Source organism: Talpa europaea (genome assembly GCF_964194135.1).
Source record: "Talpa europaea genome assembly, chromosome: 1".
NCBI lineage: Eukaryota > Metazoa > Chordata > Mammalia > Eulipotyphla > Talpidae > Talpa > Talpa europaea.
The window spans coordinates 104379927-104452015 of NC_140073.1; the positions used below are offsets into that span (position 1 = coordinate 104379927).

The 72089-nt window shown below is 35.8% G+C and overlaps 1 protein-coding gene across 2 annotated transcripts; it reads right to left on the reverse strand.

Annotated features, from left to right (window-relative positions):
• Window positions 1–382: 382 nt before the first annotated feature.
• On the reverse strand, window positions 383–48462 carry SLC38A11 (solute carrier family 38 member 11; the record flags this gene model as incomplete). Of its 2 annotated transcripts, XM_084230578.1 has the most annotated exons (11): window positions 419–712; window positions 8660–8791; window positions 11627–11739; window positions 14797–14958; window positions 15603–15673; window positions 31971–32050; window positions 34067–34173; window positions 38627–38692; window positions 39734–39868; window positions 45935–46009; window positions 48357–48462. In XM_084230578.1, 10 exons carry the CDS (start codon window positions 45993–45995, stop codon window positions 419–421), a joined length of 1221 nt encoding a protein of 406 aa, XP_084086704.1. The 2 variants fall into 2 exon arrangements, with proteins under 2 accessions (XP_084086703.1, XP_084086704.1); XM_084230577.1 differs by lacking the exons at window positions 38627–38692; window positions 48357–48462 and having other exon boundaries at window positions 383–712; window positions 45935–45995.
• Between the last annotated feature and the right edge of the window lie 23627 nt (window positions 48463–72089).

Here is a 72089-nt window from a genome sequence, read left to right on the forward strand (position 1 = left end):
CAATATTGCACCCTACAATCATTTACTTATTTTAAATCCAATATGTTGCCTCCGACATAAATAAGCAATACTGTCAGAGGATGGCATCAAATGTCAAACATTTCACTTTTCCTTCTATGATTAAGATTAGTCTTGCTCAGTCATTAAAACAAAACATTTTGTCCCAGTTTAACATAAAATACATACAATTTTATTTTCCTTTTTATTTTTATATTGGACTAAACAGTAAAGAAAACCAAATCTTGATAAATGCCAAAATAACAGTTTCATAATATAGACACTAAAACATGTGAACATTATTATATGTGAACATTATTATACGGTTTAGAAGTTTCATAATACAGACACTAAAACATGTGAACATTATTATACGGTTTAGAAGTCCATGAAAACATACATTTTTTAAAAAGTGGTCTTTTCACTGAAAGAGACTGATGTTTAAAATCGGAAGTTGGGTTGTCAGTTGAAAATGAGAAACTGAGATATTTGTGAAGGAGATATTGTCAGGAAAGCAATAAAACATTTCCTGCCCATGGGTGCAGTCCTGAGGATTTGTGACGGCCATAATGAACCCAGCAAGCATGACCACAGCACCGATGGAGAGCAAGACACAGGACATAATCTTATCTGAGTGTGTCTTTGGTTCTTCAGACAGCTTCAGATAACATGCTGATGGAATGATAAAAATTAAGGGAGCTGCACAGAGCACACCCTGCATAGTGAAAACAAAAAATAAGAACATTCCTGGGACAGTTTTTTAAAAGACATGACAAAATATATTTGTTAAAGTTAAACACTTGATAGTTTCATTTGAGTCAAAGAAAGAAAAATAATTCCAAGAAAGAGTGTGTATTTACAAATGAGAAGAATAAAGCATATTAGTATATCTGCCTTAAGGAAAAATGATCAGAAAATAACAGAAACTAAAGCAGATGGTACGACCAACTTCTGGCAACTCTTAAAATCTGCCATATTTTCAGTTACATCATATTTCTTTAAACTCTTCATTTCATATGACTGTATACCTAGTATGCTGTTTAAATCTTAAAGGTCTATTTGTCATTTATGTACAAGTGGGGACATTTGAGAAGCACATAAGGCCTACTGACTTTTCTTTTTACTTGCACATGCAAGAAAGCAAGTGTCTAAAAGAGAAAGAAGTGTAACCCTAAGGGCACTTAACGTGAAATAGCATTTCTAAATCTTCTTTCAAGCAAAACTAAACATATTAATTACCCTAGAAAATTGACAGCAGAACTAAATGACTATGACTCCTTCACCCTACCCCACATTAGCTTACGGATAAGTCCAACCTGAGGGGGAATGTCAGATTGAAAATTATGGGGAGTCGTGTAGTCTATTGTAAAAATATCAAGGGCTACTGACTTCAAAGGAAAAGAGAATTTTCCCTTCAATATAGCAAATTTGCACTAGAAACTTTCTAAATAAAATGTTGCTAACATTTAATGTATTTGGTACTATATATTTTTCTAATCATGTTAAATGTTAATTATGTTAAATAAATAACATTATTAATAAAAATATTAAATATAATTGTATGACAAATGATAGTCTTTTAAATCATAAAACACAAGTTTTTAAAAAAATGTATGCTGAAAAACAGCTGTGACATGGTCCAAAATGGATAGCTTTCTATAAACTATATTTTGCTATATTTGAAAAGTTATTTTTATGGAAATGTTTAAATATATAGAAAAATAGAACAAATAATATAATAAAACCCAATGTACCTATCACTTACGGTTTGAAAGCTTTCCCAGGAAAAGTAATAGAAAACTGATTTTGAAGTTAAATCATGTAAATTATACCCTAAAATAGTTTTAAAATGAATACTGTTCTCAATATCACTATTTAATAAAAGTGCTATGTTTAATAATAAGTATTATCCTCATCCCAGAAATATTATAATTGATTCCAAAAACACAATTGTAGGGTAAGGAAAAATGTCAGGCTTTTCTGCCCTCCCGCCATCAGGATAGATGATGGAGTCTTGCAGTCTTGAATGCATGCCTGATGGCGGGCACCTGGAATAGGGTGTGGGCATAGGTAGATGGATTCACCTGGGCTAAGACTGTGCTTTTAAGGGCGGCGTCACAGGGACGTTAGTAGAAGCCAAAGGAGAAGCCGAGAAAGAAGCGGAATATGCCAGAGAGCCGAGATAGAGTGAAGACTTGCCTCCCGGCCCCCACAGCACCCCAGCCTGCTGTGTACCGGGTAAATCCCAATAAAAGACCTGCAAAAACCACTGAGGACTCTGACTCCTCCTTTACCCGGTCTGCATGGGATCCTAGAAAACCTGCTCAGTGTCCATTTCCTGACCCTACAACAATGTTGTTATTTTTCAAAAAAAAAAAAAAAGTCAAAATCCAGAGAAATGGGAATTAAGGATACATGAAATCAGACTAGTCACGCAGCATCTATAAATCTGGAAAAGAGGAGGAATCACATTTCATGGAAAATATACAGAAAGAGATAGAAGATGAGAAACTACTACGGGGTATCAATTCTAATTTAATGTATTCAAATTTAAAATGTATAGATAATATAATTTGTCCATTCATAGCACCTGAATACAAGTGCTTCTTAGGTTCCTACAAAGATATCCAGTGTATAAAGTGTTACTTTTCATAGGATTGGAATTAAATGAATTATGGATTCCTTACACTTTGTGGTGACACTTGAAACTAACAATGTGGGGTTTTGTTTGTGTGCTTGTTTTTCTGAAAAGGAAACAGCACAGAGAGGTTGATGTTGTGGCGGAGAATAGGTGTAGGCTAGAGGATTCTTTACCAGAGACTGCATGGAGAACAGAACAGGCGGATTTAATGAGCTACACTGCTAAGAGAAGCAGTGGGAGAGACAGGAGAGATCTGCTGTAGAAACTATGTTTTTTAAGTTATGGAAACTGCTATAGAACCCGGTCTGTGTTTATAATAAATATTACCCTTTGAGTCCCTTGAAATAATTGAAGACAATAAAAAAGTATTGAAATACAAATATATAGAAACATGTACATGTGTGGAGAGAAAGAATCTTCTCTTTATAGGAAGAAACATGTGAAGCTAGTTCATGGGTAACCAAGTGTGAAAATGCTATCAGGATGAAAACTTCCACCAGCTGCTGCTAAGAAGTTGTCATCAGTCAGCATTTTGGGAGGCTTCCAAACCTAACTTGCTGGGCAGTGCAAAGCAATGGGTGTTCTGTTTATGTTATAATTCTTAAGAGTTGAGAAAGTAACAATTAGTGGGAAAACTATACAGCTGATGTTTTTACTGGAAGAAATCCAGTTGGGTGTCTTATCTAGATAGCTGTTACTTTCTTAATATGTGAAGCTCAGTGTTGCTAGAGGTTGTTGTTAAGCACATAAAATCATTAGTAAAATGATAGTACAGTTCCACCTGCTCTATTTCCTATAAATTAGTCCAGCTAATTTCATCTATTTAATATAGGCTTGCTTGAGAATACAACACTGGCTTGGAATAATTTTTGAAATTGCTTGACAGGATATAAATACCACATATGTAAAGAAATAATAAAAAATAGCTTCTTTATAAAGGCAGGACAGCACAATTCTTTGATAATATTATCACCTTGCAGGGTAAGTGAAAATTATCAGGATTTTCTGCCTTCATGACATTAGCATTAATGATGGACCCCTGTGGTCCTGCATGCATGCCTGATGGTGGCACCTGGAATAGGGTGTGGGCATGCATAGGTGGGCACACCTGGGCTGAGAGATTGGGCTTATAACAGTGGCATCAGGGGGATGCCAGTAGAATAGCAGAAAGAAGAACGAGAGCAGAACCAGCAGAGTAGCAAGGGAGAAGCAGAGAACAGAGCCCATGAGAGAACGCCAGAGAGCCCAGAAAGAGCCTGCCAGCCTCCTGGCCCCCTGGCCCCCTGGCCCCCCTGCCTGCCGTGTACCTGTGTGCTGCACTACAAATGGTATAAAAAGCTCAATAAAAGCCCGAAAATCCTGTGAAAGTTCCAGGACTTTCCATTACCTGTTTTCCCAGATCATAGAGATCCTGCTCTGTGCCTTCCTGCCACTACATACTTCCAGGGCATTTTGCAGTTCATTGTAGAAAATAACAGAAAGTGTTGAAGATGTTTACTGGCAATGCAGATTGGAAAAGTATCTGAATTTCCCACCTGAATAGATTCCTTTCATATGATACAAGCAGGCTGAAAACAAAATCAAACAATGGTTCCATGTCTTTCAAATTTCTCCTGTGTAATTACTTTGGAATCATGAAATATATTCCTATCCCTAAAGAAACTCCTCTAGCTCAGGAGATTTTAGGAGGCTGGGCTGTGGTTTGCTCACTCTGATGACTGTATCTCTAATCTGGGTTCTCACTGAGTAATTGGCATGCTTTCTTCTTTCCACTGTAGGCTGCACACAGTGCTTGTTGGGCCTGTTATTCTGGCCACAGGCCCCAGCTGCTTCATCTTTTCTTTTTGTACTTCTGCAAGTAGAAACCCATGGGGCCCAATTACAGCAGACACCTCTTCCCTCCAACAGCAACTTCAGTGCCAAGATGCCGTATTCTTAGTGTTCTTAGTACCCAGAATGGATCTTACATTTGCTTTATCTGCTTCTAATAAAGGGAAGGTGTATTTGCTTAGGAAAAATATGTTATCGTTCACTGCCATAAAACAATGAAATAAAAGGGAATGTCTAAATGAGATTTTTTTAATTAAATAATATAATCCTGAAGAATATATCCTATATTTTTTTGTTATACTAAGTAACAGTTTTTCTATAACTCTACAAATTGAAAATCTTATTCTACTCTACATCTCATCTGTGAAGATCATTGTTCTGCTTAGTAATAATTCAGAAGCCACAATGGAAAAGAATTCCTCAAATACTGTAATTATTAGCCAGGATAAAAACTATCAACCCTAAATTATTAAATTAGATAAAAATTTTTAGTTCTATTTTACTCATCTCCTGGCATTTATTTTAACCCATTACTGGCATTTATTTTAACCCAGTATATCCATATATACTGGGGGTTATTCTTAATTTCACAGATAAACTAATACATAGATTTTTAGCTTAAAAATGGATACAGAAATGAATGTAATTATCTTACATAACTTAAAGCCTTACACTTAGGAAACCTCAGACTAGCATTCAAAGTGTGAGTTAGAGAGTCTGAAATCCTGTGTTCAAATCTTGATTCTGTTACTTGTAACTAGTGTGAGCACAAACTCTGTGCCTAGGTTTCTTCATATGTAAAATTAATACACACTAAGGAAGATAATGCAAGCAAAACACTTGGCATGGAATAGCTGCTCAATACATGTCTATTCATATTGTCATTCTGAGGCTGAACACAACATGCTTTAGTTACTTACGTGCTACATGACCCAGCCTGCATTAGTTACTGACAGAACAGAGGCTTGATATGACTCTATTAGACATGATAAATGCCCACACAAAAGGGAGTTGGGCATAGATCTAAGTAGGTTGTTAGGCATACCAAAAGATACATGTGGATTAGGACAATATATGTTCGGGCATTTTGAAAGAGAATGGAAATCCCAGATTTTTTAAATTCCTATAGAGTGCTTTAAAATTTATAATTGTCTGGCTATTGGGTTATAATAGACAATCCTGCACTATTCTTTAATTGCTTTTTGATGAATGTCTACATGACCAGATTTTTTAAAATCTAAGGATCTGGAATCATGTCTTTAATTTTTAAAAATAGCCCTCCATGGCCAGTTCAGATCTTGACTTTATAATAGGTATTCACAAAATATTCTTCTCTGATTACTCTACTATATCAGAATTATGTCTTAATCACAAAAAAAACTTCAACATAAGCACAGCGGAGAACATTTAATGTGTGCTTACAATATTGTTGTGCAAGTGTTAGGGTGATCAGCAATCAACAACAGAAAGCAATAGTTAAATTTATTTTTAAAAAATCAGCCCCCCAAAATATATATGTGTACTTGGTTAACTTGAAAGGAACAAAAAATTGTTAGGCTTTCAAGATATGGCCAGGCAGGCAATAAAATGTTTTCTCGCATACTAAAAAAAATTTGTTTGTTTGTGTGTGTGTATGATCTGAACTGAGATATTTTACAAAACAAGAAATTGCATGACTAGAAATCATTATGTTGTTTCTCTTCACTGCATGAGTTGAAAGATTACTATTACCATAGCTGACAAGTTTATGTAAAAAATTAATTTCCTGGTGTTATACTAATAATAGTCTCATATCCAGGAGCATTTGTAAAAGCAGTTCCTCAACTGTGATCCTAAGGGACAATCACCACACAGTAATTTGAGCACTGTGTTCTTAGCATTAAGTCATATATCACAAGGATGGAGAGAACAACCAAATCCATTCTTGTCTGCAAAGTGCTTACAATTTGATATACAAGATAAACTGATGGACAGTTCTTATAGACTTGTGTAGATGAGAAAACACATAAATCAAGTTAGAGCATTAAAGTAACAGTCATCTATTTACAAAGATCAAGGTTAGAACATAACATGGTTTTGAGTGGGTCTACTAGTCTTTGGCCTATGCAAAATTGGGAAGTAGGTAAGTTTTTTTTTACATTTGTCTATCTCTCCTATGAGTTTGTTGTTTTGTTTTTGTTTTTGTTTTTTTGCATTGTTGACCGAGTAAATGATTTCCCAATTTCCTGAGGTTTGGAGAAGCTGCTTACAACCTACATTCCATTTACTCTGCTATAAGAAAATCCTCAACAGTGAGTACCTGAGTCTCCCACTGCTTTTGTCTGAAACTTCAAATCCAAAGGCATCTGGAATAGTGACTGAAATATTGATAATTACCTTTACCTTTTCCTCAACTCTCAATGGAATGAGTAAATGATGACTTGGGATCTCGCCCATAAAAGTTTACCCTCCCTATGGTACGTAACTAATCAATGGTGAGTGAGATGATCTGAGTAGAAATTACATAAGGATTATAAAAGGAGATTAGTCATTCTGGAGTAGTAGGTCCACTTCTGTTCATTTCTCACCAAATGATGTCATTATCCTAGTTCCACAAAGTAGAATCAAGGAGTCATTCTTTATGTATCCTTCTATTCCCATATCCACCCAACTGAATCTATCATCAAATACTATCAATCTTTCCTCAAAAATGTCACCAGGGAGCCCATCTACTTCCTTTTGTCTTTTTACCACCTATAAAGCAGTTAAAATTTTATGTTTACTTGAAGATTGTAAACTCCGTGAAAGCATGGATCCTTTCTGAGTTACTATCATTGTATCTATGTTGTGAGCCATGTAGCACTACTCAGTATAATTCTGGAGAGAAATGAAAGGAAAGAAATAATTGCAGGAAAACATAAACATAAGCCAAAGGATAAACAAAAGAGTTAACATAGCTTACTCATAGGTCAAAAATAAAAAGAGCTGAGGGGAGATTTTGGGAACTAAATGGTAACTTTCCCTAGAAAGCAAGGAGTCTGATTATAGGAGAAGAGACATTTATGCTTCTCTGGTAAAAACGTGAGATTTTATTTATTTATTTATTTATTTTAAAGATTTATTTTTTATTTATTTATACAAGCACTGGGTACAGTCAGAAGCGCGGGAGGGTGAGAGAATTCACCAGAGCCAGAGCAGGGAGCAGAGCACGCAGAAGGACCGAAGTACACTGCTGAGGGGAGCAGCGGGTGGCAGGAGGGGTCTGTGAGCCATGTGGGACCCTCCTCCGGTGGCCGGGGAGCAGCCGGGGATCGAACCAACGCCGCAGAGGCTGTGGGAAGCTTCGCAACCCAGCGCTCAACCGCTGCGCCACCGGGGAGGCCCAAAACGTGAGATTTTTAAAGAAGGACGGTGACAAATTGGAAACAGAAGTTAATACATATGCAGTTAAAGCAGAAAGCCAGTATTAATTCAGATGTGATATAATGAGGGCCTACATTTAGGAGACAGTAGAGATTACAAAGGAAATGTCTAGAGGTAGAAACAAGTATCTTAAAGAAAAAGAACTTGGGCCAGGGTAAGTCAATGTAAGTATGGCTATAATTTCATTCACATTTTTTTTTTTTTCAGTTCAGGTAACACTGGTTTATACTGCTGTATATATTTTAGGGGTATAGGTTAACACATTTTTAATGAATATCTCTTGACCTATTTTTACTTGGCAAAGGAGTTCCCAGATTCACTTAATAGTTATCTTTAGTGATATCTATGTATTATAAAACATGACATTGTGAAAAAGTGCTCTAATCCAGGGTTTCTCAATGCCAGCACCACTGGCATTTTGAATCAGATAATTCTTTGTACTGGGGACTGTCCTATCAAGTGTGAGATGCTTAGCAGCATCCCTGATATCTGCCTAATAGATAAGGATAGCAGTCAAGTCAGTTATTACAACCAAAAGTATCTGTAGAGATTGCAACATATTTGGGGAGGAGGCAAAATTTCACCCACTGGAGAATGACTACTTATATAATCCTACAAGTTCACATTATCATCATTATAAATATTTACCATAATACAACAAACAAATACATTTTCATCCTACTTCAGAAAGTGTCAACTTTGTTAAAATAAATATATCTATGATAAATGTGATTATTATTTTAAAAGGAATTTTTAGAATGGAAGGATTAAATCTTTAAATGTACTTACATTGAGTTCTAAAACTATCCCCAGGCAATCAATCAATAATGACACAAGAGTGGCTACAGTAATGATAACCACTGTTATGGTAATGTGGAAAACGACTGAAAGATTCCCACCGAAAAACACATTGGCAATTACCTGTCAAATAAACAAATTATTTAGGGAGGGATTCTCAGAGACATGCACAGATCTTATTGAGGGAGTGCTTCATATTATAGCACTTAGAATGGTATAAAATATTACCAATAAGGCAATTAATCATATCTGAAGTCACCACGAATATCTGTCTTTTCTGAAGTATTTACATGTAGACAAACACATATCAGTAACAAATATTCCATAACTGTTACACAGGTAGTGAATTTTATTACACATCCGGGATGGCATACTAACATGTGAATAAATGTATTTCTCAAATATCAGAGTGACCTTGAGAAATTAACCTTATTTCCCAACCACTTCTTCCCACATGTAATAACCTTCCTTGACTCCAAAAAGGTCACCAGTAAAACAAACTACAAATGTTACTGAGATTATCTAAATGACCTCTAAGGAAGTAGTTACACAATTTTTTTTTTTAATAATAATGGATGTGTAATGCCCTTTACTAACAGGAAACTAACCTTACATAAACTAAGTCTTATTTGATATAATTTAAGTATATTTCCTCTACAAAAATAGAGAATTGATTACTACATTGCACTGATTTTGAGATTAAGAAATCAAATAGCAACTACCTATTTAATGTGTCCCACAGTGTTGTATGATTGCAAAGAGAAATGTCTAGGAGGTGATTCCTATGTTCGGGAACAAACTATTCATTTCCTAATTGAAGTGATCCAACCAATATAATGAAACAATTAGAGGTCAGTTTATGACAGAATAAAAAGATCAGATCAAATTTAGAACTAGAAGGGACTTTAGTTATTTGGAGCTGCCTCCCCTAGAGTAAAAGACGTTGCAACATTCTTGAAATTGCTTGTCCTAACTTGGCTTGAGGTGAATCTTAAAACACAGAAAAGATTTAGAGCAGAATTCAGACTGAAGCAAAGGTGTGAGAAGGGCATAAGGTAAGAAAAGGAAAGACACCTATAGAGGACAAAGAAGAGATAGTCTGAATAAAGTGGTGACTCTGAAAAAGAACAATGAGACAGAGTTGAAAATGACAAGTCCCATGCTGGGGGACCTTCCTGAAGCTAGTTGTCCAGTAAGTTCTACTTATTCCTAGATAACTAACATTCACCAAAAACTGGACACTGCTATAACTACTAACAATTAATATATATATTGATAACTTTTAGTCATTTACAATTGGTTTTATTATTGGTAAGTTCTTAAAAGTATTATCTTATTTAAAATATGCTCTTGTAGATACCACAAAGATTTGACTGTAATAGTGGAAAATCACTTAGTGAAGCAGGCTAATGAGAAATATTAATTAGCACAGGTTTTTTGGCACCCTTATATGCATCTGGCTACTTTACCTATGAATAGGTATGATTGTGTTTATGCTGTGTGTGTGCACACACACACAAAGGAGAGACGGAGAAAGGAAGTACATGGGAGTGCATTAAATGAGCTTCCTCTTCCTAGTATTTGCTACCACAGCAGATATCTGATTTCATCTGTCTTCCTGTCATGGTGGCTAGAAAGGAAACGCAAGTTCCAAGTACTAAAGCCATAAGCTATGCAGGTGGAGTGACTCAAATCATCCACAAGCAGTTTACCAGAAACCACATGAGAATATACCATCTGTTATTGCTGATCTAGAGATCAGATCTGAACCTAAAATACTGGGCAGAAGCTGAAATAAAACCATTTCCTGACTCTAATAATAGCAAAATTTTAAAGGCTCTTAGATTTAAAAATTTTTCATAAAGTAAATCTTAGTTCACTCTATTTCTCCCAATATATTCAAGGCCCATGAGTCATGCATTTATAAGTGAGGACGAGCACTAATTGTAAAGGACATACATAATGCAGACACTTGCTTATTCCATTTTCCTGGGCAGTTTCTTAGCCCCAGAATTGGCATAAGGCGAGCAGTGGTCAGCCCGGAGAAGCCTGCTGATTAGTAAGTGTATCTCAGCTCTGTGGGCACCTCACTTCACACATTAGACCCATTCACATGGCACACTGTAAACAGCCTCTAGGAACAGATCCTAAACTAAGCCCTTTTCAGTGTGATTCCTGAAAGAACCACTGTGAAGCTCTAGCATGTTTTTCTGCTAACTGGTCCAGTGGATTTTTAGCTGACTATAAGGGATTTCTGACAAGCAACGTTATCCCATTTTACACAAAACAAATTGATTCTCTTTCAAGTAATCTTCTTCCACAAATCCAGGAGGACCTATATACATGACTTATGTTGGAGTTGACTTTATAAATGAAATATGTATTAAAAATATAACATTTAAATTCTTTATATTATTTCAAATGATATAGAAATATAACTACATAAATTAAATATATCTAGGAAATGTGATTTAAATTGAATTTATTTTTCATGGAAAATGAGATATTTTAGTTTTGTAAAAATAACAAAATTGATCAGAACCTGTTCTATGGTGCCTTTAATATATGTTGACTTAAAAAACATCTTAGCAAAAAAATGTGGGTCAAACATGTTTTAAATCTTAATATTTCATTTCTTTGTAAGAATGTTCTTTTAAAAAACTTAGTTTGGCTCTTTTCAAGGCTGGCATTCATTTTTGGAATGCAGTTGTAAAAATATTTATACTTGGGCTAATATAAACTAAACCACCAAACATGATTTTCAAATTCAACTTTTGAAAAAAAAATCACGTAAACATTTGAATGCATGTTTATCTTTAAACTCATTGACAGAAAATTTTATAAATCATAATACTTGTCACACACTTGGAAGGCTACAGAAATGAATGTACAAGTCTTCCTAAATTAAATGTTGAAGAGAGTTCACTTAGGCAAAGTGTTGGAAAGGATGGTTCTTACCTCTCTAGTCACAAAGCATTCAATTGGGTATGTCAAAATGACAGTGACTCCATAACAAAACCTTCCAAATGTTACCAGGTCATCATTTCTGCAATAATTTTCAAACAAGTCCCCTAGAGAATAAAATAAAATAGAAATTTTTAATACACCTTGGATACTTGAGATAGCTAATAAAAGAGATACTGGATATTTATTACATAAGTGAAGCCAGAAAAATTTTAACTTAATAGATTACAAGTCTAAATATGTTTTTGCATTTAATAACTACATAATTATTGACAAGTATTAAAACCAGTCCATGTTTCACTTGCAGATGAATTCAGTCAGTAACAGGATTTCTCTTATTATTTGTTTTGGTAAGTTTGTCTTTAATATGTATGAACTCCTGAAAAATACTTTATTCATTGTCTTCTTACCCCAGAATCCACTCCTTAAATTCTTGTTCATTGGTTTTGTTAACCTGCTTCTGGTCTTTGTTTCTGGTAAGTAAATGACTTCATTATTTTTTTCCTTAAGTCTGTTAAAATAAACAAATTTCCTTTTGAAATGCTATTCTTAGATCAAGGCCAATCTTGAAAGGAAGAATAGACCTGTATGACAGGGTAGCTGAACTTCCTGTATATTATGCTATAGCATTTAATCACCAACTCAGGGTCACAGCAAGGAATTCCAACACACATTATCTTTCATGGCATCCAATGAAGCCAAATGTAAAGAAACAGATTCAAAACTGGAAAAATTTATTTCCCAGGAGAAGCATTATATCTAGCTGATTCCAAACTAAATGATTGGCCATATATACTTTGAACTAATTCTTTATTTAGAGACTTTTTTTTCTCAGACGCAAATGAAGAAATTCAGGGAACTGACAAGGACACAAAAATCATGTCAGCCAGAAAAGTTCTCCAGTGCCAAAACAAAGATTATTTGGGCCTGTTTATTTCCTATATACAACATGCTTAGATATTAACTTTTAATCATACTTTTCCATGAGGCTGAATAAAAAATTAAATCTAAGTCACATATTACACTGTTTAAAGAGACAACAAGACATTTCTGTACTTTTTTTTTTTTTCATTAAAAAGATAAATGACCAGTCTGTCCCCAAAACTTACTTTCAGTGATTCTTCTCCCCTCTCCCCACCAGTCAGAAGAAAAAAATGTACATTTATTTCTAGTGTCCCTTGTGGGAAGAAAGGGATTAGACCATAAAGCAGTAGTGGCAGAGACCTGCATTAAGGTTGATGGAAAATGTTTAGGCATGCTGAGGAAAGAAAGGAGTAAAATTATTGTTTACCACACTCCACTAAAAAATAGGTCCTACATCTTTTCAAAAGTCACTTGGAATGTCAAGAACAATCTAGAGTCCTTATTGCGTCACAAGTTGGAACTTATCTACTGAAAAGGAAAAGAAAAAAAGTACACAGTTTGCACAAACAAGACTAGATTTGCCTAAGGTGAAATAGCCTGAAGAAACAACGTCAGCTTATTGCAGCTTTCGTTAAAGTGTATTTTAGGGAATTATAGCTAGGGAAAAAAGAAAACCACCAAAACCAAGCTGTCAGCTTTGTTATACAAAGATTTAATTATGTCTGAGCAATTACCACAAGAGAAAATCACCAGGAAGGTGTGACTAAGAAAAAGGTTTATGTCTTACAGAAAAGGCAATTAAAACCAAGGTTGTGTATAAACCAGACTATAGATCATTCAACTTTGTAACCATGTAGCAATACCAACACATAGCAGTGTTTTGATTGTTTTTTAAGACTTTCAATTTATATCAAGACTTTTGAAATCACTGTTTTTTTGATCTACTGACACACATATAGTTTTGATGGCACTGTCACTGTGTTAATCATTTTTTTGAAGCTATCTTTATTTCTTAGAAACCTCTGCCTAGGGCCTCCCCTGGTGGCTCAGCGTTTGAGCCCTGGGTTGTGAGGCTGCCCGCAGCCACTGCAGCGCCAGTTTGATCCCTGGCCACCGGCGAGGGTCCCACAAAAAAAGAAAAAAAAAAAAAAGAAACCTCTGCCTATATTTATTGTCACCTGTAACCTCTATTTGAATCAGTGCCCTATCTACCCTAAAGTACCTTAGTGTCATCTGAGGATGAGGAACTGGAGGCTAAGAGACAGCTTAAAGTGTTACACTTGACCAAAATTGGGTAGAAAGCAAGACAGAAGAATGGAAAGAAAATTGGACTGGATGTCAGGAGACTTGCTTCCTACTTTGCCAGCAGCCAACTTGAACGAGTTACTTCACTTCTGTGTATTTTAAGCAGGAGGTAAAACTAGTAATTCCACTTAGCTTCATGGGTTGCTTGAAGGTCAGATGAAATAACAGACTTGCAAAAGCTATGATATACATGAATCACAGCATTTAGCAGGCCGTCAGAATGCCGTGATTACTACACTGCATGGGTGAGTGAACGGAAGGGTCAAGGGAAGAGAAGAGATGACCACTCGATTGTCGAGAAAAGATGTGCTCTGTTCCGTGTGGGGCTGAGAGAAGAGGAGGAAGGGCTAGTTTGGTGGGGAAAGTGATATTTTTTATTTAAAGTCAGAATGGGACAGCTAAAAAGAAATATTCTGCAGGTGAACAGCTAAAAATGAAAAGAAAGGTCTGGATAAAAGCTAAAACAATACCAGAGAATATGCTGAGAGAAAAGAAGACAACTTGCCTGAACCAGTTAATGGAGGGGTGGGAGGGCATAAAAGAGGCAGGGGAAGCAAAGATGAACTACTCTGAGGGGAAAAAACAAAACAACAGAGTGAACGATGTGTCCTTCCTCTATGGGAGGAAAGAAAGAAAGACCAGAACTCTTAAGTGATTCTGAGAGGTCCATGAGAATTAAGCTCATTAGTTCTGAAGATTGAGAGGATATTGGTGTCTTTGAAAGTGATATTATTAGGAAGTAGTAGAAAGATAAGCAGAATTCATGAGCTTTGAAGCTAAAATATGGAAGGAAAGAGAATGGACAGCAGAAATAAATCCAGCAGTTAAAAATGGAGAAAATTGGGAAACAAACTGTAGAGGCAGTAGGAGGAGAGAATGAATAGAAGAGATACTTTAAAGTAGATATTTGGGATTAATTACACCAAAAACAAGAAGTGAGAGCACCAATTCCACATGAATACCAAAATACGACCACATTGAATCTCTTATTTTACCTTGAGTGAAGCCAGTAAATGTCAAGTATCCACATGTAGCAAAGACAACACTGATGAATACAGAGGCCAAGGTGGACACGTGAATGATGCGGGACCACTTAGTTATTGTGGGTTCTTCCAAAGAGCCGTAAATTAAGAAGCAGTTATGGTGGCAAATAAATGCTACAATTAAAAAAAAATAATTAAAGCAAGCGCCAGAATTCGCTTCTTATTTAAAAAAATTCAGAGATGTCTTACTTCAGAATGCTAATGTACTAAGGTTCAAATAGACTAAATTACTAGACATAATATTTTAATAGTTCTCAAAATGTGAAATTTCATTTACATAAGGCTTATATGGTCTCTTCATGTCACTCTTGATATAAACCAGATCTATCCAAATTTCTCTCATATTTTCCACTTCCCAGTGGTCTTTCCAGTCTTAAAAGGAAATCTAAACAACATCATATTTTCATTCCATGCTTTCCTTTCCTATCTGGGACACAGCAGAGTAGTTGAATATATCCAACCCATTCATAATACTTTGTGTGCAAGTTTTGAAGAAGTCAAACCTGCTAGATTTTCAAATTAAGAAGGAAGATAACTCTAATGAGTTTGCTGCCTGAGAAAGTTACTTGTTGAAATTAAAGCAAATTTTAGTGATGAGTGAGAAACACTTGAGCCTAAATTTATGTTGATGCAAACTAGATCATAGGAAGTCTAAAACTTAGCTCATCTGCTCTCCAGACACAAATATGAAACACAGCACTTTTCCTCTGTACAGACAACTCCATATTGAGAAAGAACCACTGAAACCATACACTCACCAAATGACATAATACCAACAGCTTGAATGGCATTGGATTTTGCAAATACCCAAGCATCTTCTGTTTTCGGTCTAGAAGAGAAATCAGCTAATTTGTTGAATGATTAAATAAATGGAAGCATAAGCATATCAGAGAAAGAAATCATGCTACAATAGAAATTGAATACTTTAAAGCAATACAGGGGCCCTATTAATAATATTTTGTTTTAAATAAATTTCCCGGGAATAACAAATATTATCTTTGAACCCCAGTATTTTGAAAGGCTTGTCAAATACTTGGAAGGATTCCATTTTTACATATTTAAAATATTTACTAACTACTTAATGTTGAGAGTTTTTTTAATCATCAATTTAACAACAAACATTTGTTATGTACTCAAGCATAGATAGAAAAATCGATAATCCAATATTCTTCCTCATAATCAATTCTGCCCTTATGCCCTTCTGAATCCTTCTTCCAGGTTCACCCTATCGCAGGGAAATTCAAATTGAATACCATAGTTTATTGAGGAAAGTGGACAAGAACTAATGCTTTTGAAGGGTGTACTTAACTATGTTTTAGGAAACATTCTATGCTCTCTGTTTTCACAGTAACAGTTACATATCATTATCACCACTTACTTAGTACAATGGGAAAGTTAAGCTCTGAGTGGTGACCTAACTTTTCGGATTTCCACAGACAATAAGTAAAGAAGTTGAGATTTGCCTCCTCAATCTCTAACTTCTAATATCTTTTCCATACTGAACTATTAGAAGTTTAAATTTTCCACCTTATATATATTTCTCAAACTGTTTTTGGAAATATATGTATTTTGCATAACTTGAAGAAGCAGAATTAAAACACTGGCCAGCCTGTATCTTGGTTCGGATTGGAGTCCCTGATTAATGCATCCCTGAGTAAATGTGAAGAGGTCAGACAGCCTGTGTTGGTCCTCTGGCCTCATCCACTTATTAGTTGTGACTTATCCTTTCTGTATTTCAGCTGTTAGCTATAAAATTGGGATAATAGATCACCCACATACAGACACATGCACACAAAGAGATAGCACTTTTTTACCTAACAGATGAGAAAAAAAAAGTAGTACCTAATTCATTGAGTTATCATATGAATTAAATGAAATAGAATATGTGACATGTCAGAAAAGAGCTTTGCCTATAGTAAGAGTTCAATAATAAGCGGTCACTTTTATTATCAATTCATGTGTTAGTATTGTCATAATCCATTGTCATCTAATGAAAAGTAGCAAAAAGTCTGAAAGTATGGCCAACTTTCTTGAAATGGACAGACTTGAATAAGACCCGAGAGAAAGCTTGAACAGAGGAGGGGAGAAGGAAGAAAGGGGCCTAGGAAGCATAAATGCACTCGGTGTAGACTATATTTCATAAATTTGCTGTTCATTCTCTTTGTAAACTCCAACACAAAAACCCCATTTGTTCGGTTAGTTAGTAGGATTTATGCATTATCACTTTTTTCCATGTTTGAAATGTGCAGTTAAATACACAGAGGCACTAGCTATACTACCAGGGAGACCTCCTGCTGTTAAAATGTTTGCTCCAAGTTCTGTGGATTTTTGAGTGGGAGCTGCTGCCACCTGCTGCCATCACTACTTTTACTACATGACAGCAGCATACCTGTCAAACTCCAGTGTTAATGCAGAAAAATACATATTTGTTCAGTCCTTAAAAAAAAAAGATTTAAGAAGGGCAGCTCTAACAATTGTAGAAACTTAAAGAATTTTAACTTTCTATTATTTTTTAAAAGATATGCTTTCCCTGTTGGTGTAGTTGCCTAAGAAAAACATTCATTTTTCCTTTTAGTTCAATGTCCAACTTTTTAATTCATATAAAGAATGAAGTGGTAGGGATTTGATATTCACATTCCTCCATCCACTCAAGTTCTAAAATTTTTGCTTAAGTCCATATGGTTCCTCGAATATATTCCTAGATAAGATGAAGTGTGAAACATTACCTAGAGATGATTTTGAATTTTCTATGTTCATCTTAATGATGCTGATTTTACAAGATGTAAAGTGTAAAAATGATGCTATAGATAGGAAAAAATGTGTGCTCAAATCTAGGAAAAGAGACATTGAAAATAGCTTTCCAATCTTTTATAAAATAGCCTGAGATTGAGTTCCAGAAACAAATGTTCCACAAAAAAAAAGAGAGAAAATTACTTGATGCCTTTTATGAGACTACTGAAAACTTGTAACCAATGTGTGTGAGAAAATGAAATTATATACTGTTATTACTTTAGAATAGAGATGTTGAAATAGAAAATGGAACATTATCAAATGTTTTCAGGCAATGTATAAGAAAAGAGTCATGACTAAGAAGAGTTTCTCCAATCAATTAAAGGTTCATTAACAGAAAAAACTATTAATGTAATTCAGCACATCACAGGTTAATGGTGGAAAAAAGCTTATGACTATCTCAGAACATGTAGAAAAGCCTACAATCCAACATTTATTTTTATAAGCCTACTTATGCAAATTATTACAATATTAATATAATTTCCTTACCCTGATAAAGATTCTCTATCAAAACCTAGAGCAAATAACATATTTAAAAGTGAGTAACTACAAATTATAATTAATGGCAAAGCCAAATAAAGGTGTTCACTGTCATTGCTTCCAGAATATATTACTGGAGTTCCTAGTTAATGTATTAAAATAAGAAATGATAACATGTGATAATTGGAAAGGGATAAATTATTTGTGCACAATATAATTGTGAATGCAGAAAATTCAGGAGATTTACTGCAAAGCTACTGGAATTAATAAGAGTATATAGCAAAGCTATTGGATACCAGTTCTATACAGAAGTCAACAGTGTTGACATATACAAATAGTAAACAAATAAAATGTTTCTTAAGTGGCAGGAACTTAAGACACTAAGGCAGTAACTTTAAACGCTAAATACTTCAAAAGATATGCATGATATTAATGACATGATTTAATTTTATTGAAAGATACAAATAACTAGAGAGATATACCATAACCACACACATAAATGAGAAGACTCAATATCATGTAGATGTCAATTCTTTCCAAATAAACATTTAAGTTCAAAGAAGAAAATATGTTATTGAGGGAGGAGAGGTTTTTTTTTTTTAAACCCAGGTAAAGGTTGATAAACATGATAAAATCAATGGAAGGTAAATATAAAATGTCTGGATGGTAAAGTAATATACATACAAAGTTAAAAATATTTTGATAAACTAAAAACTGGGAGATGAAATTTGTCATGCATGAAACCAAGGAAGGGGTATTGTCTAGTGTGTATTAAACACTTTCACAAATCAATAAGAAAAAGATAAAAATGGTCAATAAATTGCTACAAGTCAAACTACTTAATAACTGGAGAATTTTAAGTGAAATCCATAAAATAGCATTTTACATTTAATTCAATAATAACAATGGAAACTGTTGTGAAAGAAAAATCTGCATTCATTATGGAAAAAACTGTAAGTCATAAAAATACTTTGGAGAAGAATTTGGTAGTATCTAGCAAAGTTAAAATATCAAAATTTGTAAGCAAACAATTACATTTCTAGGTATCCCCTGACTAGGGTAGAATACATATGCACAAGAAAATATGGAATTTTACTGCTGCATTGTTTATATTAGCCAAACTTTTGAAAAAACCTCAATGTACATCAATGGAATTGATACATAAACCCTAAAGTAAAATGGAACATAATTATAAAATTGTATGCTATGGAGCAATAAGAAATAACTCAGTGATAACTGTATCAAAATAAAAATATTTGGAATACAATACTGAGGAGAAAATAGTGGGTTATAGGAAGGAATGTGAAATTTTTTACCACAGTGATTATTCATGTTCATTTTACAAACATACTAATCAATACATATATTGTTTTCAATAAATAAAGGCAGAGCATAAGTATGAAAGTATGAAAAGGAATTATCCAAATCAACTTAAAAATAGTAGTTATTTCCAAAAAAAGACAGAGAGATGAATTGACTTTTAAGGATGATGGTCTATTACGATAAAAATTGGAAGCAAATATAGAAAATTATTTCCAAAAGATCTTGCCCAATTTCCTGTTTTCTCAACTTTATATAATTATACAATATTTTCTACATAAAACCTCTCTGGATTTGAATCTAATTTTTTTTAATGAAATGTGTAATTTGTATTAAGTTTATTTATTTATTAAAGAGCTTATTTATTTTTGTATAGAAGAACTAAGATGTAGGCCAGAGGTGTGTGTGTTGTGGGGGCGGGAGGGTGAGAGGATTCACCAGAGACAGAGTGGGGAGCAGAACAGGCAGATCTACTGAAATATACTGCTGAGGGGAGCAGCGAGTGAGACAGGAGAGGTCTGCTGCGCTATGTGGGTTAGCTCCCTGGCCAGGGATCAAACTCAGGATATTGTGGAGATAGTGCTGAGACTTAACCCTCAGGCCACCAGGGAGGCCCTGACCCTAATTTTTAACCTTGAATTTTCAGAGATTTTAAATTGCAAGTGAGCTTTTCTTTTTTCTAGTCCTTATTTAACTTACTCCATTTTCAACAAATATTTAACCTTGGGCTTCCCCTGGTGGCGCAGGTGGTTGAGCGAAGTGCTGTGAAGCTGGCCCCAGCCTCTCCCACATGGCGTGGCAGACCTTTCCTGACTCACCCGCTGCTCCCCTCATCAGTGTATTTCATCAGTCTGCCTGTTCTGTTCCCCGCTCTGTCTCTGGTGAATTCTCCTACCCTTCTGCGCATCTGACCTGTACCCCAGTTCTTTTATAAATAAATAAATAAACCTAAAAAAATTGTTAACCGTTACTTATCAAGGTTATAATCTCTGAGGATACTGCAGAAAAAGAAGATAAAAGGTCATCAAAATTAACTTTATATTCTATATCGTAATGTAGAGCAGTGCTATACGACAATGCTTTCTGGGATGATTTTAATGTCCTACATTAAAATGGTAACCATATCCTATATGGTTACCACTAGCCACATGTGACTGTTGAACATCTGAAATTATAACTAATGAGACTGAGAAATTTTTAATTTTATCTTATTTAATCTTAAATAGCCTCATGTAACTAGTTGCTATCATACTATACAGCACAGATAGATCTAGAGGCAGTTATGCTGATAATTTTGTTTTAGAAAACCTAAATATTGTCTAATGGTTTTAAAGAGTTAAAGAAATTATCTAAAGAGGTTTGATTATTTTTCATAGTGTTGCTTATGCTCAAAATTTCAGCTGCCATCACCACTTGAGCTTTCTGGGAAGTAATGAGAAGACTGGAGAAACTGATTATTAATAATAAACAAGAATAATTTGCTAATTTATAAAGAACCATAAATATTAGAGAGTTTGCCAAAAACAAAAGCAAAACAACAAACTGGGAGAAACAAATGGAAATTGTCATTATGAATAGAGATAGGGAGGACAGTGTACAATTCATTGAAATCCTATAAAATATTAACCCACTAAATAAAACTTATTTTGTTATTTACAAAATAATAAAATAAAAATTGTGAGCTTTTTTAATTTTAAAGAATAATTCATAATACATTGCTGATGAACAGAAAATGGCTTTCAAATGGTCACTCACATTCACATATATTAACATATAACTCTCATCAGGACTATTTCTTTTGTGAGTTTTCTTCTGAAGGAAACCCAAAATAAGAACTACTCTCCAATTTCTTTTTGTTTTAGTTTCTTCTGTTGCTACTGTAAAAGTTCATTCCCTAAGGAACTAAATCAACTGCATTTATTTATTGTCTGGAGTTTGCTGTGAAAGCCAGTAGTTCCGGAATTCATCCCTGCAGTCAAAAGCATCTCTCCATCAAGTGTTAAGTAAGTGTTAAGTTACCTGCTGATCAACAGAACAGTTCCTGATCCTCAGGTGACTTCTACCTGCTCCTTTCATTTACTGTGATTATTTGGTGGCTACAGATCACACTGTGGTTAATATTGTTAACAAATGACAACTGAAACAGAAGTGAAGCTAATTTCCATTGTGAAGGTCAACCTTTATTACAACTATGAAAGCCCACATAAATACGACAGCTGAAATGGACAAATATACAAGTTTTGGAGTCACAATGAATAGCATTTAAATCTTAACTTTATGATATACTAGTATGATGACTTTGGGGAGATTATTAATGACATTGGTCCCAGTTTTCTGTGCTGAGAACAGAGACAATATTAATAAATCTATTTTGCATATCTGATGAGTTAAAGGAGAAAATGAATGAGTGTGGTATGTAGTAGACAATCAATGTTAGATGAGACCTCCTTGCACATCATTCTTCTTGCACACCTTTTCTTCTGTTGCCATTAAATTAACAATACATGTTGTACTTTGGGTGGTAAAGGACTGTAAGGATACTGTCATTGTTCATCTTCTTTTAGAGAATGAAGGGACCGTGGGGGATGGTGAGATATCATACTTAAATGAATTACTGAACTTGATAACAGATATACATGCAACCATAAGCTCAGCTATTTGGCCAATGATGAAAAATTTTTCATTGTTCACCTACACTTTGATGATCACAGTAAATATTCAGTATTCTATCTCATGTACCAATTTTCTGCATAACTGGGTCTGCCAAACTGGTGCACCTTTCAATTGTATAAAGTCATTTTAGACAACTTTGGAGTATTTGATGCTGCTCACCTCACTCCAGGGTATAAATCCAATCATCGTTTCCACAGTTAAGTTGTAACTAGGTGGTGAAATTAAAAATTTTGCTAAAGTAGTATGGACACTACTATCAATGAAAGGTAATTAAAAATTTGTATAAAAGAAGGCACTCATTAAACCTTCAGATATTTGACATCTAAAATACAGAGGCAAATTGCCTGATTTGTTTAGTCATCAGATAATATCTTAGACTAATCACTTGAAATAAAGCAAGTATAAGCTAAACTTTTACATTTTAAAACTTCTATTTATACAAGCACACAGACACATACACATGCATACACAATTACAAATTAAGGATTACTTAAGTTGTTTTTATAATAAAAATTTCCAGTTATGGAATAAATTTTATTGTCAGTATTTTCCTTTTGTATTGCACTGCAAGGAAAGATTATGAAAGAATATGTTTTATCATTGATACTGATAAAATAAAAGTTTGGTGACATTTAAGTTAATTTTGTTATATTTGCTTTATAGCATTTTATTGAGAAAAACTGACATAACAAATTTCAGATACACAGCATAATGATTCAATATTTGTATATATTGTGGAATGAACACTAGTTAACATCAGTCACCATACACAATTACAATTTTTTTTCTTTTAAAGGATTCTTAAAATTTACTCAACAACTTTCAAATACGAAATTCAGAATTTATAAACTACAGTCACTGTGCTATACATTATATTCCCATGATTAATTTTAAACAGAAGTTTATACTTTGGCCCCTTCACCGATTTCATCCCTTCCTCACCAATCTGTTTCTCTGTACGTGTGAGCTTAGTTTTTTGCTTTTTTGGGTTTCTTTACAGTCAATATATAAGTGAGATCATATGGTATTTGCCTCTCTCTCTGACTTATTTCACTTGGCATAACCCCCTCAAGGTCCATCCAGGTCATTGCAAATGGCAAGATTTCCTTCTCTTTTATTAATGAATAATATTCCATTGTATTTGTGTGTGTGTGTATATATATATATATATATATATGTACTTATATATGTATTTATATATACACACATACATGTACATATATATCACATGTTCTTTATCCATTCATTATTGATGGACACATAGGTTGTTTTCATATCTTGATTATTGTAAATAATGCTGCAATGAACATGAGGGTGCATATATCTTTTCAAGATAGTGTTTTTGCTTTCTTTGTCTAAATACCCAGAAGTGGAATTTCTGAATCATATGGTAGTTCTATTTTAGTTTTTTGAGAAACCACCACTGTTTTACATAGTAGCTACATCAATTTACATTCCACCAACATATGCAAAGATTTCCCTTCACATCCTAACCAACACTTGTCCTTTTAATAATAGTCATTCTAAGGCATATGAGAGAACAGCTTATTGTGGTGTCAGTTTGCATTTCCCTAATGATCAGTGATAATGAGTACCTTTTTATATACCTATTGGCCATCTATATGTCTTCTTTGCAAAAAAAAAAAAAGTCTACTCAGGTCTTCTGCCCACTTTTAAATTTAAGTGAATTTTTTTTTTTAACACTGCACTCTCTTCTTATAGGGAAAGAGGCTGCTTTATTTGTTAAGGAAACTAGATTTTCACTTTCAGGAATTATTAGAAGTCTTATTTTGTTTTCATAAAGCTAGATGGCCTTGCAAATGTTATAAAATCTTGAGATGTGTGTCTGTGTACGTGTGTAATAATCTTTGGAAGCAACAGAAAATTAATCTCTCCTGATTTTTACCAAGTAAATTTCACTGAATACATAAATAACAAGAGAACACTATTCCCAATCTTGGGTGATAAATAAAAAAGTATCCAGTTAAATAAAATAAAAATCATATTTTTTGAAATTGTTTACAGGTATTTTTCCCCTAAGTTTTCAATTAATTGTTAATGCAGATAGTACTTATTCTTCCTTTCTTTCCTGATGTCTTAGTCAGTTAGAGGGTAAAAGCCATTGTAAACTAAAAGATAGAGAAGGGGACAAGACAATTCAGTCATTGAATACATTTTGAGAAAAAATTGTCTAGCCACTTTTGATTCATATTTTGTCACCCACTTTTTTATTTTTTCCCATTATTGGCTCCAATTCCTCTGTGAAATTTTTAAGAATTATGGGTGCACTGGTGTGAAGAGGTAGAATCATATTTCTGGATTACATACAGTGCTGAAAACAATGTTACTTAATAAAAAAGTTATAAAAATAAATAAAATTAGTGTTAACTGTCTTTGTGACTTGTGGTTGAACGGGCAGAGAATGGCTGGGAAAGGACCAGATTTCACTTCTCAGCGAAAAGAAAATTTGTTAGAAGTATGGGTGTTCTTTTACTTCTCTACCATGCTTTTCATAAAAAAGAAAATAAAATATGAAATTTTATAGTTAAAATAAAATATAACTTTGGATATGAGTTGCAGATGGTTATTTTAAAACTGGGGTCTACTTGGTTTTACCTCCCTTCACCTTATATGATGTCTCTGTACAATCCAGTCCCTACCAGACTCTCCCTAAATTTGACTTGCATTTCAAAAACTCAGTGTCATTCTCCTTCATCTCCCACTCTCCCCACTCCTGATTTTTACCAAGTAACTTTCACTGAATGCATAAATAACAAGAGAACACTATTCCCAATCTTGGGTGCTAAATAAAAAGTATCCAGTTAAACAAAATAAAATTAAGCACCTCACTATGAAGCAATCCACAGCCTCTGCAGCACAAATTCGATCCCCAGGCAGCCAGGGAGAAACCACATGGTGAGGCAGACTTCTCCTGTCTCGCCTGCTGCTCCCCTCAGCAGTGTATTTCAGTCATTCTGCCTGTTCTGTTCCCCACTCTGTCTCTGGTGAATCCTCTCACCCCGCACATCTCTGGCTTGTGCCCCAGCTCTTGTATGCATAAATAAATAAATCTTAAAAAAAAGTACTGTATTTTTCCCAGACCTGCTACCTCTCCAATCCTGGTTAATAACTTAAAAGAAGCTGGGGTTCTTCTTCTGGAATCAAATGATATTTTAAAAGTGTTAGCAAATTTTACTAGCAAGGGAGTTGTCTTAAGAAACTTTTTCACAGTGAAAATTTTTTGTATGAAATTTTTATTTTCTCAAGATAATTTTATTGTTTTATTTCCTCAGTTTTGGCCAGTTAATTGTCAAGTTGAATCAACTAAAACAAGAAGGCACAGAGATCCATTCATTTGTTAAACTGATTATTAAACACTTCTTTGCCAGGCTTTAATTGTGTTAGATACTGTGCTGACTAATGGGTATACAGTGTGAATAAAGCTTACAGTGAGGTACAAAAGATATAAAATACACAAGACATAAAAGGTGAGTAAAGATAATTTAACATACAGTGTATACTATGGTGAAAATTTGAGATTTAACCAACCGAAATAATGAAATTATGAACCTCACTTCTGTCTACCACACTCTTAAAAAATACTCTCATCTTTGAAAAAACAGAAGCTATTGGGTATGACCATTCAAATTCCCTTAACTGGTTTTCAGAAAGAATCTATATTTTATACTCCATACTCTCATTGCTTCAAGAGTTTGAAGAAGCATCCTAGCTTCTCTCAAATGAATACTCTATATTGCAAATTCCAATTTCCCAGATTGCTTAGGAGATTTTCAGCTCACCTTTTGGCTTGGAATAAAACATGTTCAATATCTTCCAGAGTGAAAATAAATAGTTATTTTAGACCTCTTACCCCCTCAAGATATTTTCCTATCGTGCTCTTTTCATTCACTAATGTCATTCAAAAAAACAAAAGGTAGGGAAGTCAGGGAGCAATTTGGCAAATTCACTTCCCTATCATTAACTTTACACCTTAATTCTCTCTAACTTGGCTTTCACCTATTTCATTTGCTTGAAATTCCTGAAAGTTGCCAGTAACTTATCACATGAAGTAGGCGTCTGTCATTTGCACCATGCAATGGTTACTCCCTCTGTAATTTCTGTAATTTCCTTTGAGAGCACCCTTTCCTCCATTTTCAGCCTGAGTGCTTTAGTTGAGTTGGCATGCAATCTAAACACAAGCAACTCAACACAGGCCGTGATGATAGCATTTGGGATCATCACAGATCCTCATTAGTGTCAATCAACTATTACTGGAAGTGATGTTGAGGGTAACTAAAAGAGAAAGCTCTTTCTCTTTTTATGAACTTGGACTTTAATGGGACTGCTACTGCCATTTTTTCACAATGAGGGGAAATCTTTATAGTTAGAGCCAAAAAGGAAGCACAGTCAAGAGATGAAAAGAGAGAAACTATGTTTGACTTCATTGACTAATTTCCTAAATACAAACACATCTAATAAAAGAACTAACCTTGAACTTTACAGTTAGGTAAGTCAATAAATTCTCTGTCATTTCAGCCAGAAGGGTTCTGCAATGATTGTCCTTTGCAACAAAAAAGGGCAATAATTTTGACACCACTGTAAAATATAGTGGCTTGTCTTCAACAGAATTATCCCCCCTTTTTTACAAATATGCACTATTCCTCTATCTTTTTACTTACGTTTTTCTGATTCTTTCAAAATGCCCTCTAGTCCTTTTCTTGCATAATATTACATTATAGAATTTCAAGGTTATAAAGAATAAGGAGCAAAGAAACAAACATATTAAAATCCTTAGAGAACACACATTTTGGGGAATGCTGTTTGGAACTTGACACTATTGATTAAAATGCTTTAAAAAATTCATATGAAGAGAACATACTTATAAATTTGTACTGCATCCTATCACTTCCATTCTGAGGAAATGAATACTAATGAGTCACAGAATGAAGGTTTTCATAGTGATAATGCTTCTGATCCTTGTTTTTTTAAAGCGGGCAAACTTATTGCATTTTTATACTAGCACACTTTCTGGAAAGCAATTAAATTGCTTTGCCACCTCAGTTTTTAGAAAGCACAAAAGGTTAGAAAATATAATAAAACTGAACATTATTTCCAAAAAGAACTGAAAGTCATTGGACTGTGAGATATTTGAAATCATATCAAAAAGTAGAATTTATGGCCCTATGAGTTATGGAAAAGGAAATTGAATTGTGTGTTTTATTTTTAAAACACAACCACTAAAGAGGTGTTTCCATAGTAACAAGGTCAATACCAGTTGCCATTACAGACCTTCCTCTTTGCTGACAGTGGATTTAAAGATCTTTTTCAAATATCCTTTAAAAGCTATATGAAAAAGTACAGCTTTTCTGGTCATTCATCTGAACCCAAAATGAGGGAAAACACACATGGAGTATTGAATTTCTCATGTTTTATGGATTATAAGCATTCATGGCTGTCATAATTTCAGTAGGAAACCCATCTGACTAGTTATTATGCCAAGCCCTGCACATGGGATTTGATTAGCCTAATTGTAAATCTGGACAAACAGAAGTTGTTTGCAGTAGTATTCAAACAGATATATAAGGCAGCACAGTATTAAAAAACACACTTCTTTAACATCTAAATATTGAAAGAGTTAAGTAAACAATCCCTGTTATTAGAATAATTTCAAAGGCTCATAGAAAATATCATATCAATACTAGAGGAAGATTAGAAAGATACCTGCCATATTTTTTAAACAGATAAAAATAGGCTAAAAAAATTCGATCCATTTAGTGCCACCTGGAAGTGGCCATGCCTTCCTCTTCATTTTTTATCAAGATACACTGCCCATATAATGGTTGTTTGTGTTACCTTATCTTCCCCACTACATTGTGTGCCTCTTGAGAGCAGAGATATTTTATTTCTCTTTACTTGTTCAATATTTTGTATACAAAAGCACTGAAAAATTAAGTAGAAAGTGAATTATGAAAAATAATGACACACAAGTAATTAATACAAAATAAAATGATACAAAATACCTGGTCTATTATAAATATGTCACTTAAAATACACATTCATAATTCTAATCTGTTTAAATAAAGAGGTCCTAGATTCTTGTTCACAGAATCACCAACTTTTAAATACCAAACCCAAGGGCCTGACTCCTAGACTGGTCCCTTCAAAATATTTGCTGGTGGGGCCCTGGCATCAGAGATTTTTAAAACTACTCAGGTGATTCTAATGTGATGCCAGATTTGAAAATTAACTCTAAATTGTTCTCCTGGGGCTCATTAATGATTGGTTAACTTTTAGCTATGTTTTCTCTCAATATTTGCCTCATAGTCCTATATTTACCAAATCCATGAGACATTTTATTAAAACCAAATAATTTGTTCCCTAAAATCACTTTTCGTAATAAAAGCTTCATTTTTTTCATTCTTTCATCAGGAATCTATTGGCTATTTATTTTATCTTGAGAATTATAATAGGTATGTAGGGTAAGTAAATGATATCAGGCTTTTCTGCCCTCCCACCATTAGGATTTTTGATGGATCCTTGTGGTCCTGAATGCATACCTGATGGCGGGCACCTTGAGTAGGGTGTGGGCATGCATAAGTGGGTACACCTGGGCTAAGACTGGGCTTATAAGGCGGCGTCACGGGGACGCCAGAAGAAGAATGAACCGGAGAGCAGAGAAGCAGAACTACGAGAGCAGCAGAGAACAAGGCCACCAGAGAATGCAGGAGAGCCCAGAATGAGTGAAGACTTGCTGGGGCCTGGGAGGCCTGCCAGCCTTCTGGCCCTCCAGCACCCCTGCCTGCCATGTACCTGGTAAATCCAAATAAAAACCTGCAAAAACCACCAAGGCTCCAGGACTCCTCCTTTACCCCGTCTGCTTGGGTCATAAAGATCCTGCGCTGTGCCCATTCCTACACCTACAAGGTACTACAGCAAAATAAAAATTTAGCAAAGAGTCTGCCTTTAAGGAGTTTAGAGGTGAGTGGAAAGTGGAAGAAAGAAGTATGTAAATGTAGGAACAAAATGGTTCCTATGTGGTTGATAAATTTCCATGGTCTATGAAAGAAAAAAAAAATGAGATGAGGAGCTGAATTTTGCCATCAAGCCTCCATGCCTAAACATACTATCAATTTCTTAGTTAATGGCACTTTGTGATAGACTGATTGTTATTGATATCTGCTAGGTGGAATAGAACTTAGGTTATTATCTGGTAAAATTAAGCACAATTCTACAGGATAGGCAGCGATCATGGTCATTAGTTGAAGTTCTGACATATGTCCAACTCCCTAACACTAAGAATTGTTTCTGTTCAAATCTAGTTATTATTTCTCTTCTACTTGAGACCCTCATCAAGTTAGCTTCTTCCTGGATTCAAGTTCTAGTCTTCAGCTGCTGCTTATGCCCTAAACGGAGTTACAGAGTCATCACCATCTGCACTACCAGGGATTTCCCCTTTCCAATAAAAAATCTGCACAATGAGCACTGCCCATTACTGCTCCTCTTTCCAGGTAAAAGATCCTGCAGCTCATTACATCTCCAAAATTTCAGCTCTCTAGGTCTTCTGGCTAGTCAATTCTGTATTCTGGCTGCACTCAAAGAACTGGGGAGTGGTTTTAAAGGTGCTCTTTTTGTAGAAGAATAACAGGTATTGCATTAACGGTACTAAAATTTCCAGACCTGCAGAAGCTTAGGATAAAAGCTTCAATTACAAGTCTATCTTATACAACTAAAAGTTTTAATCCAATTCTTTTCAATATACTTATTAGATTTTGTTACTGTGAGTAAAACTTTGAAACAGAGTTGAATACTATCCATTATAATAGATGCTAAAATAATGCTGCTGGAATTGGCTAGATGCGTCTGCGTTTTTGTACTTATCTTTCCCATATTGCTAATACACTTTACCTCTATCTGTGTAGAAAAATTAAGATTCATCTTTTAAAATATCCAAACCATATTTTTCTTCCTTCAGGAAGTTCCCCCTGATTCAGATAGACTATTAAGCACTCCCTCTTTTAGAGCTGTCATAGCCCACTGTTTCTATCTGCATTTCTCATACTATACTGTCTTTATTTTTCTTCTCTTTTACTTTGAAATAAGTCTCTTCTCCATCCTAGATTGTCAACAACTTTGAGCAGGTCCTGATTTATATATTTCAGCTCTTCTCTCCAGGCACAGCACAATAGTTAGAAACAATAGGCATTCAGTAAGTATTTACAAAATGAAAGAATAAATGGCCACATTGAAGTGGCAGGTGCATTTCAAAACACTGCTGCAGTGGACTGAATTGTATCTTCCCCTTCCCCCATAAAATTCATATGTTGAAGCCCTAACCCCCCAGTGTGCTAGTATCTGGAGATGTGGCCTCTGGGAGATTATTAGGTTTAGATGAGGTCATGAGGGCAGGGCACTCTTGATGGGATCAATGCCCTTATAAAGAGAGACACCAGAAAGCTTGCTGTCTTTCTCACTCCCTGCCAAGTGAGGTCACAGGTCAGAAAGGGATCCCTGAACCTGACCACAATGGCAGCTGTAGAACTATAAGAAAACAAATTTCTGTTGTTTAAACCACCCAGATAATATTTTGTTCTGGCAGCCCAAACTGAGTAATCTTACAGTGAACTGGGATTAATGTACATGAAGATAAAATTAATATAAACATGGTAGATATGTATATTTTCCCTATCATTTAAATTCCTTTAATGTATAGTTGCTTGTTTTTTCAAAGAAAATGTCATATCAAATGAACTTACATATGCATTTCACACTTCCTTCCACATAAATGTGAGGCATAATTTTTGGTATTTCCCTTGTACACTGAAAAAAGTCTGACATAAACATATCTCAACATCACAAGGAAGTGATTTTGCAGAACAATGAATCAATAGGAAAAAATAAGTCTCCTTGGGGACTGCATCATCAACTATAGCTATTCACTTGGTTTTCTGTTGTTCCTTACAAATAACATTCATTGAAGATTGAGCATGTTTCTTGCACTGTGATAGACATTATTTCTTAAGGTAATTCATATTGTCTTCTTTACTATAGAGAAAAATTTTAAAGTCTTACAGAAGTGCCATTATACATCGCTATTCAAAAAATACTGATTGTGCGCTGTGGGGATCCAATTTTGTGATTAAAGCCAACTGAAGCTGGTTTCACTCCAGCATTCTCTTTGGACTATGCATATAAACTACCCAATCTTTAATGGTGCATCTATTCTATTAAAGCACACAAACTGTGTCATTCATATCAGCAGTATCCACGCTTTGAACTTCACGGAGAAATTACATATTTAAAATTGGGGGAAAACTAATGTCATGTCGCCAATATTTTGTTTAAGCTAATTAATAACACTAAAAACAAATAAATACCACTATCAGCTATCACCATCAATCCACCGATGACAAAATATTTTAATACAAAATAATTAAAGAATATAATCATAGTAGAGAATAAAGGATAGTTTTCAAAGTCACTACACTTAATTTATTTTTCTTATCTCAGCCTAGACTGTGAAACATTGTTAAAAAACAAATCATCTCTGGGGGTGGAAGATATAGAAATATCTGCATCTATCACTGATGTCTCTGCTTAGCTCCTATTTGTCCCTATTCAAAATCCCTTCTTTATTCTTACGGCTGGCCATCAAATCATAACTCAGTTTAATCCCATCAGCCATGTAGGGTTCAACTGAAAAATGAGTGTCTAGTAAGATATAATTATTTTTTCTCACTTAGGCAAATACTAAAGATAAACAATGCTTCTGGTCCCAGGATTTCTTTATATTTCTGAATCTATAATATGCAATATACATACATGATAGCTATAAATTAAAGATCAAACAATGTAACAAGACTTACATATGCGGACTCAATGAAACTGCTCTTGCCATTACAATTCCAAGAATGAGACTTGTTAAAGTTGTAGATATAAGAGAGATCTGCAAAAGAAGATGTAATGATATCATCAGTTTAGAGCAGGAATGACTGTTATAAAAAATTTAGCTTTTTCTCTTTTTACATGTTTTTTTTTTTCATAAAATTCTTTAGTAGTTAATTCTTAATGTGTTGATAATTGAAGTCATGGAGATTCTCATCAGATCTTCATCTTAACCTTTTTCCCTTAAAATTAAAAATGTATCACATGACTATCTTGCAAAATTATTTTAAGTGTTTTTAGTGGGTTCCTGTGTAGAACACAAAAAGGATGGTTTTGGTTTATGAAAGCAGAAGTTAAATTGTTTTTATTCTCTGGCCCTACTGTGGTGCTCACTTATGCTTTTTTTTTTATCTACAAATGCTTCTTCTGCTTCTGTCTTTCTTAACCCCACACTTTCAACACAACACCCTCTCTAACACCTGCCCATTCATACCCATTTTTGGGGAGTGCCTCTGCTTTTTCTGCTTTGCTCTCCAGCTCTTTTAGTCTATTTTTCCTTTTTGTTTTTACCCTTTGTCCCATGTTTCTAAATCTTCTTTGCTTCTTCCTCTCCCCCTTCTGCTATTATTCAAATGGCTAAAATATAAATTGCTTCGTGTGTATGTGCTCTGTGCACTCATTACATTAAGTCAGTGTTTCTACTCTTAACTTTTTAATGAATAAGCATATTTTGGACTTTTTTCTCTTATTAGAAAGATAGCAAATCACTTGCATTTAATTTGAATGTCATTAACCTTATTTTCTGAGTTGTTAGCTTTTAAGTAGAAAGAAAGTTCTATTTGGACTCCTCCAATCTACTGAAAAAGAGAGCGATTAAATAACATCCAAAGATCACATAGCTAGAAAGCTGCAGAAGGGAGACTCAAAGGCAAGCGGCCATACTCCAGGTCTGGGCTCTTACTAGCTCTGCTCACTAGCAGCTTTATCTAGATATTGCAACATAGCACACTTAAAGGATATTCTTGGGGGAAAAGTAGTTACTAATACTATGATAGAATATTAGTAGCTTTCTTTTCATGAATGCCTTTTTTCTCCTCTAAGAAGATAACACTTATTGAACATTTAAAATAGAAAATAGTTCAATCATTTTAGATGGTCCCCAAAATGCTCCTTTTGATAAACTCCTGCTTATTTCTGAATGACTCTTAGGGAAGGAAGGTGAAGTGGTCAGTATACTCTAATAATGCCTCCATCCTCAGTTCTATCTGGAGGAGAGACGTTAACTATGGATACACATCAAAGGGAAAAGTAAAATTCAATCAGCTGCTTCAAACTAGAATATAAAAATATCATATGCATAACTCTTTAAAAAAATTCCTTCTGAATTCTTGGCATCAGATAGCTATAGAGCCAACAATATTTTGGGTAAAATACAAATATTGCTTGAGAGTAAGGAATAAAATACAGACAGATAAAGGCTAATCTATGCAAATGAGCATATGTGGTGATTTGAGTAAATATTTGGCTGGTTTTATTAGAAAGAAGTCAGCATTTGTCTTTAGCTATACAAATCATAAATATTGTCCAAATTCAAAAATTAAACATATTGATATATAAACTCATTGGATGAAAACAGGCATGACAGATACTGCAATTTACAAAAAATTTTTAAGCCAATAAAGTGATCCATCCTCACTTCTGAGTTTAATTTCAAATTGTTTGACCTTGTGTATATTAAAAGATGATAAAACATGTTTTCAGTAAGACTTGTTTTAAGTATGTTTCTTTATATTTTCTAAACATAAAAAAATGACACTTTTTTTAAACATGAAGAAACTGGCACCAAAATGAAAAAGAAATAATATATTTAGTTCACACTCATCAACTTACTAACCATCAATGCCCCTACATAAGCTAAAGATTTGATCATAGTTTAGTCAAGTATAGTTATAAGTAAAATACAGGAAGTTAAAGGAAAATATGGTAATGAAGAACTTGGCCATATTGACAGTAGTGTCACAAAAGTAACGCAGGTAACAAAGTACATTTCTAAGCTTATTTAAAATGTAAAAATTACCTTTCCAAGCTTTGCTATATCTCGGTACAAGGATAATGGCAGAGTAAAAGCAACCGTGGAAAGCAAAATAATGAAGTGGCGACCAATAAACAAGTTTTCAGGATCAACTAAAATACAATAAATTTTAGAGTGTTTAGGTAGGAGTAACATAAGTAGATAACCAAACATTGAATATTACTAAGTAATAACACATAAATTACAAAGGTTTTATGAGTGTAAATTAATTCCATAAAATCATAGAAAAATAGAAATAAATCACAAAAGTGTATGTACACAGAACAATTTAAACATAAACCTACATTTTAATTAGTGCTATATTTTACACTCAAATGATTTTAATAGATTCCTGGTCAGTTTCCCTACTCTACGTTCCTTCGTCCCCTTAAAATACACTCAAACCACAAACTATAGAGATCCTTTCCAAACACAAAAACATCACTGTCTGTTCCAAACCTTCTCATGGCTTCATTTATGAAGCTACATGAGGACAGGGCATTTTCTGAGGTTTTTAACTTTGTATTCTAAAATGACTTGGAGGGTAAACCTTAAAATTTCCAAAATTGAGGTATCTATCTATCTATCTATCTATCTATCTATATCTATCTATTATCTATCTAGCTATTCAATATATTTTTATCCTTTGTGAGAAAGGAATGGCTTCCTTGAGGGAAAGTAGACAGAAGCAACTTGTTGGACAGGGAAAATGTCATTGGGAACAGCTGGGACCTGATGCGCCCTCAGGCTGCTGACTCTCATAAGGAGAGAATATTGTGTGTGTTTCTTTATCAAACACAAATGAAAGTGGTGAAGATAAAATAAAACATGGCAGGATTTATATATTTTTAAGATGTGTTAATTAGTTTTCACCTCAGGAGCTATATATCTTTTCAAATGCAGACACCATTAGTTCATACTGAATTTCTTCAGAGATCAATCAAGTCATTCTATTTTTGAAATGTTGTCAGCGCTAGCAAGTCTTTATGCATTCATTTGTGCAAAGTGTAAAGCCTGAAGAGGTAAAGTGAATGTGATTTTAAAAAAGAGAGAGATTATTCTGAAAAGTGAGAGGACTTTTCTTATATGGCATACAAACTGAGTTCCAGGACTGGAATCTGAAACGGCATACATCCCCACTACCCCCAACACATGGATTAATCATGAGTATTTGTTTAACTCAGTTTTAATAAACAATTATCACGAAGTTGTGAATTAAACAGTAAAACAGGAAGCTCAAGTTACCAAATTCATGAACTTTATTATTTACAAATTTTTAGTGAAGATAATTTGTATTTAATTATTTGTATCTCTGTTTCTATTTATTTCTTCAAACCATATGCTTTACTAATATGTTTCATAGAAAATATATTCCCTTCACTGGGAAAATTTTAAGCTCTAAGAAACACTAAATAGACTGCTATGAACTGCATGTAGGAGCCTAATTAGTGAGTATCTCCATTAGTATAAAGAACATTTTCCACTAATGAGCAAATGATGACATCTATTACATATAATGATATCCTAACAAAAATGCACCTGAACAAGCATAGAAAAGAAAACTGAATGCTGAAACTAGAAAAAAAATGTATTGAGGATTAATTGATGTATTACATTGGTTTCAGGTGTACAACATAATGATTTGATATTTAGAGATTGCTAAAAAGATTACCAGAGCAACAGCAGTTACCATTTGCCATCAGACAAAGTTAACTTTAAGGTTTATTACCTTGCAACTTTTAAGTCTACTCTACAATACCACTAACTACATTTGCCATGTTGTATATACATCCCCATCACATATTTATTTATAAGGGGATATTTGTATCTGTTTTCACACCCACTTCTCTCCTATCAACCAGTGCACTGTTTTCATTATTTGTTTTGTTTTGTTTGTTTTTATAATTGTACATACAAGTGAAATCATATGGTGTTTGTCTCTCTGATTTATTTTGCTTACATAATTCAAGATCCATTCATGTTGTAATAAATGGTAAGATTTCATTCTTTTTTATGCTCAGTAGTATTCCTCTCTGTGTGTCTGTGTGTGTGCCTCTAAAAGCATACATCTTTTATCCGTTCACGCACTGAAGGACACTTAAGTTCTTTTCACATATTGGTTACTGTAAATAATGCTAATATGAATAAGATATATCTTCAAATAAGTGTTTTCATTTTCTTTGGCTAAATACCCAGAAGTGGAATTGCCTGACCATACAGATGAATACTAAACTTTTTGTAAAATTTCAAAATCAATTGAATATACTACTTCTTACACCAATGTTTCTCATTACTCTGACTTATATCAAAGACCAATGCCTGGTTTACCTGAGAAAACATGCAATTGCCTGCTTGCCAATTTAAGATATTGATAGTGTATTTCAGGGGAAATATACAGCTTTTCTAAGGATGACTTACTTCTAAAAATACACTGGCAGCATACTATGCTTTAAAGATATACAAACAAAGCATAAATTATAAAACATCACATTCAACAATGGTAAAGAAACTGACAAGAATAAAGTGTGCTCTGCAAAATTGACCTACTTTTTAAAGGTCATTTTTGATTCTTATAAAATTAATAATCAGGATGTTGGTTTCAAATGGAATTTTAGCCTCACCCAGGATGTTTTACTTTTATTAAAAGTGCATACTCATTCATAAAATTTAAATAAATAAAATTTATTAATCAAAATATTTCTATCAGAGAAAATGAAATGAATTATGATTTAGCTTACTATACAGTAGATGCTGTATGAGAGATGACTGAATAGCTATTAAAGCAAACAGGAAAGATCTCTATGATTTGACATGAGAATGGGTCTCTAATACACTAAGAAGCACTTTAAAGAACAAGATGTAGATTATATTATTTATATGAGTATATGAATTCTTATAATTCTAAACATACGATTCAAAAAGGAAGGAAAGGAGGAAGTTGTTGAAAGTATTACCCCTACATGATTGTCCCAAGAGAAAGACGTTATTGAGAATGTCTATCTTCTCCATTTTGCTTGTCTGTGTTTTCTAATATTTTCCTAATAAATATGTACTACTTCTCAAATAAGAAAATAAAGGGATAAGAAGTTCTTTTACACAAACACTGCTCTTTTGAAAAACTAAAAAATTTCAAAGAAATCAAACAAACAAAAATTCCATGGACCCCACAATTAAAAGATAACCAGAGTTCATGTGTAAATGTATTTCTCCTTACCGACTTAAGGAAATAGAAACAAACAATTTAGATAATATTGCATACATAACACATAGGCTGCCCATTCTATACACTTATGATCTCAGTTTAAGAAAGCATGACTTGGAGGTGGAAGGCTGGGACAGAAGTTGTAGACAGTTCAAGGTAACAATAATAATAGAAGTGTGAGAAAGGCTTCTCCATGGGAAGTACTCTATCATTTTTTTTGTTGTTGTTTCACACAACAACTCTATGAAGCAGGTGGTATTCTGATCCATAATGTAAAGATGAAGAGTCTGGAACACAGAGAGGTCAATTAACCTGTATCTCTCAAGTAGTGCATCTGTGATTTGATGGTCAAGTCAATCCTGTGTGAGGAATATGTGCAATTTCTAGTTCTAGGTTTTATTTTATCCTACTTTATATGTTTTTTGAATGAGTGATTCAAGCACTAAGAGGAAAGATGTTTTTCACCAGTCCAGCTGTAACAACTAGTTAGGTCACAATGAAATGGGTATTATGTGGCTTGGATGAGACACTTCAAAAAGACTCATGATCTCTAAATTATTCAAACCGCCATGATAGGAAGGGTTTAACAGATAGTAGGTTTGTGGTACATGTTGAAAAGGTCAACCCAAATTTATAATAGATAAATAGATGTACATTCATGCAAAGGAACAGATTTCAGGGATTTAAAAAAATAATAATAAAAGAGCAAACAACTGACAAATCCAAAGACAACGAAGAATTTCACAACCATTATGCTAAGTCAAAGAAGCCACACTCAAAAGCCTACATACAGTAAGGTGCCATTTGGCATTCTAGGAAAAGAAAATTTGGAAGAGAAATCAGACTGGTGGTTGCCAGGTGCTGGAGATGAGGAAGGATGTGACTATATAGGGGAGCAGGGAAAATTTTAGGGGGATAATGATGGAATTTCCTCTCAATTTTGATTATGTGTATGACTATATGTATTCATCAAAAACACAGGATTATACATTAAAAAGGGTTAATTTTACTGTATTAAAACTATACCTTGATATAAATAATGGGGGGAAAGATCAGCTTGCATATTTAGGAAATGATATAGTAAAAATAATACATGAGAAAATGTGACACCAGAAAGTTGGTGACATGTATTATAACATGTTTAAAAGATAAAGTATTCTATGTATTATAACATTTATTATTCTAATATTCCCTATTAGTAGGATTATATATTACTATATATAAAAGTAGGTTAATTCTTTCGGTTCACAGACGTTGCCAGATTTTGAAGTCATTTAATTCCCCTACTTGGAAATATTTTACTTATAAATTACATGAGCCACATTAATTATGAATAGCTATATAAAATAAATATATCAACTTACCTCCTGGGATTCTTTGAAAAACTTTACTCAAAGTATCCCCAGTTATTATGTTGTAACTTATCATAGCTAAAAACAGTTAAAATAAGACAGTCACCAACAAATCATCATGTATTACATCTTGAATATTTTTATAGTTGTCAGTTATTACTTCCCAAATAGACAAACTTACAAATTAATTATATATATATAATTATATATAATTATCAATATGTACAACTTTTAAAATAATTAGCCAACATATTTACAGGAGGATATCAATCTTTCATTACAAAAAGATTTCACTTCACAAATTGATTCTTTATAAAACACATTTTTAAATAATAGCAAGTTTTGGTAGTGATTTTAAATGCGATGTATTTTGATATTAATATTCAGTTACCAAGTACTTTTTCAGGAACACATGTATTGCTCAAAGTGAGGAATAATAATAGAAAATTGTGAAGGCTCCAAAATATCCCCCCCCCCTTTTTTTTTTTTGGGTGGGTCGCTCACCAGCGCTGCAGAGGCTGTGGGCAGCTTTGCAGCCCAGCGCTCAACCGCTGCGCCACCAGGGGAGGCCCAATATCCCCTCATTTTAAAAAGTTTTCTGAGCCTTCTGTGTAGACTTAAGGAACTGGTAGTTTGAAAATTAGCTTCTTTATTACTGATTTGTAAAATGAAATCAATTTGGCCAAGGTGAATGTTAACAATTTACTTAGTTAAGAGCTAGGTGACATTTTTCACCATTCTGGTAAAATCTTTAAGCAGCATGTTGGCCTTGTACAAAGCTTCCAGAAATTCTTAGATTTTCAAAAAATTGTATTTCAGTCTTAGAGAAACTATTGTTTCTCTCATTTTGAGATTAGTCTATTTCTCAACAAACTAGGGATGCACAGCATTACCCTAAAGAAAATTAGCCTCATTTAATTTCAGTGAAATATCCAGAAAATCAACCAAAAAGGCCAAAAAAGAAGGGGAAAATGGCTAATTAAGTAAACAATTTGGAAAATATTTCAACTACTGTATTCTTTAATGATTAATGAAACAACTATTTTATTCAGAAATGACTGTATGTTTATGTAAATATTTACAATATTCTTATATTTATCTTACCTATAAAAATCTTACCTATAAAAGGATACAAAAACTGTAGAACAGAAAGGAGGAGATACCCTGGAAAGCCAAAGGTTTTATTAACCAAAGACTGGTAAGTGTCTGTTCCAGAGAGTATTCCTCCTTTTATCAATAAAACCAGGGAAAAGTCTGCAGGAAAAAAAAAATATGTAAATGTCAGACTATCATTAATAGTTTTTTTAACATGCCTTAACTACCATTCAGATAAAGGGAAATTTTAAGGAAGAGTTAAATTAAATCTATTCCAAAACAATTACCACTATTATTAGGATTACTTTCTTTTCATAAAACACTACCTTTTGTGAAAAGGTAGTTTCCAGTTATAAATTTTTCGATTGGGATGCAAATATAATTAAATATATCCATTTAAGTAACTGGTCAGAAGAGGGTATGTAGACTAGTGTCAAAGCATCAGTTTTCCTTTTTGCTTTCCTAGCTTGACCAATGTAACCACGATTAATAAGATGTGGCTCAATTATTCAAGCATTAGAATGTAGACATTCAAACATCTCATAGGCATTTAACATGTAAAGACTGGAACATTACAAAATGTTGTAAGCATTCAAAAAAAGCAGATTTGGTAGAATAAGATCATCTGTTTTATAACACATTATCATTCATAACTTTTTGTTAGTTATTACGGTTAGGGAGACACTAAGAATTTTTTTTAATTTACAGTTTGGAGACTTGAGTTCCAATATTAGAATTGAAATGAAGATACAAATATATAGATATTACATAATTAAAACTTAATGTCTTTATTTTTCATTTATTTCAGTGTTATTTGAACACCTAAAAAACGACACTGTAATTGTGCCGAGTACACAGCTATGTACATGGTGTGAAATTTGCTTTCTTATTTCTCTATCTCATGCTTCCATCACAAGTGATTTCTTTTTATCCTTTAAGCAATTTAGAAAAGCATTATAATTCAAAGAATAAAATACAGATCACTGCATTACAGTTTCCATCTTGACTCGCCCAAATCCCTCACCCCCGCCATGACATGTCTCGTTTTAAGTTCATCAATGAGCTCCAACTTGATAAACATAATTAACATCTCTTAAATCTTAATCACTTTTTGCTTGTTCAGCAGTATTTCTTTTCATGTTTAGCAAACCCCACTTGTCCAACCATCCTCTCTTGGTCTTTACATTATTAATTTCTCTTGGATTCCCTCCTACCTTTTTAGCTATTTATACTCAGTTTTCCACTAGCTTCTATTTTTACCCTGGATTCTTGGACTCTTATCTCATTTTTCAAGAAGTCATGTGGTAAACCGTGTCCTTGGTTTCAATTTTTATACAGATGTTAGAAAACCCCAAATTTGTAAGTCCAGTCCACACGCCTCTGAAATTCCAGACTTCTACATCTACATTTTTCAGTTGTCAATATAGAGTTTTGGAACATTTTTTTTTATTTTATACATTTTTTACATCATTTTTCATTTTTGCACAATGTATGCATTTTCATCTTGGTTATAGTCACTGTACAATTCCCACCCCCCTTGTTTTGATCCTACTCCCTCCTCTCCCCCCACACCATAGTGTGTCTCTGGTTTATAGTTGCTTGTTGATTTTGATTTTTACTTTATTATAATTAGTTTTTTTCTGGTCCCTTATTTAGGTTTTCTAAATTACTATGAGTGAGACCATGCGATATTCAAAAGGGAATCTGCACCCCTATGTAAATAGCAGCACTATTTACAATAGCTGAGCCATGGAAACAACCCAAATGCCCAAAAATAGATGACTGGATCAAGAAGATGTGGTAAATATACACAATGGAATATTACTCAGCAATCAAAAAAGATAAACTCATGCAATTTGCAGCAACATGGATGGAGCTGGAAGGGATCATGCTTAGAGAAATAAGCCAGAAAAAAGAGTTTTGGAACATTTTGATTGTGAGGGGAGTGTAATAGAGATGAGGACAGGTTTTATAAAGATAACTGTTACAGCATTATGGAGAGTTAGCCAAAACTTTACAAATACGAAAGGCAGGAAAACTGTACAGCAACTTATTTATCAAGGAAGAGGATCTGAGAGGAAATGAGTAACAGAGAGGAAGAAACCAATTTCACAAATGTGATATTTGGTGAAGAACTAAATGCTTGGCATGCGCATGATCAGAACTCTATGAAAGTTCAAATGTGGTATTACTGTTAGGCAAGACAAAGATATAAAAGGAATCCAAATTGGAAAAGAAGAAGTAAGATTATCGTTATTTGCAGAATACATGATAGTACACACAGAAAACCCTGAAGACTCCACTAAAAACTATTATAAACAATAAATCAGTATTATTAAAATGGCAGGTTACAAAATCAACATACAAAAGTATATTGCTTTCCTACATGCAAATAATAAGTTAGAAGAGAAAGAAATCAAAAAAAACAATCCCATTTACAGTAGCATCAAAAAGTATTAAATACCAAGGAATAAACCTAACAAAGGAGATGAAAGTCCTATTTAATGAAAATTATAAGACATTTTTAAAAGAAATAGAAGACACACACACAAAAATTAATGGAAAGATTCCACACTCATCCATTGGAAGAACTAACATTAGTAAGATGCCCTTCTTACCCAAAACAATATATAGATTCACTGCAATCCTTATCAAAGTAAAATAGAATTCTTCAAAAGTAAACATTCCTGAAATTTAAGAGAAATTTAAATTTAAATAAAATCAAAGAGCTAAAACAATTTTGACAAAAAAGAAGAGGGAATAGGGATGGAGGTGTCATGCTTCCATATTTGAAAGTACACTACAAGGAAATAGTAACCAAAATAGTACGGTGTTGAAGTAAAAATAGACACACAGATCAATAGAATACAATTCAGAGCTGGGACATAAACTGGCATTTATATGGACAGTTAAACTAGGACAAAAGAGACAAGAATACACAATGGACAAAGGAAAGTCTCTTCAACAAATGGTGCTGGGAAAACTGGACACTTACGTGCAGAAAAATGAAACTAGACCACTCTCACACTGTTAGGGGGAAATGATGTCCTGAGCTAATCCCATACAGGCTTTGTGGACCCCACCCCCACTCCAGACTAAAGCCATCAAGACATTGGAAAAGACAAATCCCGTCACCACCAAAGGGAGGGTGGCTGGGACCTGAGGGTGAAGTTGGGCAGCCAGGTTGGATATAAAAACCAAACACATGGGCCTTGTGCTGGCTCGCTAATGCTCACCTCCTGGCTTCGGCTCCTGGCTTGTGGCCAGCTCTCAGAGTGCCATTTTGGGATTGCTAATCGGCGGATCGGGTAGGAGTCATTTAAAACTTTGTCTCCCACTTTTCTCCCCAAGCTGTACATTTCCTCATTTCCCCTTCCCTTGTAAATAAACCTTTTATTAACCTTTCGCGTGTGCCTGCAGTTGAGCATTGATAAGTCCTTTTAAGCGCGCGGGTGAGGACCCACAGTCAGGCACCCTGTTTTGTATCGGGACTGCTCTACAACAACACCATATACAAACATTAACTAAAATGGATTAGAGAGTTGGATGTAAGACCTAAAACCATAAAGTATATGGAAGAACATATAGGCAAAACATTGAGATATTGGCTTCAGTGATGTCTTTGGGAACTCAACTCCAATGGCAATGAAAACAAAAGCAAAAATTAACAAATGAGACTACATCAAACTATAAAGCTTCTGTATAACAAAAGAAATCCTAATTAAAAAGACATACAACTGAATGGGAGAAAATATTTGCACATCATGCATCCAAAAAGGAGCTAATATCCAAGTACTCATACAACTTAACAACCAAAAAAAAAAAAAACCCAAATCACCCAATCAATATGTGAACAGAAGACATGCAGATGTCCAACAGGCACATGAAAATGTGTTCAATATCACTTATCACCAGAGAAATGTCTGGTGACATTCAAAACCAAAATGAGATACCACCTCACTTCCATGAGATTGGCTCCATTGGCTCATATAAAAAAACAGGAACAACAAATGTTAGAGATGGTGTGGAGGAAAACGAGCCTTTGTAAACTTTGGGTATGAATATAAACTGGTCCAGTCCCTATAAAAAACAGTATAGCAATTTCTCAAAATATTAAAAAGAGATCTACTAAATGACCCAACAGTTCTATTGCTAGATATTTACAAGAAAAATGCAAAAATAATAATTTGAACAAATACACTCCTATGTTCAGTGCAGCACCACTGACAATATCCACATTATGGAAATAACCTAAGTGCCCAATGACAGAGCAGTGGATTAAGAAGATATGGTACATCTTGGAATACAAATTAGTTATAAAAAGAAAAGATGAAATCTTGCCATTTACCACAGCATGGATAGAACTGGAGGAGATAATGCTAAGTGACATAAGTCAGAAGGAGTAAGACAAATTCTAGGTGATTCTTTCATATGTGGAATATAGCTAAATAAAACAAAGGAACTAATAAAATTAACCCAAACAAACCCTAGAAATATGACTGTAGAATTGAGGCTCCTAGAGGGAAGTCAAAAGGAGGAGGGGAGAAAGAGGAGGAAGGAGACCAGATGGTATGGATTAAGGACTATGGTGGGTGTGGTGTCATAACAAACATCTGAGGAAATGTAAACTTACTCTATCTATTGGTTTACAGTGTGTGTAAATGTTCGCAACACACTTAAATGAGCCATGGTTATTAAGCCTAGGTAAATTAATTGTCAGTTCTTACTGACCAGGAAACAGGAAATTAAAATGACAAGGGTAAATCCTTGAGTGGGAAATTTTAGAGTGATAAATGCTCTCATGAATAGTATGCAATTTTTAAACACCAGCCATTTTGAATAAGCACAAAATTTTGAGATACCCAAATAACTAAGTTATCAGTGTTAAGCTATAAATTAAGAGCTGTAGAAGCTAGAAGGAGCTTAGGATTGGGGAGTGGGTAGGAAATCAGGGAGGAAGGGAGTCCACTGTCTCTGTAGCTCTTGCTTGGTATCTAATGCAAGCTTTGCTATTTCTTCATGTTGAGGAAAAAGAGAAGCTAATGGCTGGTCTTGGAAGCCTGAGATTTTTTATAAGGGATGATATGTTAGAGTCTCCAGAGGCAGGGCATAGATTCTTGGGCAAGGGATTTATTGAGGGAGTGCTCTCGGAGAAGGGTTATGACGGGATGAAAGGGCAGGAGAAATAGTTAAGCAAGCATGTGGTCTCAAGGGGAGACGAGCTGTGGCCTAGCCCTTTGGATCTCTGAGCCTCAACTATACTGCACACTGCTCCCTCCTGGAGGCCAGCTTCATTGGGGTTTCTACCAGGCAGTCATTCACTGAAAGCGGCGGGAAAATGGTGGTTGGGGGTCATAACCTCACCAGGAAAGCAGTTCCCTTGACAGCCAGATGAATACTCCAGAGTAAGGGGCAGCTGAGGTGTTTTACAATAGTTGGACAAAGGTTCTCTCATGGAGGCCACAAGAGCAGCAGCCAATGCAGGTGGGTAGGTTTTTATGATTTCATGATGGCTGCCTCTTACAGTGATCCTAAGGTGGATGAAATATTCCGTGCGTGTTATGAGGTGAGTTGATGTCAGGGCAGAGATGAGGACAACAGGAAGAGGAGATGATTATGAGTTGTAAAGCTTGCATTTAAGTAGGGGAGTGACAAAATATGGGTGTGAGTGAACATGTTACAAGAAGATGGGTAAGCAGAAGAAAGGTAATATAGAAGCACCTTATTGCTGCCTTTAAAGATAGTGGCAGCAGGGTGCATGGGGCATGCATGGGTGAGGTGAGGAGGGCGTGACTGAGCACACCCTTTTGGCTGAGCACCAGGGCTTTCAGTTCCACCTGCACGAACAGAGATGAAAGAGCTTGCACATTGTGTGCATCTGCCCAAGGTTTTTGTGGGAAAGGATGCCCTGATGTATACGCTTTGAAAGTACAGTCTTGTTCAGCTGTACCCAGCCTTCAAAATGACTTCCCCATCTATCATCTCTGTATAATGTGAAAAAGCACATGAAAAGGATTTAGGCTGGGTAATATATAATGCTTTTGTACTTTTTCTAATCTGTTCAGAGGATTAGCAAGTAAAGTAAATCTCTTCAGACATAAGTATCTAAATTCTTTTGGATTCTTTGATGCACTTTTTAATTAGGAAATTCAATTGCAGTGTGTGTGTGTAAAATAGTTACTCTACAATTTAAGTGCTGGAATAAGCAATTATAAAACATTTTACCTGTAACATATGAAACCCAGAATAAGAGCAATATTCCCAGAGGAAAGCCAGCTTGCTTCATTGAATAAGGCAATCCTGGAAAAACAAAATGCCCACCCAGCACATTAGTAAGATATATTGAAATACAGAAATTTTCCTACAATTCCTGCATCTAATAGGTGAAGTAAACTTACACATTTATATGGTAGTTGTAAATAGTGGATACAATTACTAAAATGAAATGCTGTAAATTACAGGCATGCCAATAGAGCAAATTTCTGAGATGAAGCAATAACACTAAAAAAGCATCAAATGAAAAACTGATGCCAGTTCACACAAATGTTCACTTCAGGGTGAGGACAGATATATAATCTTGAATATACGGAAAATTATGATCTAAACTTTTCTTAGGTGCTAACTGGGAAAAGAGAAGATAATAAGAGCAGAGAAAAATTTATCAGATACAAAAAAAATGGACCCTGGAGTCAAAATGGGGTAGGTGGGAAAGATAAAGAGAAAAAAATGAGAAAAAAAGTTATTTTTATAAAAGGACATTGGAAATTATTTCTCAAGAACTTTGGGGCAAATGTACAATAATAATATTTTTTCAAACATTCAAAATATTTCCACCCATAATTTTTATTCTCTGTAAAATTTTTATTCTCTTTTAAAAAAATCTGCTGAGCATGATTAAGAGGTACTTTTTAGCGTTGCTGACATGGATCAGCTAAAAGGGTTCACGTGAGGCATTAACTTTGGAATTCTGACATGCAGAGCTGACAACATCTCAGAGGTTTATGGAAGGAGAATTTCAAACAAGCTTTTGACCCTTCTTGCTTCTGCTTCGGCTTAGGTACCTCCATTTTATGTTACACTTGAACGAAAAATTGTCTATGTATGAAAATTAGTAAAATCAAAACAGGTAAAATTATGATAAGTGAAAAAAAAATAGATCAAACCAGATAAAGTTTCAATGATGTCACTAAACACCATTTAACTGACTAAAATATCAAAACTCTACAGGAAAAAGTCATGTTTTCAATAAGTGTTGCAGTTTGCAGGACTTTGTTTTGTCCCTGCTTATTCCTAAATTTAATGTTTTCAGATAACAAAACAAATAATAAACACTGAAAAAAAACTTCATTACTATAACAAATACTTATTTTTTCAGAATTTCCTCCTCCTTAAAAAATTGGAAAAATATGAGCTGTTTATTTTCATTCCAATTTTTTAGCTCCTTTGTTAAAAAAAACTTAACCAATCTCTATTTATTGCTAATATGATAGTCAAAATGATTATATCATAATGGTTATAGTTTACATTTTAATACTATATAGATGGGTGAAGGAAATAGTGTAGGAAAATAAATTTTCAGTTTGGTATATTTTCATGTTAAATGTTAATATTTTCACATTAAACTTTTGTACCTCCAGTATTTCCTAATATTTCTTGACTTCTTGAAAGTCATTGAAAGGTGATAAAAGTAATGGTGGATACTTCAGGTAGAGGGAAAAAGTAAATTAGGTAACATTATCAAATGCTCCTGTGGCCTATGGAGACAAAATTCAGCATCTTCCCTATGCAAGTCCTTAATCTTGGGCATGTAGAGAATGTTCCAATGTGGAAGAGTGTGGATCCCAACCCCATTCTTGGCGTAGGAGACTGATGTGATGCACATTGTTACAATGGGGGAAAGGATGGTTCTTATGGAAGAAAACTACAAATGTTATCATTTAAGAATTTTTTCTTTAAAAATAATCAATGAGGGCCTCCCCTGGTCGCGCAGCGGTTGAGCGCTGGGTTGCGAAGCTGCCCACATTCCCTGCAGCTCCGCTGCTGCCGGGGAGGGTCCCACAAAAAAATAAAATAAAAAAATAAAATAAAAATAATCAATGAGGGCCTCCCTGGTGGCGCAAGGGGTTAAGCACCGCACTATGAAGCAATCCACAGCCTCTGCAGCACAAGTTCGATCCTCCACCGGCCAGAGAGAAACCCACATGGCTCAGCAGACCTCTCCTGTCTCGCCCGCCACTCCCCTCAGCAGTGTGTTTCGGTCAGTCTGCCTGTTCTGTTCTCCACTCTGTCTCTGGTGAATCCTCTCACACACACACCTCCCCCTGGCCCTGCATCTCTGGTCTGTACCCCAGCTCTTGTATGCATAAATAAAAAAATCTTAAAAAAAAATAATCAATGAACACTAGCATGCAACTTAAAAATCAACAAGAATCTTAAATTTGGCCTTTTTAATTTAAAATTAAAACAACTGGACTAAGATTACGAGAGCAAAAGGATGAGAGGGTTCACCGGGTGCTAGTGGAGGGTCATTGGTACTTTAATGATAGCTGTGGTGTGGTATACATTTGGAAATGTGTGAAACTATACTCCTAAAACATGCAGTATTGTAAACCAGTGCTACCACAGTGAAAATAAACAAAACACTTACCTATTATCCCAGATCCTATAATGGAGTTGACAACATTAAAAACAGCAGCAAACTGAAGACAAGCTTTCCCTTTACGTTTATGTTCAGAAACGAGGGTTTCTCTGTCATCTAGAAAGCTCTATTTTAATATATAAAATGGCAATTAAATATTTGCTAGCTCAAGAAATTAGAAAAATGTCAGACAAATATGCAATGTAGGATACTATCAAGGTATTAGGCAGAATAATAAACAATGTCAATAACGATAATTAAATAATGAGGATAATAAAGAGAAACAAGAACAGCTAGTATATCAGCTTTGTAAACTCCATCCTAAATTGTCTAATGACAGATGCCCCAAGTTCTGGGACTGCTGCGTGGAATCCCAGAGTACAGGATGTTATTTAGCCAAAGATGTGATTTTTGTGAAAGATTGAAAAGTGCCTGTCCCGCACCCCCACATCCCAAAAGAAGTCTGGTTAAGGAAATATTTTTTCTCCCGGGGAACTTTCTCGGCAGAAAATCAAAACCCTGGGAAGGAAGCAGACCTCTTTTGTAGAGTGAATGCAGTGGAAGGGACCAGCCTTCAGAACCTGCCCATCTCCAGTTTTACCTGCGGGCCACTATCGGGCTGCTGCTCCTGGTAGCCCATGACTGCACCCGGGTCCCGAGCAGACTGAAGGTTCCTGGGCCTGGACCCTCGCTTTAGCCCGCCTTGCCTCCTCCGAAACCTCGCACACCCGGGGTCCGCGCGCCGCGGGAGAGCTGGAGACAGCGCTTCTGCCCGCGCCCCCGCCCCGCCGGCGCAACTAGCAGACCGCACGGACTGCAGCGGTGAGCTCTCCGGGCGGCGGCCCCGGGCGGTGTCCCCAGCGGAGCTTGCCCGGCCCAAAGCACCTTCCTTCTTCAGATGCAAAGATGTTGCAGGATGTTACTGATATGGGCAGCATCTCACCTCTCACCCCGCCTTTTTTTTTTTTTTTTTTTAACCCGCCCCGAGCTGCAAAGCACAATTCGTTCTGCTCTCTGCCCTGCTCAGATTGCACAGTTTTGACGGCCTTGTTTTAGTTCATTACTAAATTAATCGCTCGTTGGAGTTTGCTGCCCAGGTAAGGGCGCAGTAACACCATTGCCCCCAAGGGGCATTTTTTTCTACCACTTCTCCTTCCCCCTCCTGCCTCCATCTCTTCTGTGGCAGAGTTGACATCTAAATTTAGGATTTTTTTCTTTCTTTTTTTTTTTTGCTTTAAATGGAAAATAAACAAAAGAAATAGTCGCTAGGATTTTAGCAGAGATGATTATTGGGCATGCTTTGGCCAAATGTTTTCTGATGACCTTTCAAAAAAGGACACTTCAAGAAGAATGAAGGAAAATGAATTGATAACGAATACAGCTAATGAGCCCTCAGGATGTTGGGGGCTTAAGGGGGTGGGAAAGAGATGGTGCTTAGATGATATGATCTCCAGAGATTCTTAAATGACCATCTGTTCACCCATCTGGTATTACAGATGAGGAAACTGAGGCCCCGAGAATATTCAATCACAAAGATATAGAATATATGGCCAAGTTTTAGGGACAGTAAGAGACACATAAATCAGTATCAAGTAATTAAAGAGCTTTTTTCATAGACATTTAAAGTTAGGAAACATTTTAAAAACATGGAAAAACTAAGCAAGTTCAAAAAAACTTTATATGTTTTCTATCATCAAATTAACAAATGTTAACATTTTGTCTTATTTTTTCAAATTGCAAAAGTAATTTTTTTTATAGAGGCATGCTTTATTTATTTATTTATTTATTTGTTTGTTTGTTTGTTTACTTGTTTGTTTTGTTTATACATGCACTGGGTACAGTCAGAAGCGCGGGAGGGTGAGAGAATTCACCAGAGCCAGAGCAGGGAGCAGAGCAGGCAGAAGGACCGAAGTACACTGCTGAGGGGAGCCACGGGCGGCAGGAGGGGTCTGCGCACCATTTGGGACCCTCCTCCGGTGGCCAGGGAGCAGCCGGGGATCGAACCGGCGCCGCAGAGGCTGCGGGCAACTTCGCAACCCAGCGCTCAACCTCAACCGCTGCGCCACCGGGAGGCCCGCAAAAGTAAAATTTTAATGTCACAATTGGAACCCCTTTACCTTTCCCCATTCCTCATCCCTGGAGTCATTCAAGTGATGACTACATCCTGAAGTTGAAGTGTATCTTTTCTATTTATGTATTGTATTTTAATTATCTGGTTTTGGTTAGGAGTCATGGGGGTGGGGTACTGAGGAATGTATTAAAGTCAAAGTGACTGTAAGTCCTGGTTTGCCCAAAACAGTCCTATTGTGGGTTTTTCATCACAATTTGATTATAAATAGCATCACCCTTTCAGATGTTAAGTTACAATATCCTGCTTCAAAGGCAACTGGGAGATAATAGTACCACTCAATATTTATTTGCATAGTACTTCACAGTTTTCTGTAGTGTTCAGGCTGAGAAGGTCTAGACAAAAATACCACAGACTTTTTGTGCCTTAGTGTAGCAAATTAGGACTTCAGGCTCTGAAATTAGAAAAACCTAGATTTGATTCGTAGCTCAAAGGATCTTGGCAAGTTATTTAACCGTTTGAGACAATTTTATTTGAAAAAGGGAAGAATAACCACTCCTTTTAAAAAGCAATGGTTGTTGGAATTAAATCAGATAACCTGTTTGGGTTAGTTTCCTGTGGCTGCTGTAACAACATACCATAAAACCCGGTGATTAAAAATAGCAGTAATTCTCAGTTTGGGGGGGGTTACAAGTCCAAAATCAAGGTATTCTCAGGACCATGTTCCCTTTGATAGCTATAGAGGAGAATCCCTTCTTGCCCCTTTTAGCTTTTGGTAGCTTGCCAAAAATCTTTGATGGTCCTTGGTTTGGAGATGTATCATTCCGATCTTCCATCTACTCATGGCATTCTCTTTGTTTCTCTTCGCATAATCTTCAATCTGGGCATGTTTGTCTATGTCCAATTTACCCTTTTTATAAGGACATCAGTATATTGGATTCAAGCCCCCCCAATGAATTCATGTTAACATGACCATACCTGCAAAAACCCTATTTCCAAATAAGGCCACATTCTGAGGTGCTGGGGTTAGAACTTCAACATAATGCATTTGGGAGCTGCATTCAACCCATAGCACTCTCTTAAAATGATTTAATTACTTGGCACATAATACTTGCTCCATAAATGTTTGTTGCTGCTAAATCCAAACAGAGAATTACTTTATTAGGCTGAATGTGTACAAAGTATTAACTCAATAGCTATTGCAGCAGAAACTGTAACAGGGTGGTCCTCAGGAAAGCGGGATATTCCAGGTTTCCTGCCCCACCCAAAAGGAGGGTGGAGCTGAGCAGGGAGAAGCTGCAGTGGAGACTGAGGAAGGAAGCAGGATGGGATGCCAGAAGGAAACCTGGAGGAGGCACATGTTGCTGAGAGACACATGAAGAAACTACACTTGCCTTTTGGCCGTGGACTGGGTGACACAGATGTGGGTGAGAGACCCGTGGGGAGGTGACAGTGGCGGTTTTTATCTTTTGATTCTGCTCTTTTCCTTCCAGACTTGTCTGGTTGTTTATGATCCTTTTCGGTGGGTCCCCACTGGAAGATGCTTTAGACTTGTGACAGGCTTTGGGAACTTGCTCTGGGCCAATCCTGCTTGGGTGGACTTTTACCCACGAGGGGAAGGGTAACTTTGGGTACTTGATTTAGAAACTATATTCTTTGCCTTTCCTGTATTGTTTCCTAATTGTATTAAAGTTCCTTCCCATTAAAGTCTCATAGGCTTTGTGTTGATGCTGCAGATGGCAGAACCTATTTAGAGCAGGCAGGTTTGCGGGGTCTGGGGTGCCCCTCTCCCTGCCCTGTAACAAAACTATTTGGCTCAAAATTGTCGGTCTCTCTTCTTCCAGCATGATGGAGTTTCTGGTTTTTGTATGGACAATGGTCACCTAGGAAGAAAAATAATACTAAATCTTCACTATTACTGGTTGTCACTAAGTCCTGACCCAAAGGTTATTGGATAAAGAGAAGGATTATGTATTTAATTTTTTTGTTCTTATTGACTGGAGTATAGAGACATGATGGCTATAGCAGGAACTTTATCTTGGACCCACTACCTAGTGGGAACTTCATATTGAATTTGGCTAAGTGACAAGATAGAAGGATCGTGGAGCCTTCATGGATATACCAGATCTGGCTTGCTCAGATGATGTGAAAAAGAAATAAACTTTCATGTTGTTTAAACTACTGATTTGGGAGATTTTCTGTTGTTTATATACAAATTGAATAACCCTTACTAACACACCATCTCATACTACCAAAATTATGATTCCTAATAGTCATATAGAGCCTCCCTTAGTGGCACAAGGGTTTAGCTGTAGCACTATGAAGCAATCTGCAACTACTGCATCACAAGTTTGATCCCCAGCCAGGGAGGTGACACTCCTGGCACAGCAGACCTCTCCTGTCTTGCCCACTGCTCCCCTCAGCAGTGTATTTCAGTAGATCCACCTATTATGCTCCCTACTCTGTCTCTTATGAATCTTCTCACCCCCCTGCACCTCTGGCCTGTACCCCAGTTCTTGTATGTCTAAATAAATAAACCTTTAAAAAATAGTCAAATAGGTTCATCCAATCTAGATATTTCTTTATAACAGCACAAATATTGTATTTTATTTTTTAATTTAATTTAATTTTTAAAAATTTCTTCTTCTTATTATTATTGTTATTATCATTATTATTATTTTGCATAGAAGAAAGAAGGTACAGGCCAGAAGTGCAAGGGGTGAGAAGATTCACCAGAGACAGAGTAGGGAGCAGAACAGGCAGCTGTTCTAAGAACAGTGACAAAGACTTCTCTGTGACTTCTCTCTTATCACAGAGAAGTCTCAGTCACTGATTGTCAACCTTAGATCTTACTCAGCAAAACTCAGCTCTGACTCTGACTTGACTGGTCTCTCAGCATCTTCTGCTCAGCTGCCTATATTCCCCACATATGTGATGGACAATGCAGTTTTAAGTATCTGTCTTTCAGCTAGGAATCCAAACTCAAATTTGACCTTTCATATTGGCAGCTTACATTATTTACTGTAAGATCAGAACCATTTCCCAAGTTCCAGAAACTAACAATCACATCTGTTACAGCCTAGCTACTTCATGTACACTATGTGACTAACAGTGCAAGACAGTAGGTTAGCAAGCTGAGATTGACCTTCAAATAGTACCAGTTTATATCACTCATTAACAATTATGCCCAACAACACCCAAAGTAACAGGGTTGAAGAAATGAAATTGGTACTGTGTGCCTTTTAGTACCTTGTAGTCAAGGTAATCTATGAAGGTTACAATAGACTAAATAAGTTCATTAACTTATTTTGATCATTTTTCTCCTATTGTTTTAAGGAAGTTCCATCTGCACCTTTTGGGCCCTGTGTCAGTTAGATTAAACTAGGAGAAAGGATACCATGTATGTACTTCTTAGATGGGCTGACTAGGAAAAACAGACTTGATAACACGATGGTGCTCTTGACTTGATCAGCTTAAGTAGAGAACTAGAGCAGAAAAGAACTTTGACAGAAGGCAGATTGGTGGCAACTGTGACTGTGTGCCTCTCCCAGCTGGAGCACTGCCTTCTAGGGTGTAACGTGTGCTCGAAATACTCTTGGTCAGAAAGAATGGCAAGTGGGGTTAAAATCAGGAAGTGGGAGCAAAGGAACCTTGCAACTGGAGCCAGATTACCCATAAAGTAGAAATATGAAACGGGCCAACTTTATCGAAATCTTCTAATCTGATTTATATATCTTTCTTTCTGGGTTGGGTAATTTGGTTTATTTCTAAAATAGAATACTTTTTCCTTTCCCCTGTACTCTCAGTAATTGTGGACTTGTAAATGGGAATGGTGGCTTCTTGAGGAACAGGATCACATTTATGTTGTTCTTGATGATGTTGATTTTTCTATACGGAACCTAATATAGTGATTTATGCAGTTATTGTTACTCGTTTAAAATGTACCAAATGGAAGACACTATCTCAAGAGGAATCATCAAGTGAAAAGCCTTGATGTCAAGTGAGAATAAGTTTAATGTGGCCAGAAATAAAGGTCATCAGGAGAACATTTCAGTAATGAGATTATGTTGCTCATTTGCCTCTAGGGCCCCCGAGAAACAGAATAGCCTGGTTGTCCCCATTTATTTGTGCAACCATAACATTGAAACAAAGAAATTATAGAAAATGGTGACACAATGCTGTTTTACAGTCTAAAATGTTTCTATTTAACAAATTAATCTCCAAATACATTATATTTCTCTAATTCATATGTTATAGGAAATATTATATCATATGTTATAGGAAATATTAAATATAGTCATAATGCATAAAACATGTGTGTGTTTTAGTAGAAGGTGAGTTTAAAATTGATTACCAAGATAGTCTACCTTATTTTTGTGGATCTACCTTTTCTTCTACAGCAACTCACAAATTAGTCCCTCTGTTCCCCTGGACAGATTCTGGAGAAAGTCAATCTGACTAGTTCAGTTATACACCTTCACTTCTGTGGGGCACAGCCATATTAATGCACACACACACATATTACATCATTATTTTTGTACAATTTTGTTTTCTCCTCTCAGGTATAGTCCCCGTAAAATTCCCACCACCAATTCACCTGTGCACCATCACCATAGTCCCTTGTGCTCTTCCCTTCCTTGTTTTGATTTCTACCTCCCCCTCCCTGCAGAATGTCTGTGATATATAGTTGCCTGTTAATTTTTTTCATTTATTATTATTATTTTTTCCCTGATCCCTTAATTGGCCCCACTCTATTATAGCTCCTATAAGTGAAACCAACTGATATATTTCTTTTTCCTTTTGATTTATTTCACTGAGCGTAATCCCTTTCAGTTTCATCCATGTTGCTGTGAATGAGCTTTATTTTTTTTTGATTGCTGAATAGCAGACCATTGTGTATATGATATGTATCACATCTTCTTGATCCAGTCATCTATTTGGCAGCATTTGGATTGTTTCCATATCTTATCTATTATAAATTTTGCTATAATAAACATAGGGGTGCAGGTATCCTTTTGAATTAATGTTTTTGTGTTTCTTTGGGGGCACAGCCTTTGAACCACGCCTCCTGCTTGGAATCTACCAACCTAGGGATGAGCTCTTCTCAGGCTCCAGTGCCACACTTATTTGATGACCAGACCACTGGACCAGCTACTATGGCTTCCCTGCCATTCACTGGGGAGGTGGCTGAAAAAGAGTTTAAATTTAAAGGTAAAATTGGGCAGGCCTGAAAAGTGACAGTCGAAATCAAAACACTAGATATTTTATGTTTCCTCTGAAACTTGTAATCTCCCAATTCCAAGATGCTAAGTAGGATTGAGTTGGTCCTTGATTACTAAAATTAAGATAAGGGAGGGTATGGCAATTCCTGACATGATGAATAAGACAGAAACATGTATTATTAGGCTAAATATAATAAAAGAAAGGTGCATTTGCATTTGGATAAATATAGATTCTGTTTGGTTTTATTATTTGTCATTATTTTTCAGTTTATAATATTGTCATTTACTACATATTTTCTGTTTTTTTTTTAAGATTTAGTTAGCTATGCATTCAAGAAGTAGGGTACAGGCCAGAGGTGTGGGGGCAAGAAGCTTCACCAGAGACACAGTGGGGAAGAGAACAGGCAGATCTACTGAAATATACTGCTGAGGGGAGCAGCAGGAGAGACTGGAGAGGTCTGCTGCGTCATGTGGGTAGCTCCCTGGCAGGGGTTCCAGCTTGTGCTGCAGTGGCTGTGGGATAGCTTCATAGTGCTGCATCTTAACCCCTTGCGCCACCAGGGAGGCCCCAACTACATATTTTCTTCCTGTTAACTTTGCAGGTACTATGGGACTATTACTAAGCAAAAAAGTAGAAAAGATACTCAATTTGCAAAGATAAAAGTGGAAAAAAAAACGAAGCTCTGTGTTTTATGAAGTTAAAAACAAGTGGTAATAGATGACTTCATTTATGTTAGTGGTAGAAAGTCATGTGGGAAAATGAAGTAAAAACAAGATGAAACAAGGCATCCTTTTTACTGCTTTTTTTTGAAGGCAGTTGTTTTTAATTTTCAGTTCATTTTGTTTTAAATTTTCCTCTCTCAGCTGTGTTCCTATCTCACAGCTATTCTAACCTATCTCCTTTACAACATGAGACGACACAGCTAAGATTTTTCTAGAAAAATGTCAGTGTGAACAAAGTGGTCTTTTGCCTTTGAGCCAGCAGGAAGTTGGCCTGATTATAAAAAGAAGTTTTAAAATAGTACGGACAAGAATGATAAGAATCCGCACTTATTTATTCTAAATCCTACTACCTTCTTCAACTCCATGTTCAAAAAGACCTGCATTTCCCTAGGGCTGGGAAAGGAGCAATGTAGACAGCAGCCACATTCTCACGACCTTGCTTCCCAGGGACCTGACCCAGATGTGGTGGGAAGCAAGGCCAGCAAAACCCTTACCAAGTCTCTGGCCATTACAAAGACAGAAAAATGGTAATTAAATAATATGAAACATGTTGCAAATTAAATATAAATTTTCTACAGGGGAAAAAATATGGATTTAAAAATTAGAAATACAAAATAGTAGCAATAGCCAGAGTAAGTAAGCCATAAGCAGTGTGTGTGTGTGTGTGTGTGCATGTTTATGCAAATTGTAAAAATTAGAATTTTTGGTATTAGTATGTGCTTCTAAAAAGCTTGTAAATTTTCCCTTGAATGGCTTTTGGGGAAAAATAAGAGCAATCTAATAAATTTAATACATACCTCCTCCCAAACACACACACACACACACCCCACCCAAACAAATTGTTGCAGAGGGAAGAGAGTAAAAATAAACTATGTACACTTTTCCCTTTAGCTTAAATAGTCAGTGATGATCACGGTGCCATAGCTCTTCACTCATTCAGCTAGCGGGAAAATTACTGCCTTTTCTATATTTGCACATGTTTCTGTACTCTAGAAGAAAAATTTCTCTTAGAATTTTTTTTACGTAAGTTTCTGTTTTAAGGATGGCGTGACCGACTTTGTTATCTTTGTAACATACTTTGTTATCTTTGTATATTTATGGGAAAAGGTAAGATTTAAATTTTTTAAAAGTGAAATGAAAAATCACAATAAACTCCAAAGTCATTATTATCCCATAATCCATTTGTGACACATCTTGTGTTGATTCAGAGGGTCTCTAGTCACTATTATGGTAAGCTACTACATCTTTTTTGTGTGAGGTGTCAACTGATAAGATTCAAGGGAGGCAAGTTAACTCTTTTAGTGCTTTCTGTGATAATAAAAAAATGCTCAGTTACTAAAGACATCATCTTTAGTAATTAAGTGATCCATAATTCCTATTATAAGATCTTGTAATTTGCTTCTTAATAAATCTATGGGTGCCTGGTGGTGGGTGTGGTGTGATGACATGTATCTGAAGAGGTGGGATCTTATATTTCTGCTTCATATACAGTGCAATAACAAAATTATTAAAAAAGAGAGAGAGTATGAATTTCAGGACCTCAAATAAATATTATAGTTGTTCAGATTGTTTATGTAGTCAATTTACCTAAACAGAATTGCTTTTGGGGGCCAGAGGATAGTGTAAATACTTAAAAACTTTTCTCGTATCATCAGACAGTCCTAATAGAATCTCTTTCAGACAGGAATCTGGAGATTCCCTTTTCTTTCTTCTTCTCTCTCTCCTTTTTCACTTTTACCTTTTCTTTATCACTAACCTCCTCAATCTATTCTATCTTCTTACATCTTCCAGAGGCTTAATTCCACTCTGGGCAGATTTCCATCAAGTCACTACTGTTCACAGGCAGGAAAACTTAGGTATTTCTCAGTGTGCAGAAAGCTACTTCTCCCTAACACTACTGATCGCTACCCACAATTTCTCCCTCTTGCATCTTGAAGTCTGTGGAGGCCTGCTGGAAATAGGACTTCCAAAATAGGCTGGAAGGCTGTTGGCTGAAGCCATTTTTGCTGGCTACATGTGGGATCTCCAGAGCCAGAGGAAGTATACAGCTCTTAAAATTGAAGGTGTTTGTGGTTGTTGACGTGAAACTGAATTCAATCTAGATAAGAGATGTGCTCATGTGTATAAAGCAAAGAACAATATAGTGACTCCTGGTGGCAAATCCAATAAAACTAAAGTAATCTGAGGAAAGGTAAAGTGTGTCTGTGGAAACAGTGGCCTGGTTTGCGCCAAATTCCAAAGCGACCTTCTTGCTACAGGCCACAGGCCACAGAATTCATGTAATGCTGTGCCCTCAAGGATTTAACTTATTGAAAAGCCTACAAGTAGAAGTGGCTTGTGGATTTGTTAAAAAATATAATTGTTACCTATAGCCTAACTCATGTGCACAGTTTCTTTTTGCCTTTTTTAAGACTCACTCTTCGGACCTCCCTGGTGGCGCAGCCTTTGCAGCCCTGGTTCTGCCACCGGACGAGGATCCCACATGGCGCACAGACCTCTCCTGCTGTCCGCTGCTCCCCTCAGCAGTGTACTTCGGTCCTTCTGCCTGCTCTGCTCCCCGCTCTGGCTCTGGTGAATTCTCTCATCCTCCCGCGCTTCTGACTGTACCCAGTGCATGTATAAATAATCTTAAAAAAAAAAAAAGACTCTCTTTTCACCATTTAAAATTTTAATGTCTACCCATCCCCATACACACATCAAAGAAATGAGCAATAATATGTGCATTTTCAGAAAATGACTGTTTCCAATCATAATTGATTGCCTGAGGTGGTGGAAGCTTCAAGAATTTCTAGCCAATCTGACTGGAAGCAGTGATGAGGAGGCTGGAGGGCAAGGGATGGTTGGTGGTGTGTCCTGGTTTGTCTTGAAGTTATATTGGCATAATTAAATTTCAACTTTATCTTTAGCTTCTCCCCATAAAATACATTCAATGGGAAAATGTTTCCTTGCTACCAATTGATATTTTCAACAACCCTCATAACAATTAGCTTCTTTGACCCTCTGTTCTCCTATTTTGCCAAACTGAGATTTTGGCAGCTCTGGCATTGAGAGTCTGGGGAAGGCTTTTCTTTCAAGCTTGTACATGACTGGTGCCATTGTAAATAGATCCCTGCTCTCTGGACTTAAATGATGAAAGCTTTCTCTCTCTCTTTTTTTTTTTTTTTTTTTGTGAGTTGATTTCATAGGTTCTTAATACTCCTTTCACATCAGTGGTGGTCACTCAATTCATTTCCTATCTTTTTACCCCAAAGGTTATTTAATATCTCAGAAGCTACTGGGAGTCAGACATTCCACATTTTAAGTGCATGCTTTGTGAATTTTGAAAAAAATATACATTGGTGTAACTATTAAAACAATCAGGATATAGATCATTCCCATCACCCCAATGAGTTCCTTTTTGCAACTTTACAATCAATCCTCCTCACCCCAGAGCCCAGACAACCACTAATCTACTTTCTGTCAGTATAGATTAGATTTTCTTATTATAAAATTTCATGCAAGTGAAATTCTACAATGTGTATTCATTTGTGACAATTTTCATTAGCTTAGGATAATGATTTTGAGTTTCATCCATGTCAATGAGTGTATCATTAGCTGGTTCAGTATTATTATTGAATAGCTATTCCATTAAATTGATATAGCAGCATGTTTATCACTGTATTTATATATCTGAGTTGTTTCCAGTTTTCAGCTATTACGAATAAAGCTGATATGAACATTCATGTTCAAATCTCTGCATGGGTAATTGTTTACTCTGTTGAACACTTAATGGTATTTTGGGGTAATATGGTAAATTTATGTTTAGCTTCGGAAGTGCTATACCCTTTTACTAGCCCATTTTGAAGTATGAATGTTCCACTTGTTCTACATTCTTCCAAATATTTGATATTGACAGCTTGGGATGTTGAATAATCTAAAGGCTATGTAGTGATAATCTCACTTTGATTTTAATTAATTTTGCTGATGACTTATTGATATTGAGCCTCGTATATCTTTTTCATAACATATTTTTAAAAATATGCTCTCCTGATACAGTATCAGAAAGACAAAAGTTGCTAAATAGATATGTGTTAAACTTATACCAATTGAATAATTTTCTCATTCTTAATTTAATTTTTTTTACATTTACATCAGGATAATATTAAAACATTAATTTTTCTATACCATTTTATTGAATATGTTTTATTAATTACAGGTTTTTCACAGTTATTTCCTACTGTTAATCATTGCAAACTTGTGATATAAACCTCATTTTCACTCAAAATGTGTTTCCCTGCATGAAAATGTAATCTAAGTTCCAGGTAACTATTTAAAAATGAATTTTTTTTTTATAGAGGCATGTTTTATTTATTTGTTTATTTGTTTGTTTGTTTGTTTGTTTGTTTGTTTATACATGCACTGGGTACAGTCAGAAGCGCAGGAGGGTGAGAGAATTCACCAGAGCCAGAGCAGGGACCAGAGCAGGCAGAAGGACCGAAGTACACTGCTGAGGGGAGCAGCGGGCAGCAGGAGAGGTCTGCACACCATGTGGGACCCTCCTCCGGTGGCCGGGGAGCAGCCGGGGATGGAACTGGTGCTGCAGAGGCTGCTGGCAGCTTCACAACTCAGCGCTCAACCACTGCGCCAGCACGGGTTCGATTCCCGGCCGGCCAGGGAGATACCCACATGGCTCAGCAGAGCTCTTCTGTTTCACCTGCTGCTCCCTCAGCAGTGTTTTCAGTCCATCTGCCTGTTCTGCTCCCTGCTCTGTCTCTGGTGTATCCTTTCACCCTCCCCACCTCTGGCCTGTACCCCAGTTATTGTATAAATAAATAAACCTTTTTAAAAAAATCCAAAAATAAAAATAAAAATGAACTTTTAAACCAGTGTTTATTTTGGGAGAACTACATTTTAGGTAGTATCTCTGTTTCCTACCTTATTGTTGTATAAGTAATTAAGGGTTAACCAATTCAAAGGTGAATCACCTAGAAAAGAAGTGATCTGTGTATTATCTCTGAGCACTACAATTGCATTTAGCCCTGACTCAAATGACCAGTTGGTGCACTGTGTACAACTAACTGATAGGCTGGGCACTCCATTGCACAATCAGACATCAGTACCCTTTCAATTCTTTATTAAAATCAAGTAACCAGTTAGAAACAATAAAGAGTTCCTGGTTTGTACACGCAGATGTCCAGATAAAAAGTTGCCTGAAGCAAAATTCTATTGAGGCAAGGAAACACAGCATTATAATCAATCTCAGATGTCAAGAGCAAGGAACTTTTGTAAACCTCAATTGATTTGGCCATTTTGATTGAATTTTTTAACCAAAAAATCCCCCTTGTTTGTACTATTCTTTAACTCAGAAAAGGAGGTGGGGGAGTCTTACTCATCCTCTGAGGCACATTTTAATTATTATTCATCTCCAGCTTGGCACATTACATTGACAGCGCTTTTTAAGCCTGAATTTTTCTTATGCTTAAGTACTTCTTTTGTGTATGCTACTTTTTTTTTTTAACTGAATTATAGTGTACAATGAGAAGTGGTTTCTCAAAGCACAAGATAGAATATGTGATAATCAGTTTAATTTCTAGTCAATGTTCATTATTCCTCCAAGATTCTTTACTTTGGTAGTTTAATCACAGCTCTTAACAGCTACCTTGAAATTTAGAGATAAAAATAATGTCTAATTTTGGTATCCTTAGTCACAAAAATAGTGGTGGAACAAACTGTAGACTAAGATAGATGGGTGAGTCCTTAGATATTCTATTTTATAGTAGTGTGGAGAAAATTTCTTAAAACGTTTACTAGAGGTTGAGTTGAGAAAAGGGGAAAGTAAAGATTAAATAATGGGTACTTGCTCTCTGATAAGAGCTGGACCCAAGTAACTACTGTACTTACTGTACATAATTGAATAATCTCATTTACTGTTTACAATATACCTTAAAGGTAGTCTATATTAACTTCAATTTAGAAATATTGATGATGAAGTCCTTCAGTTTTAGTAGAGAACGATCCTGGTTACATAATGTGTGCTTATTTATGGTGGTATTTTATCAGGTTCGGCATCTCTACTGTTCATGTCCATGGAGCAGGAAGGTTTCACTTACGTTGCAAGCAGCACGCGCATAACGCAATATAAATTTATTGGTTAAGAATCCACGTCACAATAATATAAATATGCAATGTGATTGGGAGCAAGAAGGGGAAGGAAATGAATCCCTTGGCAAGATTTAGGAGACTGGTCACTGAAAGTTGGCAGGGTCAGGTCCAAAGAGTTTTTGGCATCCATCTGTCTGCAGGGATGTAAAGGCCACTTCTCAGAACAAGAAGCTCCTATAGCTCTTACCAAAACCTAAAGTAGGCTTAAGGACTACTGGCACGGAGTCCATATACATCTCATATTTGGCTCTTATACCACTTCTCAGAGGTGTAGTATCAGGACCACCTGTTAATTTTAATTAACATGGGGTTGCTCAGCACAGTCTGTTTTGTTATCTATCCTTGCCTTTTGCATAGCTATTTATCAGTGTCTTCATGAAGAAGTGGTTGCTTTTGATTGACAACTTTAAGTTGCTTTATCTCAATTTGTCCCCACCTCTTGATCTTTTCAACATCAATACATATGACAGTGGGTAAACTCAGGCTTGGTTAATTCTGAAGTTCATGTTTGTCTCTTGTTTCTAAACCTCTTCTAGCAACAGTATTAGTCACTGCTCCCCTAGCTGCCCACTATGCTATTTAAATATCCCTCTTTGGGTATATTTTTTCCTATGTTTCCTTTTTTGCTTCATGGTCATGACTGTGAAGGAAACACTCTAGGCAACGCCTCCCACACATGATCACATAAATATGTATTAGTTTTTTATTTGTGTATCTCTGTCCTATACAACTCATACAATTTTTCATTGCTGACAACCTTGTGTATTAATCATATCAAATGAAAGATCAGTATGAGCAATAAAAGAGGATGGTTATCTTTGCCCATTTTGAATGGTGGAGAGCTTAAACCATCACAGGCCAATGAGAAAGTGTGCTTTCTTTTAAAACATCTCAGAGGCTTAGCTTTGGCAGTCTCCTTTCTTTAATTCACTTAGCCCACATTTGGCTGGAGATTACTTACAACTACCTTAACTTGGTGGAAAGGCTATGCTTTTCTTCCAATTTGTATTAGCTTGCTAAATACATTCTTGAGTATATTTTTATGCACTAGGTGTTATGCAGATATGGGAGATCAACTTGAAATAAGGCCAGTTATGAAACGAAACATTTCAAAATGTGGCTTACATTAAACAGAGAAGAGTTTCATAATAAATAGCAGATGCTATTAAAAGCATGTTGTATGCCAGAACCTAAAAGGTTGTTGTATAAGGGTAAATGGCTTAATCTTTTTGAACTTCATTTCTTTATAAAATAGAAGGGTTGGGGCCTCCTCTGGTGGCGCAGCGGTTGAGCGCTGGGTTGCAAAGCTGCCTACAGCCTCTGCAGCGCCGGTTCGATCCCAGGCCACCAGCGAGGGTCCCACATGGTGTGCAGACCCCTCCTGCCGCCTGCTGCTCCCCTCAGCAGTGTACTTCGGTCCTTCTGCCTGTTCTGTTCCCTGCTCTGGCTCTGGTGAATTCTCTCACCCTCCCGTGCTTCTGACTGTACCCAGTGCTTGTATGAATAAATAAATAAATGAACTTTAAAAAAAAATAGAAGGGTTGGATTAAATGAATTTTCATTATCTAACACTATAAAATCATTTTAGCATAGGGTGCTGATTCTGTACCTCTTGTATCCTTTGCTCTGTTCCTGTTCTACTCTGTACTATGAGGGTGCAAATAATCTTCTCCATGTTGACTTTTTCAGATTCCAGTGTTAGCTGACTTTTGGCTAATAAGATGGAGAATCAGTAAGTTATGGGGAATAAGTCAATCAGAGGAGATTGGAGGGCAAGGTGAGGAGTAGTTTTCAGGAAGGGAGAAATCAAGCCATCCCTCTCTTCACAGGCCAATGAGAGGGCTTTCCTGCCTTTGAGGGGCCTTCTGAGGGGCTTTCCTGCCTTTGTGGGTCCCAGACCCACCATCATTTCGAGTTTGTATGGGACAATTCCTGTATTTTCCCATTTTCTCTCAGATTAAGGATGCTAGGTTGCCAATCTCCAGGGATACATTATCCCCTTCTGTTGAACTCTTGGCTTCTCTGTTCTCCATGGACTCACATGTGTTTTCCATTCTGTCCTGTGTGAACATTGTTGATGGTTCCTTGCCTCTCCCACCTCTTGGTGATGCTGGCATTCCTTAGCTTGTGATCACATCACTTCCATCTCTGCACGTGGCTTCCTCTTGGATGTGAAATTTTCTTCTTCTGCCCTCTTATAAGAACATTTGTGATAGTATAGCTGCCTAAGGTAAGGAAAGTGTTAACAGAGAAAACAATATTTGTACCTAAGTATGTTATCTTATAAGGAAAGGAATGCTGGTGGTTAAAACAACTGAAACCATGAAATAACTAGCCCAAATTAGCTCCTTCAAATAGAAAAGGGCTGGAGTAAACTAAAGATGACCTTTGCTTCACTATACTAAAAACAATGGGCAAGGGTGGCAACTTAACATTATAATGAGACACGTGTACAGGCATATCATGGAAAAGCAAACATACAGTATAATCCTGACCCAGAATACAAGGAACATGGAAACACATCCTGCCCAAGTTTTATAACCTCACCCAACCTAAACTCCCAAAATGAGGTCTCCCTTCTTCCATTCTTGCCCAGCCAATAAAGATCTTGCCCTGCTTTATTAAATCTGCTTGTTGCGTCATTGGACTTTTTAATCATCAGGTGAATAGATTGCTAGTTTAGGATGTTGGTAACAAAAACACTCGGGATAATCTCCACCTGAATAATCCAGGAAAACCACCCAACTTTAAAATTTGTTATTACATCTGCATAGTCCCTTTTCTACATAATGTAACATTCACAGGCCCTAAGAATTAGGATGGCTATGTATTTGGAATTCTATATTCAAACTATCATAGTCAGGTGAAATGCGTGGAGAGGTTCATGTAGGTTTTATTGTAAGAGTCTTATGAGGCAGTAACAAAATGAGAGTTAACTGCTATCTTGAAGGCTAAAGTCCTTTAATTTATTGATTACTTCTTGACATCCTGGACTGCACATTGAATATGGAAAGAATATACCCTTGGTGTGGATGAGTGAAAATTTCTACTTTTAATAAACAGTTAAATTTAATGTTTGTTCTGTAGGATGTTACAGAAAGTAATGTTTTCTTTTAGTGTATTTTAATCATGCCCATTAATGATATTTTATAATTATTCTTATAATTCACTTTCGAATTCTGTTTCTGTTTCTCCTCCTTATCTATCTGTTAAGCAGTTATGCTCATTTTTTCATTTTCCCCTATTTTTCATTCTATACTTTTTATGCTATATGGATTGTTCATGATGTTTCCATTGTGCATTGTAACTTTTATAAATTTTTAATAATCACTTTACCCTATTTCATATTTTTGCCATAATGATGTTTTGATTTCTACTATTTCTACCTCTCTATTCCTCTCTTTTGTATTCCTTTTGATTGGAGAAACTTGATGAACCCATTTATTTCCAACATCTTTGTCAATTTGTTTATATGTATCCTTCTGATGTATTTGTGATGGAAACTGAGTTTTAAATTTGCACAGGTTAGGGCCTCCCCAGTGGCGCAGCGGTTGAGCGCTGGGTTGCGAAGCTGCCCGCAGCCTCTGCGGCGCCAGTTCGATCCCCGGCTGCTCCCCGGCCACCGGTGGAGGGTCCCACATGGCGAGCAGACCTCTCCTGCCGCCCGCTGCTCCCCTCAGCAGTGTACTTCGGTCCTTCTGCCTGCTCTGCTCCCCGCTCTGGCTCTGGTGAATTCTCTCACCCTCCCGCGCTTCTGACTGTACCCAGTGCATGTGTAAACGAACAAACAAACAAATAAATAAATAAAAAATACATGCCTCTTTAAAAAAAAAAAAAAAGATTTAAAAAAAAAAAAAAAATTTGCACAGGTTAAAATAAGGCCAAAACATGACAGAAATTTTGTTAGAGAAGTTACCGTTTGCTGGATTAATCCCGTCACAGCATTCTTTCGTAATTGGTCTCTAGGGGAAATACATTGTTCAAATGAAGAATTTGATGTTCATTCAGTTTATAAACCAGTTCATTAAACCATGTATTTGTTTAATATATTTATATATTTGATTAATATATACATATGTATTTGTTTAATGTACTATATTTGTTTTGTTATAAAATCCATGTTTATTTCAAAAAGTCCCATCCTAGAGTTGTAAAGAGCATTTAAACTAGATCATTTTAAATTAACTTATTTGTCTTGAAATCCATACATAATGATTTGTCATAAATCAAAGGAAATTCTCCTTCATGATTGTATCTTACTCAAACTTAAAAGTTTGTATGCTTTTAATTATACCACAATTGGAGGTGACAATGTAGCCCTGTTACAGGTCCTTTTGCAAATCCCAAAATTTGGGATATCATTTTTCTCTAGATCAAACATTTTTTATTACAATAAAGAGAAATTCTAGTGTATTAAGAGATAGAGATACTACAAAAGGTTTCAGTCTCCCCTTTCTCCTAAAAAAATGCAGTGACATGCCAAATTCAGCCATCTCATGTACTATCTTTGCATTCTGCATGAAGTTAGGAGTCACCAATTATCTGTATAGTCTGGATCCCTTAAAATGGATCCTTGGCCTAGTCCTCTCCATCTTTGGGGCCAAATGATATAGGGTGTTCACTGCCTATAACTGAAAGTAACATGGGGTGACTCTTCTAAAAGGGGGGAACTGTTCTGACCCATATAATTATTTTTCTCAAGACAGAAGTTGTGTTCCAATGTTATAATTAACTTTGTATATCTGCCAAGTTCTTTGAGATTGATTTCTCTGTTTCAAACCACTAGGCCCATTCTGAAAACTCAAGTCAGATGGGCACCTTCTTCCCTGTAGGTGGCCTTATAAGGAACCCTTGACTTCTTCTGAAGTCAGAGGAGATTTAATATAGGAGAAGTAGGAAAATTAGTGTGCTAGCTAAAAGGAGCGTGACATGTTCAGGATGTAGATGGGAATATTTAGAGGTCCTATAGGGACTGGAGGTATCGGGAGCCTTGAATGAGAGGTTAGGTTGGGGAAATCAGCTGATAGTCATTTGTATAAATGATACTTGGAATTGGAGAGAAAGATCAGTAGGCCAAGGGAAAGTAAGTGTAGCTATATGGCTGAGGGCTGAGTCTCACAATTATGAAAGGAGGCAGAGTTCTTGAAGGAAAATGTGGAAAACAGGTGGTTGCAATAAAAGGCCACCTTTGGCCTTCTTGTTACACATGGCTTCATCTCCAAGTGAGATCCTGTCTTTCGGTTTTGTATGTGTGTGTATTAAACTATGAATTTAATAATAGTAGACATTTAAAACATACCAAAATATCTGGGTTCTTAAAAACAATGGAACCAGTTTGGACTCCTAATAACCAGTGATAATCTTGGGGAGACAATCAGAAGACTGTTCAGAAATATGTGATGTTGAGGAGAGACCAGTGAGAAAGAGAATTGAGAAAATTTCACTGTATTCATTAAAGAGGTTTCCTAAGAGAGAGGTCTGAGTATTGTGGTAAAAGAAGGTGAAGACATTAAATACAGTATAACAATGGCATGTGTGTCAAGTCAGATAGGTTTTTCTCAATATGCCCAGAGAAAACTTTTTCTAATAATTGTCACCTTGATATGAACTAAAGGTCAACAGAGACCGTATGAGTCTGAGGAAGTTAATTATCATCACTTCAGAAATGCAGATTATTTTAAGTTAAAAACAGTGAAGTCCCTGGAATTTGTTTGTCCTTTTTCCTAATTAAAGAAGCATTCTCTGCTCTACATAGAATGTAGTTTGGGAATATCACCCATTATACCAACAATGTGGTATCACCTTATACCTGTGACAACAGCTATTATCCAAGAGAAAAGATACAGCAAGTGTTGGTAGAAGATGTGGAAAGAGGGAACCCTTGGTGGGAATGTACATTGGTATAGAAATTATGGAAAACAGTACAAAGATTCCTCCAAATATTAAAAATAGAAGTTCCATGCAATCTAGTTAACTTCTTTTGGGTATTTATGAAAAAAATGCAAAACCACTAATTCAAAGAGATATAAGCACTCCCAGATTTATTGCAGCACTATTTACAATAGCCACAACATAAGTGCCCATGTGTGGTATATATACACAAGGGAATACTATTCAGCTATAAAAAAGATGAAATCCTGCCATTTGCAACAACATGGATGGACATGGAAGACATGCTTAGTTAAATAAACCAGAGAAAGACAAACACCTTATGATTTTACTCATTTGATATATAGAGAAAAACAAACATGAACTAAATGAAACAAAAAATAAGTTTCTGGACTATAAGACTTGTCAGTGTTTACCACAAGGGAAGATCAAGGGGAGTGGGAAAAATCAGAAAAAAACAGAATAGCATGATGGATAAATTTGAACTTTAGCAGTGAATTTAATGTAGCATTTACACATGTTGATTCTCAGTGATGAACAACTGACACTTATATAATGTTATAATGCAATGTTACTTTAAAAAAAAAAGTCAAGACAAAATACTGAATTTTAAGTTAAATTTTAAAATCCTTACAGGAATATTTAGTCACAGTGGTAATTAGCTTATCAGACCCCATTTTTAAAATTAATTAACCTAATGTATTTTTATCTTTATTTAGGTAACACTGATTGACAACATTATATATGACTTAGATAAATAAGTTCACTCTCTTCAGATGTATGTTACCACACCAGATCACCACAAAGCTTCCACAGTCCTTTATCCTAGATCATTGGGCCCCCTCTCCCCTTTATTTCCACTCCCACCCTCCCTCCCCTTCTAGTAACCTCAATTTCTAGGGTTAATTTTGATTTACTTTTGTCAGTAACTTTGTTTTGTTTCTCTGTATTCCACCTATGAAATCATCCCATATTTTTCAGACTCCATTTTTAAACACATTAATCTGGTATGATTCAGAATTTCAGTTCTTAGAGGGTTACTAAGATCATATCTATCTGCTCTAGTCTTTTTAATCACAAACCCATTAAAACCGTGAATACAGTTCTCTACCTAGGCATTGACAGCTGGTGGAGTACCATAGAGAAACAATGCTGTTTACATCAATTTTGCATGTTAGCCACTAGAGGGCAGCATTTTACTTCTCATAAGATTCAATGTCTAGCTCCCACAAAATACTAATGGGTACCTGGAAGGCTTAGTGGTGTGGAAAAACTCCAGATATTTGAAGTGAAATCGACCGTTCCATGATTGATTTTCAATGAGAAGAAGGTACTCTAGGTGTCTCTAACCAACATCTAGGCATAGGACCAAATAAATCCACCAAGCTGTTGGTCTTCATGGTTGAGACTTTATCTGGAGGTGAAAAATTTAAATTTGTAATTGTAGAAATTTAAATTTCATGAGGATTTGCCTTTTAAGTATATTTGTGATTCTCTTTGTTCCTGGCCTATATTTTTATCCCCTGAGGTGGGGGCACTTCCAAATGCCCCCTTCAAACATGCTGCATACTGAAATGTGAAATAGCGTAAGATTTCCTGAAAATGATACCATGCAGCTTCCTTTCACCATGACTTGCCTGTGGACCCTACTTACCCATGTACCCAGCTTCTTCTTCTGTTATCCTTACTGCATTTGTCTACTTTCTGTTACCATTTAGTTTTCATGCTCCTTGTTTGCTATATGTCCATGTGTGTTTGTGTTGTGTGTTACCTCCTCAGCTAGATTGTAATCTCTTTGAGGACACAAATTATGTTTTACATATTCTTTCATCTACAGTGTTCAAGAAAGGATACAGAAGACACACTCAACAAAAACTTCCAGCATCCAATGAACTGGAAAGTGATACCACCACGAAGGACACAAAGTTAGATTGCAAATTACCTAAAGGGCATCTGAGACCCTGTAATCATGTATGAGACTGTGATTTCCATTGCTAGAGTTTGTTCTTGCTGTTGAATATCATTAATCCAATTTTCTGTTTTGCATCTCTCATTTTGTCAGGATCTAAATCAGGATACTAATGGGAAGATTAGTCCCCGAAAGCTATCTGCATGATTTCATACAAATTACTAAAGACATTGTTCTCTTTGGTACTTCCATTGCCTTTACAATATCCAATATTAATGATGGAAATTCAAGCCCTAAAAATCTGATTATAGAATTGAGGCTACCAGAAGTAGAAGGGCAGGATGGGGAGCAAATGGGAGAGAGGAGTAGGGTAGGGGACTATGGGTGCTTTGGTGGTGGGCATTGTGTGGTAACATACATCTGACTTAATTACTGTTGAATTTCTCCATGCAAGACCTAAGAGCCTAATCACGGAGTGGAAAAGAAGCATGGAAGAATATTAAGAAAGTAAAAGTGTCAGAATCTAGTGATCAAGTGATATGGAAGGAGAGAAAGAGGGGAAACACTAGGAAAAATTCAAGATTCTTCAATGGTTTGAGGAGTCATTACAAGTAGAGGGGAAAGAGGAGGAGGAACAGACCCAGGGCAAAGTAAACAATTCCAGATTATCATCTCGAGTGATCTGTGAGCTACCCAAGAGGTGCTGTCAGGAGACAGTTGGAAGCCAGAATGTAAAGTACGGAAAGAGATCTGAGAATATGAAGAGTTAGGACCCATCAAAGCTGTGATGGGGACTTTCATGACCAAAAAATTTGTAGACTGAATGTCTCCCCCATGACTCCATTTCATAACACTCCATTCACAACTGTAATTGTGTACACGTGTGTTCATTTGTTCAGTGACAGGCCATCTTGTTCATAGATTAGAATTTCGTAACAGTAAGAAAGAAATCTGTTTTGAAGCAGAGACCAGCAGAGTTCCTGAATGTTCTCCATGCATCTAATTTTATTTGAGTTTTTGAAACTGGAAATATTGGAAATAAGTTTTTAATACGGGAGATATATGAAAGTATATTTGCTATAGATCATGAATATGGAATAAGAATAAACAGGTGCAGATATTAGAGGTTTACAATGATAAAAGTGATTGGTGAGTTTCAGATAAAAGAATAGAAATGTTAAAAGTGATATTAGCAGATAGTATGTAATTATTGAAACTAATTTAAAACTCACTATAAGAAATACCTTTTTCGGGCCTCCCCGGTGGCGCAGCGGTTGAGCACTGGGTTGCGAAGCTGCCCACAGCCTCTGTGGCACCAGTTCGATCCCCGGCTGCTCCCCAGCCACCAGAGGAGGGTCCCACATGGCGCGCAGACCCTTCCTGCCGCCTGCCACTCCCCTCAGCAGTGTACTTCGGTCCTTCTGCCTGCTCTGCTCCCCGCTCTGGCTCTGGTGAATTCTCTCACCCTCCCATAAAAAAAAAAAAAGAAATACCTTTCTCTGTCTTCTGAGGAGCAATTTTTTTAAGATTTATTAATTTATGCATACAAGAGCTGGGGTAAAGGTCAGAGGTATGGGGGGTGAGAGGATCCACCAGAGACAGAGTGGGGAACAGAACAGGCAGATTGACTGAAATACACTGCTGAGGGGAGCAGCGGGCAAGTCAGGAGAGGTCTGGAGGTTTAAATTTGTGACATTTTGCTATAGAGATGGCAATTGAAGTGGTTAGAAAGCATGTAATTGCTTCAGAAACTGGGTTGATTTTTTTCAAGTGAATCTTTTCCAGAATGA